This window comes from Arvicola amphibius, chromosome 12, assembly GCF_903992535.2.
Source record: "Arvicola amphibius chromosome 12, mArvAmp1.2, whole genome shotgun sequence".
NCBI lineage: Eukaryota > Metazoa > Chordata > Mammalia > Rodentia > Cricetidae > Arvicola > Arvicola amphibius.
Window position 1 is genome coordinate 150176657 of NC_052058.2, and position 69842 is coordinate 150246498.

General features: G+C 50.5%; 3 protein-coding genes across 6 annotated transcripts in view; 1 reads left to right on the forward strand and 2 right to left on the reverse strand.

The window, feature by feature from the left end:
• The first annotated feature begins 6966 nt into the window (after positions 1-6966).
• Acan (aggrecan) lies at positions 6967-41714 on the forward strand. 3 transcript variants are annotated; one of them, XM_038313964.1, is made up of 20 exons: positions 6967-7036; positions 9578-9961; positions 11425-11599; positions 13186-13313; positions 14646-14939; positions 16309-16713; positions 17671-17845; positions 18242-18369; positions 19461-19754; positions 21501-21713; positions 23153-23965; positions 24143-24262; positions 24797-25727; positions 25779-27358; positions 35460-35573; positions 38432-38590; positions 39165-39247; positions 40066-40210; positions 41054-41236; positions 41638-41714. In XM_038313964.1, the coding sequence occupies exons 1-20, from the start codon at positions 6967-6969 to the stop codon at positions 41712-41714; spliced, it is 6471 nt and encodes a 2156-aa protein (XP_038169892.1). The 3 variants fall into 3 exon arrangements, with proteins under 3 accessions (XP_038169892.1, XP_038169893.1, XP_038169891.1); XM_038313965.1 differs by lacking the exon at positions 35460-35573; XM_038313963.1 differs by lacking the exons at positions 35460-35573; positions 41054-41236 and having other exon boundaries at positions 23153-25627; positions 25703-27358.
• Positions 41715-44850: 3136 nt separating this feature from the next.
• On the reverse strand, positions 44851-49877 carry Hapln3 (hyaluronan and proteoglycan link protein 3). The gene is made up of 4 exons (XM_038314227.1): positions 49754-49877; positions 47535-47903; positions 45860-46162; positions 44851-45134 (listed from the first exon to the last, which is right to left on the reverse strand). Exons 1-4 carry the CDS (start codon positions 49875-49877, stop codon positions 44851-44853), a joined length of 1080 nt encoding a protein of 359 aa, XP_038170155.1.
• Positions 49878-62612: 12735 nt separating this feature from the next.
• The window catches only part of Mfge8 (milk fat globule EGF and factor V/VIII domain containing), a 14787-nt gene continuing 7557 nt past the window's right edge, over positions 62613-69842 (reverse strand). For both annotated transcript variants that reach the window (XM_038313659.1, XM_038313658.1), the window contains 3 exons: positions 65516-65700; positions 63481-63630; positions 62613-63378 (listed from right to left, as the gene is read on the reverse strand). In XM_038313659.1, the coding sequence (XP_038169587.1) occupies positions 63241-63378; positions 63481-63630; positions 65516-65700 (473 nt within the window). In that variant the 3' untranslated portion in view covers positions 62613-63240. The remainder of the gene's footprint in view (positions 63379-63480; positions 63631-65515; positions 65701-69842) is intronic.

The window sequence follows — 69842 nt, forward strand, 5'->3', positions numbered from 1 at the left end:
CTGCCCTCAGTGACCAGGGAAACCCTGAGAGCTACTGAGATCCCTACATAACTGGAGACAGAGGTGGTAGCTTTTGGCTCCTAATTTATGGTCTGCAGTTTTGCCTGAAGCTACATCCTTTACCCAGTCTGAGCGAATGTCAGAGACCTCAGTAAACTAACTAGGAAGGGTGTTCTCATTACCTGCTGTTACTGACGGTCATGGCCGTGCACTTGGGGGCATCCTATAAATTAAAAGTAGCCATGCATTCCACTTGAGCTATTGCACACTGGGTGAGAGCTTCCTAGGTTCAGAGGCCTAAGGTAGCCAATGCAGGACACTAGGTTAGATGCTGTGATGGAGGTAGGGGGTGATGCAGGGGTCCTCTGTCGTCGCTGAGGGAGGATCCAATCAGATAAGACCCTAAGATTCAAGGAGACAAATCCACTGAAGGCCCTACCGCATCTCTCATCAGATTCTCGCAGTGGTTCTGCACTGTACAATCGATCCTGCCATATCAGCTCTGTAGATGCAGGAAGCCCAGCCCAAGGAGACTAACTAATTGCACCCGCACTGTGTGTTCCTGTGTAAGTGTCACGGCTGTGACTTAATAAGATCTATCTGACTCCAGTGCCACACTCTTGAAATTGCACAGTCCAGAGTCCCAAACCACTTGAAAATCATCCCTTGGAATCACCCCCTCAGGCCCTGTAAGCAGTTCACCTCATAGATTAAAGCATCTATGAGCGAGAAGCTTCCTGCCGGGATGTGTTCGTTCATCAATTGGTTTTAACATACGAAATGGCAAAGAGCAGCCAAGCCTAGTTGTGTAGGCCCACAATCATAGGTAGTCGGGAGGCTGGGGCAGGAAGATCCCAAGCTCAAGACCTGTGTGGACGACCCATTGAGTTCAAGGCTAGCCTGGGGAACTTAGCAAGACTCTGTCTCAAAATAAAAAGTGAAAACGAGCTTAGGATGAAGCGTGGTGTAGAGTGCTTGGCTGTCACAGGAGGTCATAGCTTCCATCATTAGCACCACAAGGAGGGGAAGGAGAAAGTATGGGCAGAGGAGACTGTTTCCAGTCAAAGGTTCTGTGCAGGAAGAGGGAGCTTCTAGGGCCAGAGAAGGGGAGGGGCATGCATCCTGTAATTAGTCTCCCAGAAAGTAGACTCCAGTGGGCATGGAAATGAAGGTAGCCCAGACCTATAGTGCTAGAAAATACACAGGGCAGAGGAATAGAGAGTAAGGTTTCAGTGAATGGACAAAGAGAAGCACCTGCTGTCATTCTCCCATAGTCCTTTTCTGTTAGCATAAGCTATTTCCAGCATGCTGATAAATCTACTCTCAGGAAAAAAACGAGAGCTTTCACCTCATGGGTGCTTGCTGAATACCATTGTGTAAACACGCCCATGACACCCAAGTGCAAGGGGAGGGTGTGACTGTCTCTGGGGGCGGAAGTGAAAAACAATGCTGTGTGGGCCTCAGTAAAATACGGAACCTCTTTGAGCCTTGGCTTTGTCAACTGTAAAATTAATGCCTTGGGTTTGAAGTTCACAGCGGCCAATCCCAGCTCTGGCCTTCTGTGGCTCTGAGGAGGAAAGAGGTCTGGGAGGAAGGACTGAGACTGTGTGCACAAGAGACCTGTGTGCAGGTAGGGAGCATACCTGGTCCCTGAGGGAACACACCTGATCTCTGAGGAAGCATACCTGATCTCTGAAGGAGTGCTATAGAAATCTGAGGGAGCACACAAGATCTCTGAGGGAGCACATGTGATCTCTGAGGGAGCACACCTGATCTCTAAGGAAATATACAAGATCCCTGAGGGAGCACCAAAGATCCCTGAAGGAGCAACCAGATCTCTGAGGGGGCACACCAGATCCCAGAGCGAGCACCCCAGATCTCTGAGAGAGCACACCAGATCCCAGAGGGAGCACACCAGATCCCAGAGGGAGCACACCAGATCTCTGAGAGAGCACACCAGATCCCAGAGGGAGCACCCCAGACCTCTGAGAGAGCACACCAGATCCCAGAGGGAGCACACCAGATCTCTGAGAGAGCACACCAGATCTCTGAGAGAGCACACCAGATCCCAGAGGGAGCACCCCAGATCTCTGAGGGAGCACACCAGATCCCAGAGGGAACACACCAGTTCTCTGAGGGAATACACCAGATCTCTGAGGTTGTGTCCTGGGTCTTATGTGGAGTGGATGGTGGGAGCCATTGGCATTGGAATGGAGCACTGGTTAAACTGGGATCGGAGGTGGAACTGGAAGCTCCCATCGATTCTCCATTCAGGAAGAGATGAAAGTCCTCCTGCCTGAGCTCTCTACCTGTACAGACCTCTCGGGAAGAAGGTCACACTGTAAACCCCATCGTTAACTTTTCTGAAGGAACAAAACTATCACTTGATCAATTGAGTTCTGTAGAAACAAAAAATAGGTTGGAAAAAGGTGGCAATTACAAAAATTAAACATTGGTGGCATTGGGATGCAGGAGGACAGCAATCTCCCAGCCGCCCTGTTTCCTGATTCCCTGGCATTTGGAAGGTGGGGGTGTTGCTATTAAAACAAAAACAGTTTTGTTCTTTATGGAAAGTCACCTAGTCCAGTCCTTATTGCTGGTAGGAAGCCTTGCCTCCCACAACCATTCCATCACTTCCAATCCACAGGTTCTAAGTGGTTCACACAGACTAACAAGTGGGTGATGGGAGAAAGTGGCATTGGAGGGTGCCTATTAGTGCTAAAGCCTGCATGTGCTATGTGCAGCGCCAAAGGCACAGTGCCCAGCCCAGATGAGAAGAACTGGCTGGCAAGACATCTTACTCCATCTGCAAAACAGCATGGACATGTCCTGTGTTAATAGGCAGTAAGTGGCCCCACAGGGCCAGAGTCTGAGTCTTGACTTGGAAAAGGAATTCAGACTAAGAGAATGAGCTTCTCCTTCAAGTCCATGATCTGATGGAGTCCCTGCCTCCAACTGTGGAGCACAGGCACATGTATGTATACACACACACACACACACACACCACACGGGGGGGGGGGACATACAGATACACACGATACAGACACACAGAGAGGGACAGACAGATACACACACACAAGAAAGACGACAGAGATATAGACACACAGAGTGACAGACACACAAGAAAGATATAGACAGACATACACACAGAGAGAGAAAGAGACTAAGACAAAGACACAAAGACAAATAGATACATGCACAAGAGGTACAAACAGACAGATACACAGAGAGAGACAGACATAGACAGACAGACAGATACACACACACACACACACACACACACACACATAGCTGAAAAGCAGGGGCTGTTGATTGAGTTTTCTGTCCTTCCTGGTTTCTGCAGTCATTAAGTCCCAAAGAAATCACACAGAGGTCTACATTAATTATAAACCGATTGGACTATTAGTTCAGACTTCTTGTTAACGCTTATAACTTGTATTAGCCCATAATTCTTATCTGTATCAGCCACGTTGCTTGGTACTTTTTTGGCAAGGCTGTCACATCTTGCATCCTCTGCATCTGGGTCACAACTGCAGACTAAAACTTCCCTCTTCCCAGAATTCTCATTGCCCCGCCTCTACTTCCTGGTTGCCCTGCCTCTACTTCCTGCCTGGCTACTGGCCAATCAGCGTTTTATTAGAAACGATACAGTGACAGGATGAAAGACCACTGTCCCACAGCAAGGGGCCTGCTGCTTTTCCTGGTTAAGACTCTGAACAATTTTCTCCTGAGACCAATCCCTGGCACACCGGGATCCCAGGGCTTTCCGCTGGGCCATCCCTGGTGCCTCTGAGTCCCAGCTGCTGTCCATCTCAGGTCTTCTTCTCCACCTCTCCAGCCTCAAGGCCCTACCTATACCATCCCTTCCCACTGCTTCACTTTTCTTCCCGTTGAGAAAGGTCTCTCTGTCCACAAGCGAGCATAGGCTGGCAAAGTCAGCTCTCCTCATATAAAAGACCCAGTGAGTCCCAGAGAGGCTTGGAGCCCAGACAGAATGGAATTTCTCCCTATTTTCTTTACAACTGAGAAAACACACACAAACACAAGAGCATATTTATTGCGATATTTCTATCCCAAAGTTTTTAAGAAGAAATAAAATTAGTTTTGCTGCCCGCTCTGCACCGACTCCCTCCCTCCCCCTCCCCCTCCCCTCCTCATTCCTTCACATTTCCTGGTCTAAGCCAGGGAGAAAAACAGAGCAAGCCCAAGTCCCACAGACCACTGCATACCAGACAATGTCCAGCTTGTTCAGGGAGCAAACGAAGAAACACAACTCCGAAACGTACACAAAACTTCTAAGTGAAGGGCGCTGTGAGGGAGGAACAGGCTAGCTTTGTGTCTGGGTCTGAGGTAACGGGCCTCTACAAACACACCTCAGGCCGATCTTCCTTGAACCCCCAGGAAACTATTTCTCAGCCCTGACTGGTCGACTGACCTTGAACAAGAGCCCCCCTCTCCAATTCAGTGTCCCCTCCAAGTACCCGACACATGGTATGAGAGGTTTTTTAAAGTTAGCATCTAAGTCAGAAAAATCCCTAAGGAGAAGCAAGGGACCATTTCTCAGAACGATGGAACTTTCCAGGCTTTCTACAGAACGGGGGTGCCTCTAAGCCCTCAGCCACACAGGAGGGCCTTTCACTTCTCAGGTGATAGATACATAGGGCATGGGTAGATGATGGATGGTCAAAAAAAAAAAAAAAAGCCAAACTCTACAAGAAAGGATTACCTTGTCCTGGGCCCAGACTGTCCCTCCCCAGGCAGTTCTTAATGGGAATGCCAGTGTCTCCGCTGCCCGCATCCTCTGAGCTCCTGAGATCCCTGCGCTTGCCTAGCCCAGCCTGCGGTAACTAAGCAGAGAGTGACACCTGCTGGACCATCAGGCTCTGAGAGAACTGAGACTGAGATGCGGAGGCCAGGGGTCCTGCCTCCGCTGAGGATGCTCTGTGTGCACCACCCCATCCTCAAGTCTTCCTTTCTTCTTCTTAGACCACAAGTAAATGCCAATGCCGCCGAACAGGGTCATACAGTGCTAGTCTCAGAAGGTGTGTGTGACATGGTTGTGCACCCTCCAGGGCAGTGGTACCATGACACCCAGACCGTTTCTACATGCAGCTGGCTGAAGACCAGTGCTCCAGCTGGTGGCTTGATAAAGTCCCTTATGTTTGCTGGCTGGAGTTGGGGGTCCCTATGGTGCAGCGGAGACCCTTAAGTGGGTGGTTGCAGCTGATCTGTGTCCATAAATGACAGTCAGGAAAGCTTCACTTTCCGATGCATTTGGCCGACGCTGCATTTGATCCAGAAGAGGGCCACGGGAGTCCTCTGTTCGTGCTTCCTGGTATAAGTTGCTCATCTCACTGCCTGCTTAAGGGCTGCCATCTTGATTCTAGCCAGGGCCTTGAATCTTTCAATTAGGGTCTAAAATCACACAATCCTTGCTAAAATACACAAGGTTCCTGAATTTGAAGTGGATGGCACACCCAGATTGTATCAGGGAAGCTGCATAGTTTGTCCTTGCTCTGCATCTGAAGGGTTGTATTAGGGTTCTCAAAAGGAATAACTCTCTCTCCCCCACTTCCTTCCCTCCTTCCCTCCCTTTATCTCCTTCCCCTTCTCTTCCCCTCCCTCCTCTCCTCTCCCCATCTCTTCCTCCACCCATCTTTGTGCCTCACCATTCTCCCTTCTCCCTCTCCTGTGTCCTTAGTGTGCTTGAACATATCTAGGTGATAGAGTTCAGTCATTCACCATGGCCGCGGCTGTGTGTGCATGTGTGTATGTGTGAGTCACTAGGTATCAAGCATGCAAAAAAAAAAAAAAAAAACACTTGAGCACTGAACCACATCCTAGCCATTTACATGTCCTCTTGATACAATTAAGATACACAGTAAATGCTAAGTGTCCGAGGCTGCTTAGTGAGTCCATGGTGGGTTGCTTTAATTATATGTTTTTGTAAGTAGTAATACTTACAAAATAATAACACATGTATAACATAGGAAAGACATTGTAACCATCATTTATTGTCATTGCCAAGTAATATGTGACATATACATAATTATTTTCCCCATACTTTCATATGATTGGCATGTGGTAAATTTGTTTGCACCAGCATCATTAAAAACAGTTGAGAAATATGTATATGTTGCATGGGACTTTGCCGTGTCAGTAGGCAATAGGGAGCTTTCACCTCCTCGATAAACTTGTTATATATGTGCTCCACCATTGACCAAATTGTCCTTATATGCCATTTCATTTTTCAGCAGAAGACATTCCCTTGCATGACTGTGTATGGGAGAGAGAGAGAGAGAGAGAGAGAGAGAGAGAGAGAGAGAGAGAATAAGAATTATGTAAGTGGAGGTTGCATCCGCAGAGCTGCAGAGAGACTAGCAAGGAGGCCAGAGGGAAGCTATCTACTCCTCTTCAGTTTGAGGTGCCACATGTTCTAAGCCCCAGAAAAGGCTCCTTCTTCAGGTCAAGTCCAAAGGGAGGAAAAACCAGCTGGAAGGCCATCAGGGATGAGGTCTCTCTCCCTCGGGAAAGGGTCCTTTTTTGTTCGGGTCTTCGGGTGGTTGACTGTGACCCATCCACACTGCAGAGGGGAGGGTTATCTCAATCTACAGATTCCAGTTTTCGTCTGATGCAAAACCCCTAGCAGACACTTGGGAATGGTGTGTGAACTTGAGCATCTATGGCCGACTGGGCCCCTATCAATAGCTATCACGGGAATTCACTAGGATGAGTCTCCACTAGCTAGAAGATGGGAGGATCAATGGACCAGCCACCTTGGAATTAAGCTAAGAAAGGCTTGACGGTCTCTGAGGAAAGGATTGTCAGAGGAAACACCGCGTAAACATTGCAGCCTCCTGTTGTGCGATATTTCAAAGCCTTGGGTGTGAATTCTACATTATCTCTTCCACCTCACTGTGCCGTAACTGTCCAAATAACACCTCTGCTACCTCTTCCAGGTGAACTATGACCACTTTACTACTGGTCTTTGTGACTCTGAGGGTCATCGCTGCAGTGAGCTCAGAAGAAGTTCCAGGTGAGAACAATTCCACTCATGGCTCCTTGATTCAGTAGTGGGAGGTGCTGGGTTCTGAGTACAGGATACAACTTTGTTCTGGGGCACAGCCCCCTTTCCCCCTTCTTTTGGCCTTTTCCTGGCCCTGCCCCTTTCTAGCTGCAATAGGAAGGTACCCACGCATGTGCCCATAAACACAGAGCCTGGATGCCCTTGCTAGAGGCAAGGCACTTTCTGGGCCTCCTTCATGGCTCCCTCTCCTTGGGGTTCTCATTCAGAACTACTGCACAGTGAGAATGGGACAGAGAAGACATGGGAAGTCAAAGGTAAAGGCTGCCAGGGAGCATGGGTGGGAGTGTGAAAGAGGAGGAAAGAGCCTGAGGAACAGAGGTGAAAGGACTGGTCTTTCCTCTAGAAGAGAGGGCACAACCCTGGTGTTAACCCCACCCCCACCCATCCCTGGCTCATGGGATGAACTTTACACCTGGTGTAGAGATCTGGGATTCTGGGGCTAAACATATTTGTGAGACCTCCCTCACAGAGGTGAGGGTGGGGGACAAGAGGAGACTTGGACCCTCTTTCTCCTACCAACCCATTGTATCCCAATGCAAAACTCTAGAACTTTTGGGGTCACAGTGTAAAGATTCCCATGGTCAAATGGAAAAATATGCAGTGTTTTATTCAGCCACTTATTGGTCTGATTCACAGTTTTTGAATATGCAGACGTAGTAGCCGCTAGACCTCCATTGGTGTTCAGACGCTGGCCATCACCTGAGGAGAGAGATGTGTTCACACCAGTCAAACAGCCCACTGAGAGGGTTGTCTGGGAGCTTAATTATTGTGGGATAATGCTACTGTACACTGTAAAGATTTGTCACTTGTATTAGTTTAATAAAACACTGATGCCAGTAGCCAGGCAGGAAATATAGGCGGAGTGACCAGACTAAAAATTCTGGGAAGAAGAAAGGCAGAGATGCAGTCACCAGCCAGATGCAGAGCAAGCAAGATGAGACTGCCTAAATGGCTAAACACAGATAAGAATTATGGGTTAATTTAATTTGTAAGAGCTAGTTAGTAATAAGCCTGAGCAATAGGCCAAATAGTTTATAATTAATGCAAGTGTCTATGTACTTCTTTGGGACTGAATGGCTGTGAGATGGGCGGAATAGAACCTTCTGTCCACACTTAATAACCACTGAGTTGGCCTCAACAGTGGACTCTAGCTATTTCCTGAGACCACCACTGCAGAGCCAAGCTGTGGCCAGCGGCATCAGGACCGGGCAGCAGGCAGATGGAGGTGTTTGTGGAAGGATGGTGGAATCTGTCCAGACATCAAAAGATCCAGTCTGGACTCCAGACATTCCTACCCCCTGCCCATCCTTGCCCTGCTATGTATCCACCAGCCACATCCATCTGAAACGTTTTTCTTTTGACCCATAGCGTCTCCTGAAAGGAAGGGTTCTGTAAATTTAAGACCTCCCATGAAAGGTGCTATGTGGAAGGCTGTTTCTCTCCCATTCCAACAAGGATTTGGGAAACACCATGTCTTCTCTACTGACATACTCCATAATTGTTATGTTGTCCAGTCCTACCCAGTCAGGTGTCCAGATATGACTCTACAGACAAAATATGCCTGACCTCCTGTTCTTCCCACATCTCCTCGCCCTTTACCTCAAAAGCCTTGCCCTCCCGCAAGGTCCAGCTAAAATCCAAGGCAGACCTCCCAGGATGGGATGAATATGTCTTTGAAGTTCAGTGTCTCAAGTTTAAAAGTTGTGTAGAATTTTGTATACCCCTTTATAGTCATCACACCCAATGTGTTGGATGGTTCCTGCCTCTGTGAGAAAATGTCTCAGGGAAACAGCTTGCTTGTGACAAGGCAGAAACATCACGCCTGAAGGTACAGTGGAGGAGAGCAGTTCACCTCCTGGCAGCCTGGAAGCAGAGAGACAGACAGACAAGGAGGCAGATAGACAGGCAGACAGAGACACACAGAGACATATGGAGAGATGGGGGGAGGACGGTGATCTATAACTCTTCAGTGAGGTCCCACATCCCAGTTCCCAGTTCATCTCTGAACTGACCAATGGATAAATCCATTGATGAGGCTGGCATCCTCATGATCCAATCACCTCTGATAACACTGCCAAATTTCCCACACATGAACCTTTTGTGGGGAGTTCATCATATCCAAAATAAATACTCTAATATATTTTTTCTCAAATCTCTGAATCAAACGTGAAACTACCCTAAGAATAGGAGTCCTGTTTATCTATGGTTTGGCAACCCTTAGGTGTCCATAGTTTGTGGTCTTGGCTGTGATGTCTCTCCCTTGTGCCTCTGGAATCCTTTTCCGGCTCTAAGGTTTGTCTTAGGCGCAGAGACTTGAGGGATGCTGACCTGGAGGGGGTGTTGTGAGGCTCCCTGGGAATCCCCAGGGTCCTCCACGGTGGGCAGAATTTGGACTTCTCACGTTGCTGCGTCTCCAGGACTGTCTGGGTGGCTTGTGGTCTCTATTATCCTAACGTTTTTATTTGTCCCCCCCCCACCCTTCCCCCGCAGACCATGACAACTCACTGAGCGTGAGCATCCCTCAACCGTCCCCCCTGAAGGTCCTCCTTGGGACCTCCCTCACCATCCCCTGCTACTTCATTGACCCCATGCATCCTGTGACCACTGCACCCTCCACTGCCCCCCTCGCCCCAAGAATCAAGTGGAGCCGTGTTTCCAAGGAGAAAGAAGTCGTGCTGTTAGTGGCCACTGAAGGACAGGTTCGAGTCAACAGCATGTACCAAGACAAGGTGTCATTGCCCAACTATCCAGCCATCCCCAGCGACGCCACCTTGGAAATCCAGAACCTTCGCTCCAATGATTCTGGAATCTATCGCTGCGAAGTGATGCATGGCATTGAGGACAGCGAAGCCACCCTGGAGGTCATAGTAAAAGGTGACGGGAACGCCACGTTGTCTGTCGAAAGTATTAGAATGATGTCCTCATCAGGGTGGACCTAGGTGGCTAGCTTTCCCACTCAGCCCCTCTGCATACCCATTTTATGCTTGGCTTCCTCTAGTGTGGAGCTGGCAATGCTATGCTCCGTGGGATCGGGATGTTGAAGGCAGGGCACATAAATACATCCTGGCATAGGCAGCTGGTGCTTGCAACCATCCTTGACTTGTTGGGTGAGTCAGCTTTTCTTGTTCTTGTGGTCAAATCCCCGAGAGGAATCAACTTGGGGGAGTAAGGAGTTGCTTTGGCTCTCGGTTTGAGGGGATACGGTCCACCGTGGTGGGGACAACACGGCAGGTGGGAGTATGAGGCAGCTGACTATACTGCATCGACATGCAAGAAGCAGAAAGCTGAATCCACAGAGCTCAGCTCCCTCCCTTTCTCCATTTTCTATTTCCTCTTGGATGGCGCCACCCGCAGTCAAGGTGCCATCTTCCCTCTTCAGTGAAAGGCGCACAGGCATATGCAGAGGGGTGCGTCCTATATCACAGCGGGCCTTGTAAGAGAGCGCACTCTGCACCTGAGCCAATGAGTCGAACAGCATGTCTGATCTGACCCCAGAAATGAATGAAAGTGGCTTCCTAACGTATCATCCAGGCATCTCCTCCTCCTCCACAACCCCCTTATCCTCAGCTTCAGAGGCCAAAGAAATGGCTGAGCCCTCACTCCCTGATCTCCCCTCTCTCAAAGAGAACCCATTAGGATGCCCCTGACTACTGGAGACATGGAACCCTTGGTGTCTCCTTCCCCAGGAGGGGAAAAATAAAGGGTCCCGGGGTGACAACAACAACAAAATCTCAAGGAGACAGTTTTTTGCCTTAGCTCAAAGAACTTTCTTATTGTCAGAACTATTATAGGTGTTCTAAAAAAAGATGCATTTGTGAGGAGGTGTTGAGCACCCTGTTAAGGCCGTGGGGTGGGCTGGGGTGGGATGGGGTGGGGCAGGATGGAGAGGAGACAGGGTTGCAGCAAGAGCAAAAGAACCACATACAACTTCAGCAGCTGAGGAGCTATTGGCTGATGATGGCTTTGGTGGAAAGGAGAGCCAGTTTTCTTTAGTACAGTCCCTGGTAGGTTGACCACACTCCAGTAAATGGCCCCACACCCATGGGTATACAGGCAACACAAGTTGAACTCAGTGTTGGGGTGGATGGAATATTGGGGTGGAGCTGGAAGGAGTTACAGAGAGGATTTGGGGGTAACTATGATCACAAGACATTGTTTTCATGTATGAAATTCTCAAAGAGTTAATAAGACATCATAATTTTTAAAAAGTCAGAGAAGGAAACCGTGTCAGCCTGGACCAGAGAGTGCCCAGGGTCCCCTTGATTCTTGCCACCGTTTCTCTAGAGCTTCAACAGAACTCACACCTAACCAGCCCCTCCCGTCTGTGTGTCCCACAGGCATCGTGTTCCACTACAGAGCCATTTCCACGCGCTACACGCTGGACTTTGACAGAGCCCAGCGGGCTTGCCTGCAGAACAGTGCCATCATCGCCACTCCTGAGCAACTGCAGGCTGCCTACGAAGATGGCTTCCACCAGTGTGACGCAGGCTGGCTGGCTGACCAGACCGTCAGGTGAGACCCCAGCCCGCTAAAGAAGAACACATCAGAGCTGAGGTCCGGGTAGAAGAGGCCTAGCAGAATGGAGCAGGCAATGAGTGGTACTTAGCTGGTGTGAACATGACCCTGTGGCCAGTCTAGGTTAGGGATCGGGGTCCAGCCTTGTCAACACCCCAAGCCACCATTATTCTCTCCCAGGAAAAATAATGTCAGCGGCCTTGTTCTGAACTTCACTACTCTCTGTGGCTGTTTTTCCTATTGTCTGTGTTTCTTTTCTTCTGGCTTGTTAGTCTTTCACCTTAGAGTTTTGTTTATTTTAGTATACGACCTTATTTATATCCATTTTTTCGTAAGACAAGACCTACATAAATCAATCATCTAGACGCATCTTTTTCTGCGTGAGTCCCGGGAGCCGGACGGCAAAGCAGTGTAGATAGAAGCCTGCTTCGAGGATCCCAGTGCAGTGCTCCGAGCCTGCAAAGACAGACTGTCCACCCCATGTGCATCACAGTGATAGCCCCACAGCCAGAATACAAGGCCTCAGGAAGACCGCTTTGCAAGCTTGGGCAAGCCAGGGGATCGTAGGTCACGAGGCCATACAGCACAATCACAGTTTCATGCTGTTGAGATGGGACACTCTGCTCCCAGCAACGTGGGGAGGGAAAGGTCCATTTCAGCTTGTTCCAGGTCCCAGTCCATCACAGAGGTAAATGAGGGCAAAAGCCGTGGGTCTGGGAGGAAGGAGCCATGGAGGGATGTTGCTTGCCACTCACGGGCTCTTTGTCTGGGTCACCCCTAGGCAGGCTCAGTTCATTTTCTTATCCATCACAGGTTCGCCTGTCTAGGCTGGGCTCTCCTATATTGATCATAAACCAAGACAACCTGTCATACACAGGCTAATCTAGGCAATCCCTCAGCTGAGACTTCGCCAAATGACTCTAGACTGTGTCATGTCGACAGCTGGAGCTAACAAGGACAAACCACAAAAATCATTAGATAAATAAAAAAATAAGTGAGACACCAGTCTAATATGTCAAGAGTTCACATACTGACCTCAGAAGGAGCTAGACTCAAATCCAAACACTGGGATTTGGAAGCTGTGTGACTTTGAGCGAGTCAATTAACATTTCTGGACCTTAGTTTAAGCGTAAAATAGAGCCCGTCCCCTGCTTCACTTGGGTACAAATAGGCACCATGGCCAAACCCAACCCAACTCATCCTTCATTTCTGTAAATGAAGCTGTGTTGAAATATAGCCACACCCCCTTGGTTACCTGCTGTCTGTGGCTGCTCCTCGCTGCTGCAATGAAAGTGGTCACCACAGAGGTTTCTAGTTTACAAAACCCACAAGACTCTGGCCTTTTCCATGAAAAGCATCTGCTCCCCAAGAGAGTGTGTTTGGGACCAAGAATATGCAGTAACAGAGGCTGCCTTAGCTGGTGAGTAGCGTTGGGACTGGAGAGGCAGTCGGTGCTCAGAGCAGACCTGGACAGAGGTATTACTATGCCTTTGTTTCCTCCTAAGAAGGTGGAGGCTACAAGAACAGGGAGCCTGGGCTTCCTCTGTTCCCAGCGTCACACTCTCATGCTGACTTCCCAACAGGTACCCCATCCACACTCCTCGGGAAGGTTGCTATGGAGACAAGGATGAGTTTCCCGGAGTGAGAACCTACGGAATCCGAGACACCAATGAGACCTACGATGTGTACTGCTTCGCGGAGGAGATGGAGGGTGAGGCTCCCTTCAAGACGCATTTCCCTTCCCCACCACCATGCTCACATTTGGGATAGCTACACCATGCCTTGCTCAGTCCTCTCCCGCCATAAAGAGGGATGGGCTCTTGCTGGAATCCTCACTATCCACTTTGGAGGGGGTCTTGATGGCCATAGGCATCTGCAAACCATCTGGTACTCTCACCAGACCCCAAATTCCAAAGCCCTCTGGACTGTCTCTCTTATCCAGAACCTCAGTCTCTCTGGCCATCCCACCCCTGTCTTAAGGTCTGTCCATTGTGCCATCCAAGCCAGGCTCAGGACTGGGGTATAGCCCAGTGGCAGACTCTGACCTCCAGTCCCCACTCAAGAGGGACACCCTAACCCACTCTAGGGCGGACACCACAGACACGGTTTCCCAGGAAACATGTTCCCCGGTCACTCTCTCTCCACTTCCCTACTTCCATCTTGAAATCCCACCTCAGGCCTTTGGATGGGATGTTTGAGGGAGATCATTTCTCTCTTTAAATAAGGGTGCTAATTTTGAACATAGTGTTACCCCACCATGTAGATAACAACCCTCTCCCATCTGCACCCATTTATTTCTCTGGACATCCCCACACTCTCTGAACAAGGCTCCCATGGCTCCCAAACTCCTCCAGCTAAGAGAGAAGCTGGTGGTGGCATACCCCAACTCTCTTACCACTGAGGCCCTCCTTATGGCTCTCATCTCAGGAGCCAAACCCTCTGTTCAGTAGCTAGGTTTTGTGCGCCCAGTTTTGACTAACCCACGATGAATACAAGAGCTTGTCTGAACTGCCCCTGAACAAGAAGATCTGGAACCAATGCCTGATCAGATACCCCCATCCCTAGCCTCAATCGCAACCTTGACAGGTTCTAGGAAATATTGTTTAAAAGCTAACAGACCTAAAATTAGCCCATAATGGTCTCTTTGGGTACTATAAACCCTGGTTTGGAAGTCAATGCTCTAAGGGGTCAAAGGTGAATTTGAATTCGGCAGTGCCTGTGTTAAAGGAAAGCTCCCCTAGTGGTGGGAAGATGAACAGCAATTACCAGCCACAGGGGGCTCTGATTTCACGGTTGCTCCACCCCTTGGCAGCTTTTCTATTCGGGAGAGGAGGTCCTTGTTAGGAGATTGATGTCATCCTACCCAAAAGTCCAGAAAGGAATGGAGACTGGGGAGTGACAGACAAGCTGGGAGATACTAATGTGGGACCACGGGGGGTGGGGGGGGGAAGGATAAACGTCTGAGAAACCGTGGATCTCTTGGGGACACAGGCAGGGTGGGATGGGAGTGAAAGCCTCACCCGGTGTGATGTGTCCTTCACAGGCGAGGTCTTTTATGCCACCTCTCCGGAGAAGTTCACCTTCCAGGAGGCAGCCAATGAGTGCCGGAGGCTAGGGGCACGACTGGCCACCACGGGCCAGCTCTACCTGGCCTGGCAGGGCGGGATGGACATGTGCAGCGCCGGCTGGCTGGCCGACCGCAGCGTGCGCTACCCCATCTCCAAGGCTCGGCCCAACTGCGGTGGCAACCTCTTGGGTGTGAGGACGGTCTATCTGCACGCCAACCAAACAGGCTATCCTGATCCCTCATCCCGCTACGACGCCATCTGTTACACAGGTGGGGCTGGGGCTGAAGGTCGAGGGAGGAGGTGGGGGACGTGCCATCAAAATCAGGTCCCAATAAGATCTTGGGAAGGTACCACTGAGTTTCTGAGTCCCGCATTTTTATCATCTCCCTTCCGTTCAGGCTGGTTCTTAAGGCAGAAACAATGGAGGTCACAGTATGTCTATCCAGCCCTGCTTCCTCGGATCCACCCAGAACAGTGTTTAAAGCTATACTTCAAAGTGTTGCTGTGTTCTCAGGTTTCATTCTCAGCTCCTCCCCCTTGCTGAACAAGACTGGAGAAGTCAAGACCCTGAGCCCCTCTGGTAGAGAGGAGGTAGGGCCTGTTAGAGAGCACCAGCCTGCTGGTCCCTTCCCTTCAATCTGGATGCACCTAAAAAAAAAAGTGTTTCTGTAAAGGGTAGGGGCAAGTTCCGTGACTTCATTTGGAAAAATTAGAACAACGTATTTAAGTAAGTTTTTATCTCCTACTTAGCACACTTTAAGTTATAATTAATTCCTAATTCTTGGAGGAAAAAAAATGAACGGCATAAATTAGGTAAATGTATTGTGTACATTTTACAATCCGCTTGGCGACAATACAGCGACAGCTCATTCCATGCTTCACTTCTACAGCCTGATCTGTCGGGGCGAGGGCCAGGCTCTCTCCCAAAGGCCTCTCTTCCCTTTTCGGTTGTCTCACTCACCCTCATGGGCATTCTCCTTATTAATAGCTACCTTCTGCTTGCCAGACCCTGCTTTGTCCAGGACTCTGAGGCAGGCACTTCTTCAATGCCTGCATCGATGGTGCAACTCACCGCCGCAAGATTTAGGATTTCCCTTGTCACCGATCCCTATTATCCCATTGGACACACAGGGGGCAAAGTGGCTGCTGGGGGAGAGGTAGAACTAGGAATTGGTTTTATTTGATCAGCAGTGAGCTGGTTGATCAATATATCATGAGTATCCCAGTGCTTCTATAGATTCAGCCAACCTCAGGCTTTTATTAATAATTAAACTGCATCTATACTGAATATGTGCAGAATTTTTCTTGCCATTGCTCCCCAAAAAATACACCATAACAGTTATCGAGGCATCACTTATGCTGTATGAGGAATTAGAAGCAACCAAAAGATGACATATGATTCCAGCAGAGGTACATAGGTTATATAAGGGACTCTAGCATTCGAAGAGTTTGGCATCTTTGGGAAGTTCTGGAACCACCCTGATGATATGAAGGAGCCATGAACCTAAGGTCTTTGTGGTAGGCAGGACCAGGTGCTCGGTTCCAGCCAAGGAATAGGAAGTGGGGTACATTCAGCTCTCATTTCCTCGAAATAGCACCAAGCTGATCACTAAAGCTCGTCTTTGTATCCTGTCCCAGGTGAAGACTTTGTAGACATCCCAGAAAACTTCTTTGGGGTGGGTGGTGAAGATGACATCACCATCCAGACAGTGACCTGGCCAGATCTGGAGCTGCCCCTGCCCAGAAATATCACGGAGGGAGAAGCCCGGGGCACTGTGATCCTCACTGCGAAGCCCATCTTCGACGTGCCCCCCACTATCTCAGAGCCAGAGGAGGCCCTTACCCTTGTCCCTGATGTGAGGGCCACGGCCTTCCCTGGGGCTGGGGAGGGAACTGAAGAAGCCAGCAGGCCCTGGGGCTTTCCTGAGGAAACCACGCCTGGGTTGGGCTCTGCCACAGCCTTCACCAGTGAGGACCTGGTGGTGCAAGTGACCCTCGCCCCGGGTGCAGCTGAAGTCCCTGGCCAGCCCCGCTTGCCAGGAGGTAAGTACGCTTATGGGGGACAAGCCAGGCAGTTGTGTCCGCTCTTGGAACCACAAATGATTGACTCAGTCACCTGTGGAAACCAAAGTGTATATGAGGCAGATGCCAGCATCAAAACAAAACAGACCCATGTGAAGAACGCTGTTCTGGGTGACCCCCATGACCTCACCTGGCCTTGTCCTCCCACCAGGATAAAAAGCAACAAAGTTTAGTGGGCAGGCTGAAGGCTGCTGCTCCCAGGTAGCCTGTGAGGGAAGAATGCCTCTGCGTTCCTAAATAATCAAGGAAGGGGGAGTCAAAAGGAGAAAAATAGTTTTTGATACATGAAAATTACATAAGTTTCCAATTTCAGTGCCCACAAAGAAAGGATGATTAGCACAAAGCCACATCCACGTGTTTAAGACTTGGCCTATGGCTAATTCAGGACAGTTGTGGCTGAGTTGAGCAATTGTAGCAGAAATTGCATGGCCCACAAAACCGGTTCTAGAGACCGGGTGTGTTCTCATGCATCCGTAAACCCAGCACCAGAAGAGTTGTGAGTTCAAGGTCAGTCTGGTTTATATAGCAAGACTATCTCAAGAAGAAGAAAAAAAAGCCTGATATCGTTATCTGGTTCTTTCTGGGAAGCACTCATGCCCCTTGGGCTAGGCAGATGGTGTTCTCTATACTCAGGAAATATCTTAGGGGACAGGGATGTCCCTCAGCACAGCCCCAGAATGCAAACCTACAAATAGGAAGAGCCTTCTGGTGGAGCCTCCCTAAAGGGTCTTGATGGTATTCCCCACCTGGGAGAGACAGACGGACACTACCATCTACTCATGACACCACCCAGGGGAACTTCAGGTGGGATTGCCCAGATGGATCCATTTTGCCCGAATGAAGGAGCCAAGCCAAGAACAGACCCCACGAGCATCAGCCTTACCCTCTGTTTCTTTCTCTCCTCTCCTCACCACCCAGGGGTTGTATTCCACTATCGCCCGGGCTCCACCAGGTACTCCCTGACATTCGAGGAGGCACAGCAGGCTTGCCTGCGCACCGGGGCGGTCATGGCCTCACCGGAGCAGCTCCAGGCTGCCTACGAGGCAGGCTATGAGCAGTGTGATGCCGGTTGGCTGCAGGACCAGACCGTCAGGTAAAGGACAAGCCTACCATTCCCAGCCCCATCCGAGAAGCCCCCAGCCAGACACAACGCCCAGTGCTTTGTGGCTTCGTGAAGTCACTAGGGACTGTAGAGTTTCCTAAATTCTGCACACGCCCCTAAACCAAGGCGCTTTCTGGAAGATGGTGGCAGGGACTGTGCTTATGCCACGTCTTAGTCATTTCTCTTCAAGAGACAGACAGAAGAGGCCCCTAGGGACCCCCTCCAAGCACCCCCACACCCAGCAGCTTGACAGAGTGCCTCTTCTGTAAGGGCTTCTCTTCCGAAGTCCTCCAGGTGCGCGAGAGACTCGACACACAAACGTGACCCAAGATGCGCCTTTCCTAACCTCAGGATGGTCCCTCACCCCCTTCCCATCCTCTTTCACAGATACCCCATTGTGAGCCCACGGACCCCGTGTGTGGGTGACAAGGACAGCAGCCCCGGAGTCAGGACCTACGGCACGCGGCCGTCATCAGAAACCTATGATGTCTACTGCTACGTGGACAAGCTTGAGGGTACCGGCCATGTTACCACATTCACATTGGCAGACAATCAGGGACTAGGGAAGAGTCACAAAAGACAGGTAGAATTGTCACCACCCACCCAGGCCTGGCCCCCCACCTAGCTTTTCAGGTGGAAAAGAGGCCCAGCCCTCTCCTCTCTCAAGGGCTGTCTCCCCACCAAAGGCTCATGTCATCTCCCCCTCTTGCTGTAGTGTGACTAAATTGATTTCTCATAAACAGATGTTAGACACATCCTCTGTATTGTAGAGTCCCAATGCCCATGAACTCAGAGGCTATGAAAAGCCCTGTAACCCCAGATCCCTTTAACTCTGTAACTCAGCGTTGCCCAGGCTTATTCAACCTCCGTGAATGTCACCAACCCACTGAACCCAAATGGAAACCTGACCACATTCTGGAAAAGTTTAAACATGGCCACTCAGCCTCTGTAAGCCTCAGTTCCCCCATCTGTATAACACGGCTGCTGTAGACCCACATTCGAGGGTTTTCTGAGTGTGAACTGAGATGCATAACCAGAGCCTGGTACAAACAAATGCTGGGTAGATGCGAGCTCCCTGAGCCAGATAGGGTCCTGGCTGCTATGTGGGTGCCGAGACCCCAGAGGAATGTGAGTTAGGTCTGTAGAAGTCACTGGGCTATGAGGGATCAGGGAGATAAGTGTGCTTGGGGGTTTGGGTAGGCAGCTGAGCCCTCTCTACCAGTCAAGGGAAGGGTGTCTAGGACTAGAGTATCTAAATAAGAAGAGGTAGAAGCCAGTTCCCTGCAGACCGGCTAGCTCAGCCCAGCTCAACTCTGACATTGTCTTTTTTTAGCAAAAGATGTCCCAAGCCCCAGAAAAATCCCACTCAGTACAAAGTGGAGCCCCTGGTCTCTATTGTCCAGGATTTCAAGAGATCTAAGGGGTGTATAGCCTTGGGGGGTGTGACTGAGTGGGGCTGGGATCTATAGGAGTGCGTGTCACATAGGAGGGTGAACAGCCCCGGTGAGTAGGGTAGGGAGCCGGGAGTTCTGCCCCAAGGCTGTGGGAACAGAACTTTCCTGACAACACACATGAACCATCACGCTGCCCTTGTCTCTGTCCCCAGGGGAAGTCTTCTTTGTCACACGACTTGAGCAGTTCACCTTCCTGGAAGCACAGGCCTTCTGCGAAGCCCAGAATGCCACCTTGGCCTCCACTGGCCAGCTCTACGCTGCCTGGAGCCATGGCCTGGACAAGTGCTATGCTGGCTGGCTGGCAGATGGCAGCCTCCGATACCCCATCGTTACCCCTCGGCCTGCCTGTGGTGGGGACAAACCAGGCGTGAGAACTGTCTACCTCTACCCCAACCAGACCGGCCTTCCAGACCCGTTGTCTAGGCACCATGCCTTCTGCTTCCGAGGTACCGTAGTGACCCCCATCTGCCTGAGGTGGGGGGGCGCTTCCTTACTCCTTCCTCTATAAATAGTAACAAAATGGCCTCTACTTCAAAGGAAGTTGTATACAAATACAAATGCTAATTGGAGCAGTATATGTGAAAACACTCCAAATGTGTTTATGCATAATGTTATATATTGTTTTAATTTGCATATTCTTGTCCAATTCTCTTCTCGTAAATGTTTTTGTAATGAGTTTAATCAAATTATCCTGGTGTCCTTTGTTGGTCTCCAGGCACCGACACGCTTAATTGCCGCACACTGTGTTGGCACTACCGGTTTAGCCATCAGCCATCATCACCAGTTAGACACTGGAGAGTGATATGCTGGGCTCTGGTTGGTTGAAGTCTCATAGCATCTATACAGGGTAATGATAAACCCACCAGAATGGAGATTGCAATATGCCTGTTTTCAATATAACCCATCAAAGCTGAGTGCCCTTGCGACTTCTTGGGAGTCCAGAATTAGCTTTTGAAGATGTATTTTTTACCATTATTGATTGTGTATGGGGAGTGGGTGTGTACACAGAGGCATCATCCCTGGAGGAGGAGTTTAGACAGCTGGGAGCTGCTCCCATGGCTGCTGGGATCCAAACTCAGATCCTCTGCGGCTGCAAACGGAACACACATTCTTAACCACTGAGCCATCTCGTCAGTCTTCCGGAACTGTTTTTAGCTAAAGGGATAAAACTGATGGCCTCCAACTTTCCCAGGCTTCTGGGGATACCTTGTAACTTTATTTTGTGTATTTTGAGAAAGGGTTTCCTGTTGCCAAGGTTGGCCTAGAACCCCTGATCCTTCTGCCTCAACTTCCTATTGCCATTGTCCCAGACTAGGTCTTTACAGTGGGCCACAAAGGTCACCCAGCAACTACTCCCAGTCAATTCTAACCGTAACTCCCACCACCCACCCGAGACCTTCAGGGGACTCAAAGGTCTTTTTTATTTGTCTGTTTAAGACAGGGTCCCATTAAGTTGCCTTGGCTGGCCTGGAATTTGCTACGTGACCAGGCTGGCCTTGAACTCATGGAGATCTGCCTGCCTCTGCCCCTGCCCCCAAGTACTGAGATTAAAGGCACATGCCACCATGCCTGGCTTTAAACCTCTCTTTACCCTGTAGAGACGTTCTGGTTCCTTCCTGGGCCCTTCCAGGTTGGAGACTTCTCCCCAATCAGAAGTAAACCCTTATTGATGAATCCTGCCATCACCCTGCCCACCGCAAATGCTATGATAGCTGTGTGGCATCTAAAGATGAGCCTCCTGTTCATCAGGAACTGGCACACTCCAAGCCTAGCTTCGAGGTGGGCAGGATCATGTTAGATCTTGAACGAGAAGATTGACCTTGGTACTTCTAAGCCATTGACCTTGGGCGAGTCACATAACAAGTCCCCACCTGTTAGTTGAATTTCATCTTTATTAAGGTAAAATCTGTTTTAAACATAAAGGTTTTATTTAGGTCCAGCATATACAATAGACTGGAGAGAGACATCCCAGACCACTCTGTCCTACGTTGTTGGGGACAGAGGATACATGGTGACATTATACACTAGATACAAATCCCAAACTGCTGTCTTGCTGATTCCCAAGTTGGGGTGGGTCAGCAAGGCTCTTGTACTGGCCAGGTTTACCTCAGGGCTGTCCTTGCTTCTCTGTTCCTGAAGGCAGGAATGAGCTCCTGTCAAAGGCAGGCCCTCACCTCCCACATCTCCTTCAGGTGTGTCCGTGGCGCCCTCTCCAGGAAGAGAAGGCGGCATGCCCACATCACCCTCTGACATAGAGGACCGGATTGTTACTGGGGTGGGGCCCGCCGTGAATGCTGTACCACTGGGGTCAGAGACAACCACAGGGCCATATTTCACCACTGAGTCAGAAAAACAGACGGAATGGGAACCAGCCTACACCCCAGTGGGTACATCCCCGCTGCCAGGTGGGTATAGCAGGGTTCTGGAGCCTGGCCTGAAGCCGTGCACACTAAACCCACACACCTACCTGCGATGGAATGCCCAGACAAGGGTGGGAGTCTGATGGGCGGCCTTGAACTCACTATACACCCCAGGAAGGTCTCCAGCTTGGAATCCTCCTACCTCAGCTTCCTTAGTAGCTGGATTACATACAGGTCTGCACGACCAAACCCAGATATAAGCTTGTTTTGAAAAATACCCACAAAAATAAGACGGGAGGGGAATGTAACCATATTTAAAATGGCAAGGCTGTTTTGATTTTCTTCTCTACTCCTCAGAACCTCTGTGCACATAGGCACCTCAGCTTGGAAATGAAGGCATCTTTATATAGGGCACCCCTATCCCTCCTGACCTGGAGAAGGGTTCTCCCACTCCAACAGCATCAGCTTTGCTGGGAGGGCTAGGGGAAATGGCCCCTAAGCTTAAACACCCTGCTTCTCTATCAACAGAAGGCTGGGTTAGGGACTTGGAGTTTGCTTGTTGACCAAGAACTCGGGAGATGCTGAGGATGGTAGCCCAGAGACCACACTGAAAATCATGAGTTAGATATAAGGGATAATATGGAAGCATTTGGGGGAGGGGGGACTTGGTTTTCTTCAGTGGTGGCCCCCACGTCCAGTGGGTAGTGTAGATGTTGGCCTTTAGAGTCCCACAAATCACAGTTCATATAGCCTGTGACCCTAGGGGTGTAGAGGGAGCTTCCCACGCTGCTCTCCTCCTTTGAGCTATTCACCTGCTGTTGTGGGATGCTTTACTCTTCTGGCTCTTTGAGGGGCCTGCCACTCAGCTCCAAAATAAATCACATGGAAACTTATTCTTAGTTATGACTGCCTGGCCTTAGCTTGGCTTGTTTCTTGCCAGCTTTTCTTAAATTATCCTGACTACCTTTTGCCCTTGGGCTTTTATCTTTCTCGGTTTTTGTATACCTTTCTTGACTTCTTTCTCCGTGGCTTGCTGTGTGTAGCTGGGTAGCTGGTCCCTGATGTCTTCTCCTTGTTCTCTTGCTCCCTGTTCTCAGTTCTCCTTCTAGTTATCCTCTCTGCCTTCCAGCCCCTCCTATCCTTGCTCCTGCCTTGCTATTGCTATTCATCTCTTTATTAGGACCATCAGGTGTTTTAGACAAGCACAGTAACACAGCTTCACAGAGTGAAGCAAATGCAGTGTAAACAAGAGTCACACACCTGAAAATAATATTCCCCAACAACCTGCCTTTCCTTTTTCCTCCCTCCCCTTTCTGCCTCCTTTGCCAGAACACTTAAACATATCCCTTAGCGGTCATCTGCCGTGTGCCTGCACTCCTGGAAGATGTGTTTTGTAGGAGGGAGGCGTACAGACCCACGTGTGACTTTGAAACGAGCAGAGTTCACCATTTCACACTTCATCTTGGCTGCCTTCCTTCCTCCAGGTATTCCTCCCACGTGGCTTCCCACCACCCCAGCTGCAGAGGACCACACTGAAATCCCCTCTGCCCCAGGAGTGCCTTCCACCTCCGAAGAGCCATATACAGCATCACCTGCAACGCCACGTGGAACAGAGCTGCCAGGTTCTGGGGAGGCATCAGGGGCACCTGACCTCAGCGGTGACTTCACAGGCAGTGGAGAAGCTTCGGGACACCTTGTCTCCAGTGGGCAGCCATCAGGGACCAGTGAAAGTGGACTTCCCTCTGGTGACCTTGACTCCAGTGGCCTCAGCCCCACGGTGAGCTCAGGCCTGCCAGTAGAAAGTGGATTGGCCTCAGGGGATGGAAAAGGAGTGGAGTGGTCCCGGACTCCTACAGTTGGCAGGCTGCCCTCTGGAGGGGAGGGCCTAGAAGGTTCTGCCTCTGGAACAGGAGACCTTAGCGGGCTGCCTTCTGGAAGGGAAATGATAGAAGCATCTGCTTCTGGAGCAGAAGATACCAGCGGGCTTCCTTCTGGGGGAGACAGTCTAGAAACTTCCACCTCTGGTGTAGAGGATATCAGTGGGATTCCTACTGGAAGAGAAGGTCTAGAAACATCTGCTTCTGGAGTGGAGGACCTCAGAGGATTTCCTACTGGACATCCAGAAACATCTACCTCTGGAATAGAGCACATCAGTGTATTTCCTACTGGAGGAGAAGGTCTAGAAACTTCTGCTTCTGGAGTGGGAGACCTGAGTGGACTTCCCTCGGGAGGAGAAAGTCTAGAAACATCTGCCTCTGGTACAGAGGATGTCACCCAGCTTCCTACAGAAAGAGAGGGTCTAGAGACTTCTGCCTCTGGAGTAGAGGATGTTAGTGAGCTTCCTTCTGGAACAGGAGGTCTAGAGACTTCTGCCTCTGGAGTAGAAGATATTAGTGGACTTCCTTCTGGAACAGGAGGTCTAGAGACTTCTGCCTCTGGAGTGGAGGACATCAGTGGGCTTCCTTCTGGAACAGGTCTAGAGACTTCTGCCTCTGGAATGGAGGATATCAGTGTGCTTCCTACTGGAAGAGAAGGTCTAGAAACTCCTGCCTCTGGAGTAGAGGATGTTAGCGGACTTCCTTCTGGAACAGGAGGTCTAGAGACTTCTGCCTCTGGAGTAGAAGATGTTAGTGGACTTCCTTCTGGAACAGGAGGTCTAGAGACTTCTGCCTCTGGAGTGGAGGACATCAGTGGGCTTCCTTCTGGAACAGGTCTAGAGACTTCTGCCTCTGGAATGGAGGATATCAGTGTGCTTCCTACTGGAAGAGAAGGTCTAGAAACTCCTGCCTCTGGAGTAGAGGATGTTAGTGAGCTTCCTTCTGGAACAGGAGGTCTAGAGACTTCTGCCTCTGGAGTAGAGGATGTTAGTGAGCTTCCTTCTGGAACAGGAAGTCTAGAGACTTCTGCCTCTGGAGTGGAGGATGTTAGCGGGCTTCCTTCTGGAACAGGAGGTCTAGAGACTTCTGCCTCTGGAGTGGAGGATGTTAGTGGGCTTCCTTCTGGAATAGGAGGTCTAGAGACTTCTGCCTCTGGAGTGGAGGATGTTAGCGGACTTCCTTCTGGAATAGGAGGTGTAGAAACTTCTGCCTCTGGCATAGAGGATGTTCATGTGCTCCCTACTGAAGCAGGTCTAGAGACTTCTGCCTCTGGAGTAGAGGACATCAGTGTGCTTCCTACTGAAGCAGAAGGTCTAGAAACTTCCATCTCCGGAGGCTATGTCAGTGGGATTCCTTCCAGTGGAGATGCTATAGAAACTTCTGCTTCTGGAGTAGAAGGTGTGAGTGGCTTCCCTTCTGGAGGAGACGGTCTAGAAACTTCTGCATCTGGAGTGGAGGATCTTGAGCTTTCCACCAGGGAAGGCCTGGAGACTTCTGCCTCAGGAGTAGGTGTTACTGAGCCTCCTTCTGGAAGAGAGAATCTAGAGACCTCTGCTTCTGGGGTAGGTGAGGACCTCAGTGGGCTTCCTTCTGGAAAAGAAGGCCTAGAGACCTCAGCGTCTGGAATTGAGGACCTTGGTGGGTTGCCTTCTGAAAAAGATTTGGTAGGTTCTGCTTCTGGAGCCCTGGACCTTGGCAAGCTACCTTCTGGAACTCTAGGAAGTGGCCAAACTCCAGAAGCAAGTGGCCTTCCCTCTGGAATTAGTGGCGAGTATTCTGGAGTGGACATTGGAAGTGGCCCATCCTCTGGCCTGCCTGACTTCAGTGGACTTCCATCCGGATTCCCGACTGTCTCCCTAGTGGACAGTACCTTAGTGGAGGTGGTCACAGCCACCACCGCCAGTGAACTGGAAGGAAGGGGAACCATTGGCATCAGTGGTGCAGGAGAAGTATCAGGGCTGCCCTTTGGTGAGGTGGACAGTAGTGGGGACACCAGTGGTCTCCCTTCAGGAACTGAACTCAGTGGTCAAGTATCCGGGTCTCCTGATGTCAGTGGAGAAACATCTGGATTTTTTGATGCTAGTGGACAGCCATTTGGGTCTCATGGCGTCAGTGAGGGAACATTTGGGATTCCTGAAGTCAGCGGGCAGCCGTCAGGGATCCCTGACACCAGTGGGCAGCCGTCAGGGATCCCTGACACCAGTGGGCAGCCGTCAGGGATCCCTGACACCAGTGGAATGTCTGTAGTGACTGAGCTTAGCGGACTGTCCTCTAGACAACCAGATGTCAGTGGAGAAGGGTCTGAAGCACTCTTTGGCAGTGGCCAGCCCTCTGGCATACCTTTTGTGAGTGGAGAAACTTCTGGGCTTCCAGATCTCAGTGGGCAGCCCTCAGGGTCTCCAGTGTTCAGCGGAACAACACCCAGTACCTCCGACCTGGTTTCTGGCACCATGAGTGGCAGTGGGGACTCTTCTGGCATTACGTTTGTGGACGCCAGTCTTGTTGAAGTGACGACCCCTAGTACACTTAAAGAAGAAGAGGGCTTAGGATCTGTGGAACTCAGCGGCCTCCCTTCAGGGGAGACGGATCTGTCTGGCACATCTGGGACAGTGGATGTCAGTGGCCAATCTTCTGGAGCAGTCGATTCCAGTGGACTCCCATCCTCAGCTCCAGAATTCAGTGGCCTCCCGAGTGGAGTAGCTGAGGTCAGTGGAGAATTCTCTGGAGTCGAGACTGGGAGCAGCTTGCCCTCGGGAGCATATGATGGCAGTGGACTTGCTTCAGGTTTCCCTACTGTGTCTCTTGTAGACAGAACTTTGGTGGAATCTATAACCCAGGCTCCAACTGCTCAAGAAGCTGGAGAAGGGCCTTCAGGCGTTTTGGAACTCAGTGGTACCCATTCTGGAACACCAGACATGTCAGGGGACCTTTCTGGGTCTCTGGACCTAAGCACACTGCAGTCTGGGCTGGAACCCAGCACAGAGCCCCCGAGCTCTCCATATTTTAGTGGGGACTTTTCTGGCAGCACTGATGTAAGTGGAGAATCCATTGCTAGCACAACCGGCAGTGGGGAAACCTCAGGACTTCCGGAAGTCACTCTAATCACGTCAGAGTTAGTGGAGGGTGTGACGGAACCAACCGTTCCCCAGGAACTTGGCCAGGGGCCTTCTGTGACACATACTCCTGGGCTCTTTGAGGCCAGTGGGGAAGCCTCAGCATCTGGGGACCTTGACAGAGCTGTGACAGACTCCCCTGGGTCTGGGATAGAAGCATCTGTCCCAGAAGCAAGCAGTGAGGCTGGAGCAGGAGTATCCGCTGCCCCTGAGGCCAGCAGTGACCTGTCTGGGTTCCCAGAGCCACATGAAATCACCTCTGCCTTCCCTGCAGCAGATCTAGAGGCCACAACCTCAGGTGCGGAGGTGAGCAGCACCTCATGGACCTTTCAGGAAGGCACCAGGGAGGGGTCTGCTGCTCCGGAAGTGAGTGGAGAATCTCCCACTACCTCCAATGTAGACACAGACACTTCAGGCATGGCTTCTGCCACTCCCGTGTCTTCGGGAGACAGGACTGAAGTCAGTGGAGAATGGTCTGGTCACACCTCAGAGCTGAATGCCGTCATCAGCACCACCCTCCCAGAGTCTGAGGGAGCCCAGCCTACCCAGAGCCCTGAAGAGAGGCATCAAGAAATCGAATCCCCGATCCCTTCATACTCAGGAGAGGAGACCCAAGCAGCAGAAACAAGCATCTCCCTGACAGATGCCCCCAACCCCTCTTCTCCAGAAGGGTCAGGGGAAACAGAGGCAGCTGCTGCAGGTATGTTTGTGGTTGCTTTCCCTTTAACTGTGTTTGGGGTGTGAGCAAGTTTAATTCAGAAGGAGAGGTGGTACCTGTAAAGTTCAAAGGTCAGCCGGGCAGTGTCGGAAAATACTCTGAACCGCTCTGAGCCTTATCCATGAAGCAAGAACAGTGCCAGAGAGGATACAGATGTGATAGACAGCTACAAGCACCAAGCTTTCCTGCCATGCTCACAGCAGGAATTTGTGGAGAAGGGGAGACTTATTTCCATTGGGGTTAGAAGGCATTCCTGGGTGGTGGGCTCCACCATCTGTGCTCGGCACAGGGAGAGCGTACCTACTTAGGCAGTGATAGAAATCATCATACCTGTACCCACATGAGCATGAGATGACAGAGTAGATCTGCCAGTGGCATTCATGTCCGAATATGTATTTTGAATGGGGGTAAAGCCGTCACAGTCTAAGGGACTGTGAAGTGTCACTTTGGCTCTTTAGACTGTGGTCCTGTCCCATCCCGGTCCCCCAGGACTCCCTATGCTGTCACCGTACTTTACCTCCACCCCCCTCCCAGGCTCCAAGCTCCAGGAACCCTAGCCTTGGAGACACCTTGATCCTCCCACTGTAGGGGCAGTTTTCACCATCAGATGAAAAGGATCCCACACGTTAGGGCCTGAATGTACAGGAAGGCAGAGTAGCCAGGAGTGAGCTGACTCAAAGCCCTCCTCAAGGACTTGGAGGACAGCATTCCCCAGCCGTGAGGGCTCAGAGGCTGTTCTGGTCTCCAGGCAACCGGGGTTCTTGATATTCACTCATCCTCTAGGTTCTGTATAGAGGAGCCCTATGGCCCAGGGACTGGAAACATGCATGCGAACCACTGGCCACTCTGGCATACATGTGACATAGGGAAGCCCTCATTAGCTGTGAGGGTACAGACAGGTACTAGACGGACCGACTCCTGCAGTCTCCAGAGGGGGACTCGTGCAGAAGCTGACCAAGGTCAGCCGGGAAGAAGAGGTAGTCAGAGACAGGAATAGAAGGCATACATTAGGACTAGAGAGATGGCTCGGCGGTCAAGAGCACTGGCTGCTCTTCCAGAGGACCCGAGTTCAATTCCCAGTACCCACATGGCAGCTCACAACTGTCTGTAACACCAGTTTCAGGGGATCTGACACCTTTACAACAATGCACATAAAATAAAGTTAAGTAAATTATTTTTAAGAAGAAGAAGGAGGAGGAGGCATACGTTAAACACAACTCATCTTTCTGGAGCATCTAATTGAGAGATTAGGAGAAAAAGTCAAGTTCAGCAATACCCTTGGTGAGTAGTCTTCCATGAAGCCATCAGTTGTCTTGTGAGTAGAATCCAAAAGTATTCTAAAGGTAAAATGAGATTTCTAGGACCGAGGAAATGGCTCAGTCAGTAAAGAACTTGCCGTATAATCATGGGGACTTGAGTTCAGATCCCTAGCACCCATGTAAAAACCTGGGTACGGTGGTACCCATCTTACCCAGCCCTGGCCAAAAGGGATATCACAAAAGGGTCCCTAGATCTCACTAGCCAGCTAGTCTAGCCAAATCAGTAAGTTCCAGGGTCAATGAGAGACCCTGTCTTAAAAAGTAATGTGGCGAGCCATAGAGGAAGACACTCACCGTCAGCCTCTGGCTTCTACCATTCACGTTCATGCATGCATACACACGTATGCACATACCCACATGAACACATGCATAGACCACACACACACACACACACACACACACACACACACACACATTAAACAAATACGCAAACCTACGGACTTCAAAGAAATGTTGAACCTGGAGTGAATATCAGTTGAGCAGACACTCCTCTGCCTTGGTGTAGCATTCCTGATGGGAGCTGTCTCTCATCATAAAAGCAAACCCCACCAGAAAACTCTTGTAGCCCTCTGGGTTTGGGTGGGATCTAGGTCCTCGTCAAGCCCATCAACTTAGAAATTTGCAGCTGTGACCAGTGGCATATTTCCCATGGCCTCCCATCACCTTAGAGCAGTGGTTCTCACCCTTCCTAACGCTGCGACCCTTTAATACAGTGTCTCATGTCTGCGACCCTCCCCAACCATAAACGTATTTCATTGCTACTTCATAACTGTAATTTTGCTACTGTTAGAAATTGTAAATCCTTGGGTGACCCCTGTGAGAAAGAGTTGTTCGACCCCCCACAAGGGGTCACGCCCCACAGGTTGAGAACCGCTGTCCTAGCTGCTCTCCTGGTCTTTCACCATGGGCCAAGAGTTGGTAAGGGGGTGAGGAAAGTAAGTGGGGATCACCTGATTGAAGGTAGCTCCCCAAAAGGAGATCCTCAGATTCCACCTGCCACCGTGTGGATGTTTCTCATCTCTTCAACAGCAAGTGCTACCCAGTACCTTCAAGCCCACACTCTTGGCTTAAGTCTCCTCCCCAGTCTCCTTGTCTCCGGCCTCTCCCTACTAAGGCAGGGGTTTCTCATAAAGAGGCTTTACTCCTGAGACACACTCAAAATGGAGAAATGAATCCTAGGGCAGCCCAACTACCTAGATTTACCTGACGGCCAGGACTCAAGCCTCAGCAGCCTCTACGTCACAAACACAAAAGATTCTGTATGCTCGACACCTTGCTGTTTAGTATACCCTCACATCTAGTGAACATACTTCATACTTGACACATACAAGCTAAATATGTGTGTGTGTGAACAGTAGGCAGCTGTCTACTCAACTCTTCCTCTCATTGAACAGAGACTTTTCTTACTGTCCAGGGGACAAATATTTCCTTAAGGCCCTAATGACTATGTGGCTAAACCCCTCTATACCTGGTCACCCCATTCTCAGCAACTCCTTCCAACCTGCAAAAGTCACAGACAAGACTTGTGACCTCAGTTGGGCATAGTGGTGTACACCTATAATCTTAGCTCTTGGGAGGCTGACGCGAGAGGAGGAGCCTGAGCTACAAAGTGAGATTCTGAGGTGAGGGACCTCATGTCCTCTGCAGCCCTAAGTTAGTAAAAGTCAATAGCAATAGAATTTATTCTTCTTCTCAGTTTAGTGGCTCTTACCTATAATCCCGGTCCCAGCACTCAGGAAGTCGAGGCAGGAGGATTGTCAAGAGTTCCAGGCTAGCCTGGGCTACAGAGTGAGACACTGTCCCAAAATAAAGGAAAAGAAGAAAGGAAGAAAAGAGGAGACCTTAACAATCACTGTAAGGACAGCCTTTCCGATTACCCATACCTTCCTTCCTTTGCTCTCTATCCCCACTGCTGGCACCACAGCTCCTTCCAAGGGCCACAGGTACCAAGATGCAACATTATCCCTCTGAGACTTGAACACCCAGTATATCCTCTCCCAAGGAGAGGAACTGGATTTAGTTCTAACAGAAAACATTCAGTAATGACTGCCACCTTGCTTAGTCAGTATTCTGTCTATACACAAGTTCATATAATAATTTATTTTTATTTTATGTTCGTTGGTGTTTTGTCTGCATGCACATCTGTGTAAAGATGATGGATCCCCTGGCATTGGAGTTACAGACAGATGTGAGCTGCCATGTAGGTGCTGGGAATTGAACCCCGGTCCTCTGGAAGAGCAGTCAAGTACTCTTAACTACTGAGCCATCTCCCTGCCCCCACTGTAAACAGCCCTTGATAAGATAGTTAGTAATCAGTACTGTTGACTTCAGAATAAATATCTAAAACTGTGTGTGATGATGCAAACTATAACCTCAGTACTTAAGAGACTGAGGCAGGAGGATCAGAAGTTCAAGGTCATCCTGAGCTACAGAGTAATTTGAAGCCAGCCTAGGATAAATTAAACCCAATCTCAAAATAGATATAATAATAATAATATAACAATAATAAAAACATCAGCTTCATGAACACTCAGATTCTTAATCTGGTCCAGTTAAAAAATCAGCAGACTCGGGGCTGGTGAAATGGCTCAGCCAGTTAAAGGAGCTTGCTGCTAAATCTGACCACTTGAGTTCAATCCCCAGAACCCACAGGGTGGAAGGAAATAACCACCTCCATAAGTTGGCCTCTGACCTCCATGCTCATGCCATAGTAAGCACCTCCCCTCCACGCGCACGCACACACACACATTAACTAATTAAATGTAATAAAACCCAGCACCTACTTCCTGCCTTATGACTGACGGCAAACACGCAAAGCTTCTTAGAATCGCCTGGGGAGCTCCTGAGACAGCCCCTGCCTCAGCTCCACCCCGAGCTGATCTGAGGCTGCTGGTTGGTCCGGAGAGGAACTCCACCACTTGCATCTTTTAAAAAGTCTTTTGAACAAAATTAACTATGACTATAAAGTGCAGCCACGATTGAAAAAATACTTCTCTAACCAGAGTTCATATCTGTTTTCTCTATGCGTTCAAGGCTGGCCTCGAACTCACGTCAATCTCCAACCCTCAGCCTCTTAAGTGTTAAAATCACAGGTGTGAGCCACCACACCCAACAAATAGATATAACAATAATATAATATAGTGATATAATAACAGATGTAATACTATATACCTCCTTTGACTTTATTTCACCAAAAAGTCCACAAGCAGATCTTAACTATTTTAGCTGGCAGCTCACTGACTTGAAAAAGCAGCATAGTGAAGATACATTAAAGATCAACTTTTAAGGTTGGAGAGGTGGCTCAGAGGTTAAGAGCACTGACTGCTCGTACAGAGGTGCTGAGTTCAATTCCCAGCAACCACATGATGGTTCACAACCATCTGTAATGAGATCTGGTGCCCTCTTCTGGCCTGCAAGCATACATGCAGGCAGAGCACTATATACCTAATAAATTAAAAAAAAAAAACTTTTAAAGACTTGAAATGTACGGATACTAATAGCCTACTTTTAAATGTAAAGGCCATTCTTTTACAGTGCAAAGGGAGACTGATAGACTTCTATCATCCTTCCCTCTTCTGTGTGAGATGCCAAACCAGAAAATCAAAGTCTAACAGTATTTATTATGGTCAGAATTCTTTTTTTTTTCTGTGCTTGAGAAATCTCCATCCTTATCTCTGGAAAGCTATGTCCAGGGTCATCCACTACGACTATACAGGCTATGCACTGAGTATCTTAAAGAGTGCCGTGGGCATAACAGGGGTTTTGTTTGTTAGGTGACAAATCATTCAGTTATCACTTGAGGAAAACCACCTGCTGTCACTCTCCCTTCAGCCTTTTCCATGAGCAGTTAAAAAAAAAAAATCTCTTGTTCACTTGGAGGTCATGAACTCTGATGTAAGCCAGACCTAGATGAGACCAACTCAAAGTAGAAGCCTGGTGTGTCTGAGTTAGACGTGAAAGGGTTTGCAAGCCTGACTCCTTCGGATGTTACTAGGAGGCCCCCAGTTGTTGCCTTTCCCAAGTTAGAGACGTTGCTTGGGGGCCTTGCTCAAGAAGCACACAGTGCCCCGCCCCCACCCAGTGGCCACACACAAGTTCCTGGGAAAAACAAGATGGTGGCAGGTCCAGGAGCCAGGGCTCCCTTCACCTGGGGCAGAGACTCAGCTTCCTGTTTTATTCCCTGCCTCTCCTCCATCTCTCTCAATTCGTCTCCTAGACTTGCCAACGCGAGCAACCCATTTCACTTGTCTCCCTGCCACCAGAGGCAAAATAGTGTCCACACCACCACACTGTGGGAACCCTGTGGAAAAGGGGGAGCCACAGCATCCAGTCTTACCGGATGCTGGTCCCCTCACTTCCTCTCTTCCTCCATTAAGGCTGCCATCACCCAGGGCCATCCCTCCCGACACCTGCTACTACCTTGTCCCGAAACCCCTAGAAGGTCTCAACTACTTCTCTTAGTCCCAATAACCAGTAGATGTCCAAACACCTGGCACAGAAAGAGCTGGGCAGCCAGGTCCAGAATGGCTCTTGCAAGAAGAAGAAGAGGAAGTGAGGTGCTGCAGAGGCTCGTTGACCTCTCTAAAGTAGCCGGTGAAATACAGTTCTCAAGACTGTAGCTCTTCTTCATCTTGGTATCCAGGTCCCTGAAACAGCTCTCTAGCTTCCTACCCTGACCAAACACAGAAGGAAAACAACACAACTTCCTATATCCCGGGCCAGATGAGAGCCCTTTCTAAGCTTCTGAGACAGCTGGAAGCCATCTGGCCTGGCCTCCACCAGGCCGTTCCTGCCCTTGTCTCATGGTCCAGCCAAGAACCCAAGAGTTGATGTCTGGCTCTTTTACCCTGAGGCCACCCCGTCCCCGCTCTGTACAACTGCTTTAGCGCCTCCGTTTGCTTAACCCCCTCGCCCTAGTGCTTCCCATCTCCCGTAATGAAGCCAACAGACAAAAAGAGAACACCACTAGCTTTCCTGAATCAGGAGAGCCGCCCCCCAGCTTCCACTATGCCCACTGACCTGACCTATTGCTGCTACTGCTGCTGCTGGGAATCCTGGTGCATGCCGGGAAACCAAGTGCATGCCGGGTTTTCAGGCAGTTCCTCCATGCATTTTGGGGTTGCTGGGAACTGTGAGATTTCTAATCCATGGCGTGTGCTTCTTGAAACAAAACTAAGAACTTTGTAGGAAGAGAAGAGATGCCAAAGATGTGGAGAAGAGGAGCAACATGGGTTGAGCAAGGTACCTGAGAACCAGGGATTCTTGGGCCACGAATGGCATAGACTTGGCCAAGACAATTCAGAACCTGAAGATCCAGAGGCAAGAGCATTAACCATCCTAGCACAGGACTAACATAAAGGTCTAGATTGCTATTATAGGCAGCAAGATTTAAGCTTTAGGATGAGTTAAAGTCTTTCTCTGAAGTCAAAGATCTGCTAATCCCGAGGAGACCATTCATCAGCATCCCGTTGGATCCTGGATCTCAAGGAAACATAATTGCCTGTACCAAGAATTAGGCTCTTCCAGGTTGGAGATGTAGCCCAGCTGACAGAGTGCATGCCTGGAAAATGTCCAAAGCCCTGGGTTGGATCACCAGCATCGCATAAACCTGACACGGCGATGCACCTACAATTTCAGAACTCAGGAAGTGGAGATGGAGAATCAGAAGTTCAAGGTCACCCTTCAGAACACAAGTTCAAGGCCAGCTCCAAAGTTACCTTATGAAAACAACAATCCAGAGAGTTTCAGTTCTTACTTTGACTAACCGTTGATAAATTGGGGCAAAGGTCAAGGATTTACAAATTTGAATCTTGCAAAGAATGCCTTGGAGCCAAAAGAGCAGAAGGGGAGAAGAGCGGCTGAGACGGAGGGGTCTGGGAACCTGACTGAAGCTCGGGCTGGTGATGAGTCTGCATCCACTAACTGAGCATCTAGCTAGCCACTCACTGAGCCAGCTTCCCTTGCTGGCCTCCCTTGACCAGGATGGGTGCCCATCTAGAACTTACGACTCACTGAAGAGGCCCACCTTTGGAGGCTTTGAGCTGGAAGGAGGTCACAGGGGAAATGTTGGGTGAGGTTTTGTTCCCTAGCCCACAAGAAGGACTCAGGTTTCATTTTCATAAATACACTTGAATCTTATTTACTAAAAACAAACTATCTACAACCCTGAAAATCTAATGAGTCTCCTGCAAAAATCCCATATGGCCATTTCCTTAGGGCTGTATACCCTTCAGACCACTTCTAGATGACTCTTTCTAGAACATGGGTTTGCTCTCCTTTTTTTATCTCACAACTATAGAGGAAGAAGCCAGGAGAAGCAAGACTTCTCACCAAGCTTTAAGAACTTCACTTCCAACTTCTTTGCCTACCACCGTGTCCACAGCCAGTTCTGGCCTCCAGCTCCTCGAAAATATTCATGGGAAAAGGTATCATGAAGGAGCTCCATTCTCGGCCTCACAAAAGGCATTTGGCCACAGAAGTACCAGATCTCTCCAACCTGAAAAACTAGTTCCAAGGCTCTAAGTTTGCCAATCAAGAATCACAGACATCCAAAGAAAACTGTCAGGATCTTTGGTTCAGCAGTCCAAGATGGTGGCAGCGGCAGCAGTGGAGGCAGCAGCAGCAGCAGCAGCAACAGTTCTCAGGAAATCCAGCCAGGCCCCTCCCAGCCTCTGGAGAGCTGCAGGGCTGGCCACTCGTACTAAAGCCTTGGTGCTTGTGAATTGCCAGCAGAGGTCCTAATGGCGGCCCTTGGTTTCTTGCAGACATTGATGAGTGCCTCTCAAGCCCTTGTCTGAATGGAGCCACCTGCGTGGATGCCATCAACAATTTCACATGCTTATGCCTTCCCAGCTACGGAGGGGACCTGTGTGAGATCGGTAGGGCCTTCTCGGCTTCAGCTAACGTTACTAATGGCTCCACTCACTCCTCCTTCCTTACCCTCCTCTCTAACCACAGGTTCCAGGCCTGGACTGGAGCCCCCAGGTCGGCCAGGAGCACCATTCTGGGGACACAGCTGAGAAGTCTGTCCCCCAATTTTCATCTCTTGTTCTTGCTCTTTCCCCTTTGGGAACCCACCTCTGAAATGTTGGCTGATCTGACCGCAGGAGAGATGTACACTTTGGAAACTGGGGCTCAGGGAGCTGAGCACACACTAACATTTTTCAGGGCTTGTGGTCTTGCTGATATGACCACAGAGCTCAGTGCATGGGTCCCCACTAGGGCGACACAGCTGATTCTGTGCATCGGTCGTGAAGAAAAGGATGAGTAGGAGCAGTGGGTTCTCGCTCTACTGGTGGCCATGGATCTTCTCAGCACATTCGTGGGCACTGTCTACCTTGCTGTGTTTTCTGTGGGACTTTCACATCCTTTCCGTGTCCCTGGGGAGCCACAACACTGTGCTAACCGAGCTGCCTTCCTCCTCTTCTCCTGGCATGGGTGATCTATCTGAGAGGACCGTGTCACCAGTATGCTCCAATCATGCATGAACAGGGACCGTGCATGCCATCCTCTCTCCGTCACACTGTGGCAGCTGCCCTCTGAATGCTACCCTGGCCCACACTCCCTTTCTTGCTCCCTTGTACACAGCAAAAGGCTAGTCCACGGAGCAGTCTCGTTGCGAGGCACAGGAGCTGAGTTTCCACGCATGGGCCTTGCCAACACCTCTACTCTGCACCAGTGGGCCAGGGGTCCGAGGCAGAACCCGGCTGACCCCCAGCATTCTCACTGATGGTGCCTATGGGCTCCTGCCAGCCCCTCGGGTCTCAAGCCTTCCCAACTCAGAAAAAGAGGTTTGAGGCTTCAGGATGCTGGTAGCAATGACTCACGCAGGACTGAAAGTGTACACGGGCTCAGAACCCTTTTCAGTGAACTCTTGTTAGAGAAACTTCCAGAAAGTAGCAGACACTCCTGGGAAACCTCCCCTTGAGTCTGAACAGTGTGGGGAAGTAACAAGAATCGCTCATTCCTTGACGGCATTGACCAGGGTACATGCTGATGGGGGAACCGAAGGTTTCTGTAGTAAGAGGCTGGGACATTCATCTTCCCTGTGGCCTCCTGCCTTCTCTCAAACACCCCCCCCCCCAAGAAGTCAGGTGCATGGGGTCTCAGCTAGGCAGGAATAGAAAGCATAAGGATTTTCCCTCCAGGATGGCACAGGGGAGAAAGGTCTGGAACATCCACACAGACAACAGCTCGGGAACTCCTCTTGGAAAGGGAGACTGTTGTGACATCCTGATAGACCAGGAAAGTGGTCCCAGAGTCACCCAACAGGGCCCCAGGCCCGAGTGCCCAGCAAGGCAAGGCTCTGTTGCAGCCTGGAATGCAATGTCCCATGGGATCTTAGGCCCTGTCTCTGGTGTCACCGCTTTTTCCCGCCTCTTCGGAAGTCTGTCTTATCCTCACAGCCTCCACTGGCATGGTCTTCCCCAGCCAGGCCCAGCTCCCGCCCTCTCTGAGCCTTCCTGCCCAGTTTAGTCCTCAGGTTCTGAAGTGACCCAGGGCCTGGCGCACAGGCCCAGGGATGGTGCCTTGGTCTCAGTGCCAAGCATCCTGAGGCTTCCTTGACCTCTTTCCAGACCTTTATCTCCTCCCTTGTGGAGGACACCAGTAGCCAAAGGGCCCTCTCCCTCCTGGCCTCTACTCCGCTTCTTTCTTCTCTAGCTGCTGGCCTTCCGTTCCCCTTCTCTTCACTTCTGAGCCTTGCCAAGCCCCCCTTAGCCCAAGGAAGACTCCGTCCCCTCAGGGAAACTCCCCCGCCCTTCCTAGACCCAGCCAAACTATTGAAGCCACCTGGTTGGGAAGCTGCCACACATCCTGAGATATCTCTGGCAACTCCCTGGACCCCAGGGTCCTCCAGTCCATACGGAGGCTCTAGACAGAGAAATGCAAGAGGAAAAATGTAAGCGTCCCTCTGTCCAGAGTTCCATGGACAGTTGTTTAGATACTGGCTCTCACAGAGGAGAGGGAGTCCTGGCTGGAGGCTTCTTTCCTCCTTTTCCTGAGGTACAAACCCTTCCACCAGGGCCAAGCTACCCTCGTCCCCATGCTGCCACCAAAGGCAGTTAGCTCACAATCCCCTCTCCCAGGCTTGATGAGCTGGTTCCAACATGTCTGTGCCCCCCTCCTCCCCCGCCCCTGAAGACTATCCCAACACTCCAAACCAGGCCCTCCTCCAGCACACAGCACCTGCTTCTCCTTTCTTGGCTGCCACTAAAATGTGAGACAAAAATAAAAGACAGGGCCCCTGGGTCACAGACCAATCTCTAGTTGGCATGTAGCTCTTTAAGAGGAAGACATAGTGGGTTCTGCTAGAGCCAGCTCAGGGACCTGGGGCAGAAACACTTGTCAAGCATGCAGAAGGCCCTGGCTTCATCCCAGCAATGCATACGATAATTAGAATTAAAGTAATAATAATAACAATGGCAGCCAGCTCAGATCCAAAGGTTAGGGCCCAAAGCTCACTCTTCTTTGGGCCCCCAAGAGACTTATTCCTGGGGTCAGGGTGCTACATCAGGGAAAGAAACGATCTCTTTCCAGGTGGCATGTCTGTGGAGGCTTCCAAGAGTCAGATGTTACTGGCGTCCTACCCGAGCCTCTGTCTCGCAGGGCCTGTTGCCTCCCTCCAGGGCACAGCCTTTCAGGTGGACTGAACCTAGAAGTCCCTGTCACAAGACCGGCAGTGAGCACACACACCTCTGGCCTTGCCCCGTCTTCACATCCCTGACCTGTGTTACAGACCAGGAACAATGCGAGGAGGGATGGACCAAGTTCCAGGGCCACTGTTACCGCCACTTCCCTGACCGTGAGACCTGGGTGGATGCCGAGAGACGGTGTCGAGAGCAGCAGTCACATCTGAGCAGCATTGTCACGCCGGAGGAACAGGAGTTTGTCAACAGTGAGTGTGGCGGGGGCTAAGGGAAGCAGCGGTGAGAGCAGAGGGCCTTCTGGGTCAGAAATGAGCAGGTTGGGGATTGAGGTCGTAGTTCGGTGGACAGCGTTTACCTTGCATGTACAAGGTCCAGTGCTGCAGGAAAGGAGGGGGGATAAGGGAGGGAGGGACATAGGAAAGGGGGTGCAGATTAGATGCATTGCAGGGCAGAGAGCTGAAAGAAGAGGGTCAAATGCTCCCACAGTTCCCTCAGAGAAGGTGCGGATCACTGGAACCAGCAGCCCCAGCTGACCCAGGGCATGTCCTGCCCAGCAGTCAGAGACAGCCCAGGCTAACCCTGTAGCTATCACCTGCCCTTGCCAGCCCAAGGAGGTGTCCTAACGTATACCACAAACATGAATGTCCTGAGACCCTTGCAAGGTCCTCAGAAGCCAGTGGCAGGCGCCTAGGAGCCGCTTGCTTCCTTCTGCCACACTCTTCCCTTTCTATGAGTTCCAGTCCCCGGACCTCCCAGGGCATCCAACATTAGGACCTCTCGGGGCATCCAACATCACCTGCAAACCTATCTTCCCTTTTCCAGAAAACGCTCAAGACTACCAGTGGATAGGTCTGAATGACAGGACCATCGAAGGGGACTTCCGCTGGTCCGATGGACACTCCCTGGTGAGTTACCAGAGAATATGAAGTGGATAAAGAACCCCCAAGAACAGCCTGCATTCAAGTCTCCTGAAAACTCACTGAGCAAGGGGCCTGACAGGCGGGAACTGTGTAGGAAGGGATTACCTCTCTTTCCTCTCTGCCTCTGGAGAGCAGCCTGGGGCTGGGTGGACTTGGTGAGGGAAGTCATGCGATGTGAGAAGGAGCCAGAAGGAAATAAAAAAAAAAATTGACAACAAGCCACCATGAAGGGTAGATGACATTTAAGAGAGTTTCCTCTTAGAAAAAGATAAGATCTTCTGGGTAAATTGGGAGCATAGGGACCATGGGAGAGGGTTGAAGGGGAGGGGAGAGGCAGGGAGGGGAGCAGAGAAAGATGTAGAGCTCAATAAAAGAATAAAGAAAAAAAGAAAAGAGTTTCCTTATGTGCAAAGGTCTAGTGTCTACTCAAGGCATAAAATACAGAGATCAAAGGGACAGAATGGGCAGTTAGCTACAGGTCAGTGAAGAGGGTCTTACAGGTCAGAAATGAGCAGACTGAGGATTGCCCACCAGGGAATCCTGGATCCTTGGGGGTTATAAGCTTCTAGAAGGATCAGAGTCAGGCAATGTAACCAGTTCCCTAACCTGGGACCCACAGCATCTAGGATGATCCTGATCAGATAATCAGATTCCCAGCAGCCGTTGCTGCTGCCTTACAACCCAGCTGTTGGGTGAAAGGAAAAGGGGAATAGGAAAGGGAACTGATCGGGAAGGAAGTGGGGGTCAAGCTGAGCCACACCGTTTCTGTCTGCCCCTTACCATTTTGCCTCTCCCGCCCACAGCAATTTGAGAAGTGGCGTCCCAATCAGCCTGACAACTTCTTTGCCACTGGAGAGGACTGTGTCGTGATGATCTGGCATGAGAAGGGCGAATGGAATGATGTCCCCTGCAATTACCAGCTGCCCTTCACTTGTAAAAAGGGCACCGGTAAGAAGGGATTGGGAGGAGGTCCCGGGAGGGCAATAAGCCCTTCAGCTGCAAGGGAGCCCCTTGCCTTGTGACCTGGGGACAGTTCTCTTGTCTCCTGACTACCCAGAGGCTATCGGAGCATCCTCAAGAAGCTCGTGGATGCTGATGCGAGGGCCTCTCTCAGCACCAGCATCACAGAGCCAATGGCAAGAACAAGCTGACTCCTGGAAACCTTTCACAGGGACGAAGGGAGGGTGACAGTCATGGGCTAGAGGACAGGATCCTCAACTCCATGCATACCACAGTCCCTCTGATGTCAGCGACAGAAAGTCATCCGTAATGGCCCCTGGGTGGACTGCCCTTTCTTTGGGGCTCCAAAATATGCTAGTCGCAGAATCAGAGTTGCCAGGCCTGGAGTCTTCAACTTTAAGGCCATGGGTATCACAATGCTTAAAGGGGCCCAGCCTCCTGCTCCTACCCATGGCCTGTGCCCCCAGGCATCCTTTGGGCCCCACTTTCGGGCTTTGTACATTTTCGTAAAGAAGCCAGAGACGTCTTGCCAGAAGGTCCTCTTTCCCCACCTTAATCCCTCCTTTTTATCATCCCATCATTGTTCAAGGCCACCTTTCCATTTCCCTCCCTGCCTCCCAGTATCACAGAAGAATGTTAGAACTGAATGCCTTCATCTCCCCGCCCACCACCCCACCCCACCCCACCCAGTAGTCCAGGCTCAGCACTAAGAAGAACAGTCTGATCCCTTCCTCATCATGCCTTGGGCTCTGGGATAACCTTGTCTCTGCCTACGTGGGCCATCACAGACACCTCATGAGACCCCCTTCCTAAAAGGCCTTTGTCCCTCAGTGGCCTGTGGAGACCCCCCAGTGGTGGAGAACGCCAGGACCCTTGGGCAGAAGAAGGACCGGTATGAGATCAGCTCGCTGGTGCGGTACCAGTGTACGGAGGGCTTTGTCCAGCGTCATGTGCCCACCATCCGGTGCCAGCCCAGCGGGCACTGGGAAGAACCTCGAATCACCTGCACAGACCGTGAGCATTGTTCCCCTGGTCCCTCACCTGGCCCAGAGTCAGACTCCACCAACAGGGCCTTCTCCCTTTCCCCAGAGCATAGTGGTAGTTGTGAATCTGTGCCATGCTAGGTAAGGGTTAAGCCAGGCAGAGAAGGTATTGGGGGTCTACTCCATTAAAAAAAAAAAAAATTAGTCTCTCCCACAGGGAAGGTCCTTGTTCCCTGAAAGGAGATAAGAAACCTGTGGCCGTTTCCTGAGCCTAAGGAAGGTGGATGAAAACTCCACCCCAGGGGAACAGGATGGGAGCGGCTCATCATCCACAGAGAGGGCACCTGCAGACAGGGGAAGACTAGGAGAGTCTGAGCTCGGCCCTGCTTCTTCCCCGCTCACTGTTAATTCTCCACCTCCCCTTGATTGCAGCCACCACCTACAAGCGCAGGCTACAGAAGCGGAGCTCGAGACCCACACAGAGGAGCCGCCCCAGCATGGCCCACTGAGAAGAGCTTCCAGGATGTGCCCCCAGGATGCTGAGCCCAGCGGCCATCCAGGCTGACCATGCATCCCAGCCAGATGGTGTCTTCTTGTCGCTTTTTGTCATTAAAGAAGGAAAAATAAAAATACCCCACATTGTGTGTGCCCCGACTCCCCACATCACCCAGCTACATCTAATTTGTTCCTTCCTCGCACCCCCCCCCCAAAAAATGCCAAAGCAAGTTTACTGTAACCCATGGACTGAGTTTAGAGACATTTCTTTGATCTCCCACCGTGCCTTTCCAGGGACCAGTGCAGGGACAGGGTGAGAAGGGATGGGGTTAAATTAAATAAAGAAGATTATTTTTTTGTTTCCTGACTTTACCCAAGACAAGTGCAATGGTTGGTTATTTCACCTCCAGGAGAAGCTAGGGAGGCAAGAGGAGAAGCTGGAAGGAGACAGGGCAGGGGCGGGGGGCGGGTATGGTGGCCTCAGAGCACGAAGGACTCAGAAGAGACCGACTACAGCTTAACACGTTGGACAAAAGGAACCGAGGTCTGTGCCATCGATGAGGAAAGGAGCCTAGGCAGGGGACAGGCTGGCCAAGGGGAAATGAGGTGGCCTTCCCTCTAGAGTCCCTCTTCTAGTGACCTCTCACCTGGGTCGACCACCCTAGCAGGTGTCATTCCTCGGCTGGACTAGGTAGGGGCACTTCCTTCCCAGGGGTGCTCCACCGTCCCCTTCCCTCTCCCTACCCCGGGACGGTGCAGGCACCAGTGTTCCGTGCACCTATTTATATTTTTTGAAAACTAAAGATTATGATAATTATAATAATAAAGACATTGGAAGAGATCTATTTCCTTTCTTTTCCATTTTTAAGAGTTCATTTTATTTCGTAGTTAAGCAGAAGGTGACCGTGATCTGGAGCCTCCACGGGGTCGTGCTCTGACCCCAAATGGCCCCACCGTGGCATGAGTCCTGGGTGTTCAGTCACTCTGTCACCTCATTCTGACCGGAGTGACACTATGTTTGATGGGCCCTCTGCGCCTGTGTATGTGTGTGTGTGAATACAGCGTGCCTGTGTGAACACGTGTGACCTGTTTGTGTATGGATGCCTGAGTGTGTCTGTCCACCTGTGCCATTCAGTGGTTTGGAGGGCAGGTTTGCAAATGGGCACACTGGGAACGTAAGAGAAGGTGTGCTGGCACACTTGGGGCTGAGACAGGAGTTCTGAAAGTTCAAGACCAGCCTGGGATCCTGTCCCCAAAACAACACAAAAGAATGATTCGAGACACTTGTACTGGGCTTGGTGGCATAGACTGTAATCGCAGCTACTTGAGGGGCAGAGACAGCCTGAGTAAGTTGGTGAGACCCTGTCTCACAGTAAAGGGTAAAAGAGGGCTGGGGATATAGCTCGGTGGGAGAGCACTTGACTAGCAGAAGCAAGGCCCTGGGTTTAACCTTCATTACCAAAGTGGTATGATATATCCCTGAAGGGCTGTGATAACACACCCCGAGATTCTGACCCACTTGCTGGAGTGAGACTGAGGAACCTGGATTTCTAGCAAATTCTCAGAATGCTCGTCTGGTGTGAGGGTGCACATCTGTGGCCCCAGCACCAGGAAGGCCATCACCACCTATACAGAAAGGTCAAGACCAGCTTGGGTTATGTGAGACTGTCTCACCCCTTTCCTTTCCCCAGAACAAAGCTAGCTGAAGGGCTGGAGAGACGGCTCGGGGTTAACAGGGCTTGCTACTCTTGCAGTGCATTCACATCAGGTGGCTCCCAATAACCCATAATTCTAATGCCAGGGGAGTCAATGCCCTTTCTGGCTTCTTCAGGCACCTGTACCCACATGCATGCACACACCACACACACACACACACATGCACGCACGCACCAGGCTGAACATCTGATTGGTTTTTTGTTTTGTTTTTATTTTTTGTTTTTTGAGACAGGGTTTCTCTGTAGTTTTGGAGCCTGTCCTGGAACTAGCTCTTGTAGACCAGGCTGGCCTTGAACTCACAGAGATCTACCTGCCTCTGCCTCCTGAGTGCTGGGATTAAAGGCGTGCACCATCACCACCCAGTCTGAACATCTGATTGTTAAGCACCCAATGAACAACCAGATAAAGCACAGGTCTGGTTGGGGTGAGGGAAAAAAATACTCCAGGGACCCTCAGACTCTGATACTCTTTGGAAGGCACTGGTGCCCTGCCTCAGGAAAGGCACCTCCTACTTTTCTCCCTGAGCCCCTCAAAAATGGGTCATCATAGGGTGGAGATGGCAAAGATGGGAGCCAGACCCCCAACAGCTGGGCCACCACCTGAGGCAGGGTATGTTGTAGTACAGACAAGATCAAAACCAAACCAGCACACGGGGGCAGCCCAGGGGAAGACAGAGGACAGAAGTGGACCTGACACACACCCTAGGCTGGGATCTAGCCCCCGAGACTGAAGGAAACAAAGGGTTAGACATGGAGAGCGGCTGGAAGGAGGAAGTGAATCATAGCACCATTTATTAGGCAAAGAAGGTACACACACCCAGAGGGTCACACCCAATATGGACATGGAATGGGTACTCCGACTCTGGAACCAGGAGAAGAGGGAAGTTGTCCCTTCCTTAAGCCCTCACCCACAAGTATAAGGAGCATGTGCAGAAATTAAAAGAATCAGCACTTAGCCTCGGGGCTAGCTGCAGCCACTGCTCATTCTGGGCACCAGTTTCCTCAGGTGAGGGATGCCAGCTGTACCAGAACGTGGCAGAGCCTTTTAAAGGTCAGTGGGCCGCAAATGCCCCAGAAAGGGATGCCAAGAAATTTGAGAGTTGGGTCTGTAAGAAAAACCATAATATCTTAAAAAACTGTTTAAATTGCCAGGCAGTGGTAGCGCACACCTTTAATCCTAGCAACTTGGGAGGCAGAGGCAGGTGGATCTCAGTGAATTTGAGGCCAGCCTGTTTTACAAAGTGAGTTCCAGGACAGCTAGGACTGTTACACAGAGAAACCCAGTCTCGAGAAACAAAACAAAACGTTTAAATTGGAAAGTATAAAAATAATACAAGCAATGCTCCAACCCCCAAAAGGCAAGGTGGACCCTTGTGTCAGGAAGTCGGGGGGGGGGGGGGGGGGGGGCGGGACGAATGCACAGCTGGCCACTCTGCTAACGCTGGCGGTAACAGTAGACACCATAGCGGGCATGTGGGTCTGGGAAGCCGAATGTCCGTACTCCCGGCTCGGGGGGCCCACAGTTGGGGCGTGGGTGAACTATGGGGTAGCGGGCACTTCCATCCGCCAGCCAGCCAGCATCACAGCGATCCAGGTCACGGAACTTCCAAGCAGCAAAGAGCTGGCCCACCGTAGCGATCTGCGTGCCATCTTCCCGGCAGGCCTCCCTGGCCTCAGGCAGTGTTAACTTCTCGGGGTGCTCCAGGTAGTACACCCACCCTGCGGGAAAGCAGGGCACTTGAGTGCTGTTCAGCAGAGGAGGCGGCAGTGCCTGCCACAGGTAGGGAGGAATTGCCCTATGGGGGTCTTATTGGATGCTTTGGGGAGGGGCACCTTTCTGGTCTGCTCCGGTCATTTCTGTACTCTCTGGCTGCATTCTGAGTTGGTACCTACCTAGACTGGACTAGCCGCTTACCCGCTGTTTACTGAGCACCTATTACATGACAGCAGACACTTTTAAGTAGCTGAGGATGACCTTCAACTTGAACTTCTGATCCTCCTGCCTCCACCTCCCGAGTGCTGAGATTACGCTACAATGCCCAGTTCAAGAGGTGCTGGGGATGGAAGCCATGCCTTGTCCACTAGGCAAGAACTCTACCAACCGAGCTACATCCCAGCCCTGCTAATACGTCTAAGTATTTCTGATATGATAACACATTTCTGTTTTTGTTTATCTGTCAATGAATCATAAGCCTGGTGTTTGGGGAAAGACATGGTTTGTCTGTGCTGATCCGCAGCACAGTACATAATAGACACTCAGAAGATGTCTGATAAATTAATAACCAGTGGCGGCCACAAAGCAAGAGCAAAGTGATAAGAACTGGTAAAGACATTGTCTCCAGAACTGCCAACATTTCAGACCTAGGGCCAAGAGGCAGGCAGAGAAGGGCAGGTGGTTCTGGAAGCATCAAGTGCGCAGGTCTGTGCCGGGCCATCCCACTCACCCTTGAGGGCAGCAGCGAAGCAGAACACATCATAGCGGTGCAGGCGGCGGTGGCGCTGGCCATAGCTGCGAACACCCGGCGCCAGGCTGAGGCCTCCGCAAGGCTGCCGGGGCAGCGCTATAGGGTACTGGACAGAGGCGTCCTGCAGCCAGCCGGCGTTGCACCAATCCAGACCCTCCTCCCAAGCACGGAAGAGCTGCTCAAAGGAAGCCACCATGGCGTCCTGCTCCCGGCAGGCCTGTTGGGCCTCGTGGAAGTTGAGCTGGTAGCGCCCTTCGCGGGGCTGGTAGGGAAAAACCACGCCTAGAAAGGAAGGAAGGGCTCAGAGGGGTCAGGAGGAGGAGGCCCGAGCTCCCTGGTCCACTGGGATCCAAAACACACAGACACGGCTGCACACATCCTCAGAGAGCTCAGCAAACTTCCCACCTCTGTTCAAGGTCTAAGTCCCCTGCTGCTTGCCTTTCTCCTAGAACTGAGCAGACTTCCCAGAAAGCACATATTGGCTTGTGAGGTAATTAATTCATCAAATGATGTCTCTGACTATAGAAAAAGGGTAAAAGTCATTCTGGGGTACAGCGTAAGAAATCCCTAGAAACTGCAGGAGAAAGGGTGGTGAAGGGCCCTTAGGTAAGAGTCCTGAGGCCAGGGACACCCTGGGGCAGGAGGCGTCCTTCCGGGTGGCCTCCCTAACAAGGCTATATGATCCTCTCAAAAATCACTATTCTAGCAGGGTGTGGTGGTTCACACCTGTAATCCCAGCACTCAGACTGAGAAAGGAGGATTATCATGAGCTCAAGACCAATGTGGCCTACAGAGTGAGCTCCTGTCTCAGAAAACAAAGGCACAAATAAAATCCATGGTATTGTGCATGTTTGAAATTTTATCTTATAAAAAGTTGAGGGCTTTATTTTATAAAAAGCTTATCTTATAAAAAGTTGACAGTTCATTATGTAATTGTGAGCTGGGTTTGAACCTAGGACTTCATTCACACTAGATACCATCCTACAACTGATGCACATCCCCAGCCCAGTTTCAATTTTTTTGTTTTGTTTTGTTTTTTGTTTGTTTCTTTGTTTGTTTTTTGAGACAGGGTTTCTCTGTAGCTTTGGAGCCTGTCCTGGAACTAGCTCTTGTAGACCAGGCTGGCCTCGAACTCACAGAGATCTGCCTGCCTCTGCTTCTAGAGTGCTGGGATTAAATGCATGTGCCACCACCACCCAGTTAAGACCCTGGGTTCTTATCCCCCACCACACACACACACACACACAATTTCAGCAGTGTGCCCCAGGCTCTACCAGTCCCTACTGTCACCCACTGGCCCTGCTTTATTCATTTGTCTTGCTGACTAACCCTGCAAGAACTTCAGTTCTGGCTCCCATTTCCCTCTTTCTGAACAGGACTGAATGGGAAGGAACAGGAGGCAGTGGCTTCTGGAAGTTGCTCCCTGGGTTTGAACACCATGTCTGCACCTATCAGCTATAGATCTAACCTTACATAAGTTACTTGATCTCTCTTAGTTTCCTCATCTGGAAAACAAGAGCCATGATACTATCATTTCCTTTTAGGGTTGTTTTGAGACTTAGGCGTGCTTACCTGCGTAAAGCATAAAGGTCTATGCCTTCTCTGGTTCCTCTCCCCCTCCCTTGGGTCCCAGTGGCATCTATCAGGGCCTCACCCCGAAGCTCCAGCTCTACCAGGCCACTCTCGTCCTCCAGCCCATCAATGACCTCGCAGCGGTAGCGCCCAGAGTCCTCCAACCGCAGGTCCCTGAGCTCCAGCGAGACGTCCTGCCGCGTGTCCTGCCGTAGCTGTACTCGCCCTTGGTAGTCCCCGAAGGAGCGGTGCCTCGGCCCGATGGCCACCAGCACATCCTGCTCGGGGGACCCGTTCTCTGACATCCTCCACCACTTCACACGCACCTGTCTCGGGGATGCCAGGGCCGGCTCATAGTGGTAGTGGCAGGGCAGGGTCACTGTGGCTCCTCGGTGACTGAACAGGGACTCCTCAGTCGTCTCCACCACCAGCTTCACTCCATTGAATAGGCCTGGGCGAAGGTGGGTCACAGATGTGACAGTGGTCTCATCCCAAGGCCCTCCAGACTCACGTGTTGTGAAAAGAGCCACTCTGCCCCACCCCTCCAAGTACCTGCTGCTCCTCTCTTCCACATACCTGCTACCCAGACCTTGTGCCTACTTCCCCTGAGTTGTGACCTGAGACCAACCAGCATGGGCTACATGTGGTGAAACTTTGTCTCAAAAAAAAAAAAAAAAAAAAAAAAAAGGAAGCACCATTACACCATCAGTTCCTTGAATTTGTACTGGCCTTGCCATCTGTGTGCTGCTCGGATGAAAGGTAGAAATGATTGTCCCACTATGTGTCATTATATAGCCTGTTCTAAGGCTCACACCAAAGCGCTGAGCCACAGGGCTCAATTAATGAGTGTGCCATTAAGCAGCCATGTTTGGGGCAGTTTGTTCTGCACCAAAAGCGAACTGACAAGTGTCGGGACCACTTGGAGTCCTGGCCTCCAGCTGCTCTTCCCTGCTAGAGATCTTTCCTTTCTTTCTGATTTGAGCTACTGAAAGCTGTGTCAAAGTTGTTTACCAGCTCTGCTTCACGAGCACGTGTTGCCTTGGCCTTGAGGATCAGAGGATAAGGTTTTCACCTGTTGGCCAACTTGACTGTTGAGTATATAAGCCTCCAGGGTGCTACTGAATAGAGGGCTTCTTACCAGTGACTAGAGGTCCGTGTCTCTGTCTCTGTTTGAGTCTTTGTATGTTTCAACCTCCAGCCCCTTGCCCGAAGCTCACGAACTGTATGGTAGCGTATAGAGCACAGACAGGCGTTGCGTGCTGCAACAAGCTAAGCATGGTGGCTCCTGCCTGTGATCACAGCTCTTGGGAGGTGGAGGCAGGAGAGTCAAGACCTCAAGGCTTTCCTCAGCTACACAGAAATTTCGAGACCAGCATGGGATGCTTAGGGTGTGGCTCAGTTAGAAGAGTGTTTGTTTAACATGCACAAACCCTGACTTTAGTCCCCAACTGTGCATCAAAACAGGTGTAAAAGTGCACCTATAATCCCAGCACTCCAGGGACAGGGTCAGTTGGACCAAAAGGTCATGGCCATCCCCAGCTATATATCAAGTTTGATGACAGCAAAGGCTGCTTAGGCTGCTTGAAACCATCTCAAAAAAAAAAAAAAAAAAAAAGGAAGGAAGGAGAAAATACACAAACCTAAAGAAATTGATTTTGAACGCTAGCTGCTATGATAGCCAACAAGAACTTTGCCAAGGGACAAGACAGCCACTGTGAGCGACCCCCCTCAAGTGTTCCTGCATCCCCTTCATTCCACTGTGGCCTACAAAGAGCACAGCACACCCTCTTTTTCACAGTCTGGGCCAACTGTTGACCAGAGCTCCTCCAAAAGACCCAGCTTTCCTGAACAAGCCAGGAGACGGTCAGAGCTCAGGGTTCAAATGGCCGAAGTCCCTAAGCAACAGAACTAGGTTGACAAGGTAGAGCTCACTGCAGGGACATGAGGATGCGATCTCAAAAGTCCCCTGCCTGAGGTCACCCAGCACGAAAGAGGTACAACTGATATTTAGGCTCACATCTCTGGGATTCCAAAGTCCTTTCTGCAGGGAGTCAGGGGTAATGGCACTTGGACTGGATCTTAAAGACCTAGCTCTGTTCTAGGAATAAGGGCCACCCCAAAAGAACTTGGTCCCATGTCTATGGTATCAGCAAATTCGGGGTGTTTAAGCCATCTCTCATCTTAGAAGCAAGGCCGATCCACCCTTGGAGGCTCAGACTGGGAAGATTCTCCTGTCTGTATCCCATCCTGAAACCTGTATATCACAGCAGGAGCCAGGAGACAGGCCTAGGGGCCACCGACCTTCCCCGTAGCCATCGCTCAGGGTCCTGCCATGTGGGTCATGGGAATAGTAGAAGCCATTGTAGAATGGCAGTCCCGAGACACAGGAAAGTGACAGCAGCAAGACAAGGAACAGCAGGCCCATCTTGGCCAGGATGGTGGCAATGCCTAGGTGTCTTGGACGAGGCTGAACCCACGGGCAACTGCAGAGAGAAAGAAAACAAGCCAATTACAGAAGCCTATGGCAGGGGTCTGGGGCTCCTCCATTGGCACCCTCTAACAGACTGGCTCAACAGCGCATCTCAGAACAGTTCCGTGGGCCAGGGGCTGTCCTCAGAGCGCAGCAAGCAGCAAGAACAAGCTAGGCAAGGTGTCCCCTTTGTAGGGGAGAAATGCGTCCATGGGCAACAGGCACTGAGAACACCCAAGCAGTTTGAATTTCAATGGCTGTGAACAACACCTGAGACTAGAATAGAGCATTCCAGAGCGGGCTTCATAGTTAGTAACAATAAGTCTGGACCACCATGGAACTTGTTTCAACACACAAGTGTCTGTGTGGGGAGGACAATGACAATGTGATGTTTATTTTTAAGATGAAAACAAGGTCAAAAAGCATTTGAGGAGTAAGATAGCTCAGTGGTAAAGATGCTGCCTGCACAACCTGAGTTCAAACTCTGGGGAAAAAATCCAACTCCATAATGTTGTCTAGCCTTAACGTGTGCACTGTGGCATGTGCATGTACACACACACACACACACACACACATGTATATATTAAGAAGTGAGTTTTGCTGGACAGTGGTGGTGCTCACCTTTAATCCTAGCATTCGGGAGACAGAGGCAGGTGGATCTCTGTGAGTTTGAAGCCAGCCTGGTCTACAGAGTAAGTTCCAGAACAGGCTTCAAAACTACAGAGAAACCCTAAATAAATAAATAAATAAATAAATAAATAAATAAGTGAATTTGCGGGGGGGGGGGTTGTTATTTTAAAGAGAGTTTCATGTAGTGAGCTTGCCACAGAGGATGGTCTTGAACTCTTGATCCATCTGCCTCTACTTCAAAAACTCTCAGCAATCAAAGTATGATACTTTATTTTAAAAAACAAAATGAACAAACTATAGCCCACAGGCCAGCTGCCTCCTGAGTGCCTACTGTTGGGAAATATTATTTTCAGGTGTGTTACCTTTGTTTATGCTGCATTTGTTTAACTCCGGGAAGCTGTGATCTAAAACACCTGATGATCTAATAAAGCGCTGAATGGCCAATAGTGGGGCAGGAGCAAGGGTGGGCGGGGCTGGCAGACAGAGAGGATAAATAGCAGGAGAAACGAGCAAGAAGAGCAAGAGAACGAGGAGCAACAAGAGAACCAGGGGGAGAGGACACTAGGGACCAGTCACCCAGCCAATCATAGAGAAAGAAGAAAAATACAGAAGTGAGAAAGATAAAAGCCCAGAGGGAAAAGTAGTCAGGATAATATAAGTTAAGAAAAGCAAACAGCCCAAGCTAAGGTCAGGCATTTATAATTAAAAGCCTCTGTGTGGGATTTATTTGGGAGCTGGGTGGTGGGCCCCCAAAAGGCCAAAAGAGTAAAACATCCCACAACAACCTACCAACATGGCAATGCCCCCACACACACAAATTGCTATTTGTGCACACCTATAATCCCAGCACTGGGGAGGTGGAAGCAGGAGGCTCAAGCGTTCAAGGCTATCCTAGATCACATATGGAGTTTGACTCTGTCTAAAGATGGGAATACCTAGACCGGTCCTCATAAGGCACAGGTACCACAAGGTGCAGAGGCCAAGGACAGGCATGAGGGATGCTCTCCATTTGTTCCCATGTGTCCCCAGGTTCACTGTCACCATAGATCGATCCCTGTGGGTCACTTGTCACAGCCCAGCCTTCTGACTTCCAGCTGGATTTATTCAGCGGGAAGCACTAACAAGATGCAGAAGAAAGTATTCCCCGCCCTCCCTCCTGGCTGAGGCGATCACAGCCTCTGGGCAGCCTTCTCTTTTATCCCTATCGTTGCTCTCTAGAAGTGATCCCTTGATTAAAATCTCCTTGCTGCAACCATCTGGACTGAACTCTGCTTCCTGCCCAGCCCTGACTGACGTGGAAGAAGGAGGGGGGTGAGCGGTCAGCAAGGACTCTGTCTGAATGCCTTGGGAGGAGGGGAACCTGGATACCCACTCTCTGATAACTGCAGATGAAACCTTCAAGTAGATGAGTCCCTGGCTCAGACTCACATCTCAGAAGCAAGCGGGAGGCAGGCTTTGGTGCAGCAAGACCAGGGTGCCCACAGCCCTTTGCAAATAGAACTGTGATTATTGCGGAGGAATGTGGGAGGATGCTCAGGGTATCATTTGTGACAAAGCAAAGCACATAATTGCCACAATGATTACAAACATGCGCCTTATGAGGATGTCCGTGTACAGGACCAGAGGAGGCAAGGACAAAGGGAGAGAGAGAAAAAGGAAGAGAGGAGGGAGAAAGGGAAAAAGAAAAGAGGGCAAGAATGCAGAACAGATACTGGCCTGTGAGGGTGACCAGACTCTGGAGGGAACATTCTTGTTTGCAGAACTAGTCCTTGCTGGAAAGGGGAATGGATGCAGAGGGAGCCGAAGTTTAAATTCACTCTCGTCCTCGATGTATTTGCAGAAACTCTGAGGTCTAAAATAGGTTACTGTGCTAGGCACCAGAGACCGGAACACAGACTTGGTGACTCTGATCAGGAACCAGGAGATTCCTGTTCAAAACCATCTCCACGGCAGCCATCCCTCAGTATTCGTGGGCAGCGTTCCACAGGATCCTCATGGGTCCCTCTAGCCAAGACACTCTGACATAAAGTGGCACCACGTTGCCATGTCCCCTCTCTATATTCTCCTGTACACTGCTACTCATCTCTAGGCCTCTTCTAATTCTGTATAGTAACTATTATATTGTGTTGTTCAAGGGCTAGAGACAAAGGAATATTTATACTTTCGTCTGCTCGACTAACAACCATCTGTGGTTGGTTTTAACGTGCCGCTTGCTGCAGCTGCACAGAAGCCCACCGCTCGCCACTGTGTGAGTCTGAACTGTCTGCAGCTGTGATGTGGAGATCATGACCCTCGCCTGGTTTATTTCTCCCCAGCAGGTCCTGGTTTGCTCCTACAATGACAGGATTCTAGATACAGGCCAAACTGCCACTGAACAGAAAAAAAGCCTGTGCAGTGTCTAGGCCCGCGGTGAGAACTACCAGAGAGGACACACTGTGATGTTCTTTCTCCAATCTGCTTGTTCCACAGCAGCCAAACGCACAGAATAGGGATCCACAGCTCCCCCCCCCCCTCCAGCACGGACATCCTTTATGGCCCAGGAACAAGCACCCTTGCACTTAAACCACCACGCGCTGAGTAGTTATGAACTTAGCTCAGTCTCGCTGTGTTGAAGGTCCTCCCTCACTGCACACTGTCACAGTTCGAGTGTGACATGACCTCTTAAGCTGTGCAAATAAATTCTTGGTCCCCGTCTGGTGGTGATGTTTTAGGAGGTTGCAGAATGCACTCCAATCACGAAATCGTAAAATTTCCTGGAAGCATTGTGAGACTTGGGGGTTTGTTGTGTCACGTGTGTGCAGTTGTCTTTGGAGACCAGAGAAAGTGTTAGATCTCCGATAGCTGGAGTTACAGGCAGTGGTGAACCACCCAACATGAGTGCTGGGAACTGAACTCAGGACCTCTAGAAGAACAGAAAAGTGCTCTTGGTGGCTGAGCCCTCTCTCGCGCCCTGTCCCTTTTAAGTTTTTAACTGTGATTGCATGGTTCACAAACATGAACTATGTAGATGACCATGTCATATCTCAGTATCAAAACGTTACACACACCTGCGCAGGTCTTAGATGGAGGAAGTGTGATTGTGGAGCATGAGTCCTGGGGACTCGATCCAAGGCCTCACGCATGCTAAGCAAGCATGCTCTACGAAACGAGCTATGTCCCCAGTGCGGTGTTTCTGTGTTACTAAGAAGAAAGTCAATGCAAAGACGCCCAAGGTCACCCTGCTTGGACGGTCAGTTGGAATTTGAACCCGGGTCAGCTCCAAAGCCTGGAGTCACCATGCAAATTGCAATGAGAAGATTGTGGGGAACCTGCTGTAGAGTTCTCCCTAAAACTCATTTCCTTTCCCTTCCATTAGACTTCAACTTGGAAATCAAGAGGGAAACAGGCTGAAACATCAGCAGCTTGTGAATATAGATAAAGCTGGGTGGCCCAGAACCACCTCCCCACAGACCACCCTGGCCTCTTAGAGCTGAGACCAGTGCTCCCAGGTAGGAAGTCAGCCTGCAGGTGCAGGTACTTCTGCCACACAGCGTCCTTTGTATCCTTAAAAAAAAAATGTGCATTGTTGCAAAATTACACACTAAAAAATTACAGGGTTAGAGGAAAATAGAGCATGAGACTTCAGCACCCAGTGCTAAAAGGAACAAAGGCTAAAAACCCCAGTGTCAAAACCACCCACAAACATGGCCTGATACCACACACCTGTAATCCCAGTCCTAGGGAGGAGAGGGAGTCCCAGGCTGGCCCCAGGCTACACCGAGAAAGCCTGTCTTTAAAAACAAGCAAAGCCAGGAATGGAGATGCAGGTTTATAATGGGAGGTGGAGGCCAGGAGTATCAGGAGTTCAAGCTCATCCTCAGCTCCATAGCACAGTTTCAGGCAATCCTGAATGACACCACATCTGGTCTTGAGAGAAAAAGCAAAGCAAAAACCACATATTCTCTACCGACTCAGGGACAGAGGGCAGGTCCTCCTTCCGTGGAGCAAGTATTTTCTCTTTGTTGATGGAACGCCTTGGAGTGCACTAACATGGCTAGAAGCCAGTTTGGTTTCCAGCACCCACATGGTGGCTTACAACTATCTGTAACTCCAGTTCCAGGGAATCCAACACCTTCTTCTGGCACATGGGGTACACATAGATACGTGCAAGCAAAACACCCATGCACCTAAAATAAATAGAGCTCTAAAAAGAAGGGAGTGGGTGGGGAGGAGAGGAGGAGGAACTGAGCTTTCCAAAATGAGAAGTATGACCAGGCCTGGGATGTCATTCCAGGATGGACCACTTTGCCTGACATGCCAATGCCCTAGATTACATCCCCCCTCTTCTATATGTTGCTTTTTAATTCAGGATTGTCTTGGCATATCTTCATCTTATTCCTGGTTTTATTAGAAGGTTTTTGGTGCTAAATTCCCTTGAACCAAGCACATGGGTCCACTACCCTCACCCTCAGTCAGTATCCTTGAGTTGGGATGGTGGAAATTGATTTGGGAATTCAGATTATCAAGGATTCTGAAAGACCACCATGTTTTTGCTTCCATCTTGTGCTTCACCCACAAGAGCCTGGGTGTAGACGGAAGACAGTTCGTTTCCCGACTGCCCAGACCCCAATAATCACACAGAAATTATATTAATTACAACACTGCTTGGCCTATAAACTCAGGATTCTTATTAACTAACCTTTACATCTTAAATTAACCCATTTCTATCATTTTGTGTATCGCCACGAGGCTGTGGCTTACCAGGTAAAGTTCCAGCGTGCCCATCTCCTTTGGCAGCTACAGTCTCCCTGACTCTGCCCACTCTCTTTCTTTATCACTGTTTGGATTTCCCACCTGGCTTCACTCTGCTAAGCCATTGGCCAAAATAGCTTTATTCATCAACCAATAAAGTAACACATATACAGAAGGACATCCCACATCATCTCCCCTTTCCTGTCTAATTAGAAAGAAAGACTTTCACATAGTAAAATTATATATACAAAACAGTTATCAAGCAAGAATTATAGTTATGATATTTCTTTGTGAGTCTAAAGTTTTATATTTATCTTTTATCATAACTAAGAAAAACTATAATTATAACTATCTAGTCTTCAACTCCATCAAAGACCCCAGGAGGATATAATATTACCTAAGTAAACAGGAAGTGCATTGTAAGCAACTTCCAAAACTCTAGAATTGACAGAGACATCTCACTGCCTGGACAGTCACCCAAAGTTCTTCTGTAACATTAGGGCATCCATCTTCAGCCTATAGGCCCACAGTATCCAGCAGACTTTTCCATGAAACAGGAAATTTGAAAGACTGTTTTGCCACTATTGGCAGTTTGTCAGTCACTTTCTTCTGTATCCTGCAGAATGTCTGGCAGACTCTTTCATGAAGCAGGAACCCTGAAGGACTATCTCACCTTTAGGCAAGTTCGGCAGTCATTTTTTCTGTGGGTCCTGCATACACAGTTTATACAGCATACCATCAGCAGTTCAGGTAAGAGCAGTTTCTTGCCCAAATGGCTAGCCTTGTCATATTGAAGGAAAATTCCATAACGAGTTTCTTCAATGCCCATCAACCTCTCTGAAGTAATTGGTGCTGCCAGAAGCAGACATGTCTCACTGTCAAGTCTAACTTCTTAAAACATTTTAAATGCCATCTTTTGTAGGCCTTTTCCAGGTTTGAAGAATAACTATCCATCTGAAATCTATCTCTGGACATCTAGAAAAGCTAATTAATGTGACGACAAGCTTGATTATCATAAATGACTATCTATTAACCTGTAATTTTTTAATTATATATTACATTTTTAAATGAGCTGCACAAGGAGCAAAGATACACATATAACAAAATTGACCTTAAATTTGTATCACTAAACCAAGATCCATACCAATGCAAAGCGTTCGCCTCTATAGCAGCGGGGTAGTGGGGCACACCTGTGAATTTGCTAAATGAAGTTAGGTGCTTTCTGTCAGCCTTCATCAGAATTCACGTAAGAAACTGCTCCTCAACAGTCAGAAATCTCCAGATACTCGCGTACTGGTGAAAACTACTGCCACGTCAATACGATTCTCCATTACACCATCCTTGTTTTCCCTATAGACTATGAGTTCCCAAGGCTGGCTTTCCCAGCCTCAGAGACCCTGGCAACACTCACCATCTCCAGCCTGGGCCCCAGTTTTTCAATGAACTTCTACATCTAGCACCTTCTACAGCCCTCCCAAGAGGCCCCCACATCATACTTGGCAAGGAGAACTTTTTATTCTCTCTATTTCATCCACAAGTGAACAGAGACACAGAGATACTACTACCCAAAGGCCACACAGCCAGGAAATGATAGAGGTGGGATTCTTTATAGCTGATGTGAATTGTGGCCTGTCCTTCAACTGTCCATATGCCTTCCCGGCTACAGTTACACTAGCGTCAGAATCATCATCCCTATTGTACAGACAAGAAATCTGAGGCTCGGTAGTGCTAAGTAGATGCATGCCTCTAGGGTCACCCTTAGGAAGATGAAGGAGCTGAGATCTGACCTCATTTCCTCAACAAATATTCAAGCATCCACCACGAGGCAGGCAGAGTTCTAGGCAGTAGGGATTCAAAACACAATGCCTCTGGGCTTCCCAGTCTACCAGCAGTGATGGCAGGCACAGACGTGACTGCAAATGTGATAGGGGGAGATGGAGCAAGAGGACAGGCGCTTACTTATTTACTTTCAGAATAGGGCCTCACCTAGCCCAGGCTGGCCTTGAACTCTTCACATTACTGAGGGTAACCTTGAACTCCTGATCCTCCTACCTCCACCTCCCTAGTGCTGGGATTACAGGTCTGTGCCACCATGGCCAGTTTATGGGGTGCTTGGGATAAAGTCCAGGACTTTGTTGAATGCTGGGCAAGCATTCTACCAACTGAGCCATACTCTGAGCCCTGGGTGTCCCTTGACCCTAGGTCAGGAAGACTGTTGAGAAGATGGGAGGCTTGAGAATCCTGGGAGAAGAGCGTGAGCTGCAGAGAGAGCCAACAGCAGGAAGAGTTCAGAGGTCAAAGGAGCTGGAGTCCCAGGGGCATCAGGAGGCAATGCCCCTGTGGTTGCCACAGGCCCTGTCACACATTCCTTTGGAGTTTTTAAGAAGGAAGCCATGAAGAATCGTCAAAAGATGCACGGCATGAACCTGATTGACAGTTCTAAGAGGGTGGCTCTGGGGGACTTGTGACCTCCAATCAAATGTGCTTCATCAAAACCCTCCCACACCAGACACAAAAACAGCCTCTCCCCAGCCCTTCTCACCTCAGCTGTCCTGAGCACCCAACTCCACTTATGTCTGACTTTATCAGCACTGTGGAGTGTGTTACGCTAGCCCTGCAGGGGTGTGCCCTTCCACCAGGGAGGTGCTGGGACAAATGAAAGAAGTTAGCAAGTGAATACGTGTCCGGTGTCCAATAACCAACCACGCAATAAGGGAGAATTCATTAAACCAAAAGATATAAGTTAGATTAACTGGCTTTGAACCCAGGTTCTGAAACCATCTGGGTGACCCTGGGCAAGTCATCAGGCCTCTTGGCACACAAACCCTCGACCTTCTGAGCAGACTGAAGACAAGGGTGACCCTAACATAGTAAGGTTAATCATAGAGCAGAAGCCTGGGTGGGAGTCCAAAGCGAGGTCTCAGCCCCTCTATCACTAAGCACTCCTTATCCACTAATGCACCTCCCTCTGCTCTACGCCATCCTAGCTCAGCCATCAGCCCCTAAGAGACTGGCTGCTTGATTCTGTTCTGTCCATTTCCAACCAGTCTGTCCCTGAACAAATGCCCAAGCCTCAGTCTCTTCCTTCATAAAAGGGTCCACACGGCAGAGCACTGTCTGATGGACACAAACCCTCAAACAAGGTCAGCACCTGGGATACTGTTAGCAGCGGCCAATCTTCCTCCTTTCTCAACAACCAGGAGAAAAAGAGCCACCCTTGGCTTCTCTTCACAGTTGAGGAAAAGGTATACCACCCCAGACTTTATCCCTGACTAAATCTGAGGTTTAGAGGAAACCCGGAGGTCTTGATCACCAGTCCTCTGCTTTTCCTGGGCACTGCTGGCCGAGAAAGGTCCAAGGAGAACAAAATTAAACTGAGTCCTGATGGGGTAAGGACTAGGCGCCACCTCTACCACAGTCGCCACTTCTACCACAGTCGCAAGGCAACTGAGCCATTGATAAGTATTAGCCCCCTAGAAACCAGCAGAGGGCAGGATTGCTTCCCCCCCCCCTTCCCCCACCACCATACATCAAGTTAGTTCGGGAAGGAATTTAACATCAATGCCCCGGTTACAATCAGGCTTTATCAAGTCTTTGAAATTCTGCCATTATCACCGGCCAGGTTCTGGTGGAGGCAATAGAGGGGCGTTTTCCACCGGCATTCCAGGCCTCCTGGTGCAAGTCGCTGAGGGAGGCTGGGTGTCTCGGGCAGTCACCCCTCTCTCCGAGGGCAGAGGCGTTCCCTCGGTCAGCGCTGGAGGCCCTTTACCCAACAGGATCACAGGCAGCCGGTGACCACCCAACGAGCTGGGGGTAGGGCTGGGTCCAAATGCCTGCGCCTCTCCTTCCTGGCCTCCTCCCTGGGAGAAGCCAGCTTGCACCCTGGTTTGCCCCGGTGCACCCCACTCCCTTAGGACAGGCGCTCCAGGTGCTCGCCAGGACAAATCTGTGTTCAGAGTGGACTAAAGGCATCCTCCGCCCACCCCCACGCAGGCTGTACCCAGTTCCTACTCCCTCCTCCCGCCAGGATCTCTGGTGGCACCCGCTGCATCCCACAGAAGCCCGGAACAGAGCTGGTACCGACCTACAGAGACAGTGGGAGCAAAGGAGGCGACAAATCTCAGTATCCCGGGGATCGCTGAAGTTTTACCTCTTGATAACTCCCCAAAAGGGTCGCGTGCAAGTCAGCCCGTAGAGCTGATCACATAACAAATGAGCCCCTCAGTCTCCAGTTCCCTCTGTCCCCTGTCTCCTACCCCCACCCTTCCCGGCAACCGCGGGGTCCCCTAAGGTGAGAAGGGAGAAATTTGCATGCACAGAGACCCGGAACACAGCCACCCCAGCCACGTGTACCGTCCCCAGCAGGCTCTTCGAGGACTCAAACGCTTGGGGCCACTGCGGTACGCTGAGGCCACGGGCTGTCCAGGTCTGAAGTAGCAGAAGAATCTGGGATCCTGAATGGCCCCAAAGGAAGCGCTTCCAACAAACCTAGCGCTCCCGGTGGGCCAACCCCTTAAAGGTACACAGCCCCTTTCCCTCCCAAAGACCTGGCCTCCAGGGAGTCCAGACCCCAAATCAGCTGCAGGCTGATTGAGTTATGAATGGAGACTCACGCGTTGGGGGAAGAATTTAAAAGGGGGTGGCAGAGAAGTGTTTGTAGAAAGCGGGAGGTCCCATTAAGATGCCCAGGCTTCTTTTTTTTTTTAAAAAAAAAAAAAAAACAAAAAACCTTCAGCACTCTGCGGGTGGGCTATGACTGCCATACATGGTTCAAGAGGAGTAAGAAATGCATGCCTGTTTCCTGCAGAGAGCTGAGGGGTGACAACCTTCTGCTGGAGGTTGGGTACACGAAGAGGGCTAGCCACACACAGAGACCTGCCCCTAGGAGGTCCTGGGGTGGGGTGAGCCAGGATAGGATGGGGTATTCCTCTTGCTGGGCAGCAGACATCTGTCCCACAGGCAGACACCTCTCAGGATGCCTCTGTTTGGACAGAGTGTTTTCCTTCCTGTCCAAAAGTAGCAGTCCTGGCCTGCAGGGACTTGATGTTTCCTCAATAGAAAAACCTAAGAAGGTCCTTCAACCAGGACTAAGAGAAAGGCCACAGGGTCAGGAGCCCAGGCTTTCCTAAACACACCTCTAGATAGCCCTGACCCTCTCCTCCCCTGTGTGTGTGTATGTGTGTGTGTGTGTGTGTGTGTGTGTTTGTATACACGTGTACGTGCCTGTGTGTGTCCCAGACAGAAACAAACCAAAATACAGCTTCTATGGACTAAATTCCCTTTAAAATGAATACCAGGCCCATAGGCAAAGGGGAGCTATGAAGGTTCCCCTGCAGGTTAGGGATGGAGCTGACCCCGGGATAAACAGGATACAAGTACCCATGCGGAACTTCCTCTGCGGCTGTGGATGGGCCAGGCTTGGCGTCAGCCCTCCACACCCACTCTCCTTTAGTCCCAGCAATGCCATGGATTCAGCCTTCTCATGTTGGGGTAGCTGGCCCAATCCCTGCGTTCAGGGGCGTGGCTGCCCCAGCGGAGTAGCATTCCCCTTAAATAGGATCGGGGCGCCGGAAGGGGCCCCATTTTACTCTCCCCCGCGTACCTTTTGCTCCGCTAAGTTCCCTTATCTCCCCTTGTATTAAAAACAGATTAATTATAAAAGGACTACCGTGGTTATTTTCCTAAACCCTATAACCGCTGGTACCTTTGCCGGTACATTCTCATTTGCACTTTGTAGATGAGCAGAGGCCTGTGTCACTCAGAGCTAGGATATGAGCCATGTTTGCCTGCCTTGAAGCTTTAAGCTCCTGGCCTCTCTCCCACTTTTAAACTAGGAAAGAAAAGCCTAGACCCCTGGCTGAAGCAGGGTGGTGCTGACAGCCTCTGATGCAAACAAGACTGGTGATCAGCCAGCAGGGTCAAATGTCACACACAGCATGTGATAGGGTGGCCAGCAGGCAGAAAGAATATCAAATCTGGTTGTCTGGCGTGGACAGGAAAGGCGAAGAAAATCAAAACTCAGAGTGAAGGACTCTGGGCTAGGATCCCAGAAAACAGGCTTTCTCAAGGCTGCAGCCAACACATAAAAAGGGCTACAAAGAAAGAAAAAGGGACCACGAAACAAGCTTGGGCAATACCAGTCTCCCACGCCAGGTGGGGGAGAGGGGGTTGTGCTCCATCTGCCCACCTGCCCAGCCAGAATGACTGGCCCACAGAAATGGTTGTGTGGTCTTTGCCAGGTGCTATTTCCTCTCCTGTGAAGCAAGTTCCAAGGAGGCAAAGCCATCCCAAGCAATGTGTCAGAAAGGATGCTTCTCCCATCGCCCGCTGGTCCCTAGGGAAGGCCCGAGCAGGGCCCTGAGGGAGGACTGGGTCCAACAAATCCTGGAAAGACTAGATTCTGAATTCATTACACACAACTCCACTGAAATGCTCAAGGAACAGAAACAGGCTGATAGGCCTCAGAGTTGAGCAGCCTCCTATCCCTCCTTCATGGGGAGAACACCCCTGAGCCTCTTACACAAGCAGCCCTGGCAATAGGGGGCAGCTCTCCAGAAGAAGCACTTCCGGGTGAGTCTGATGTACTTCCGGATACACCTGTTTGTTAGCTGCTCTCCTGCTCCCTGGGGAGCCACAGAATGGCTCTGAAGCTTGGCTGAGAGGATCTTGAAAACCAGAGTGGTTTTATTTCCGTCCTTTCCCAGCCAGCTAGCCACCCCTCCCCAGATGACCAGGGCACAGGCCAGCAGAGCTCCTACTGGCCACTTCTTATAGCCCTGTGCAGAGCAGAGCCCCGCCAGAACACCCCTTCCTCCCACCAGTGGCCTCTGGGAAGTGGCATGCTCTTGACCACAATCCCTATTTGGCGATGCCTTACCCCTTCCCTGCCCAGTCCACCAGGGCCCTCTTTTTCTGTTGGGCTTCTAAAACCTTCTTTAGGCTGGCACTGACTGGCATTACAAAGAAAACAACAGAAACTGCCGAGAGAGAAACCAGCAGCCAGGCCTGGCCTACCTTCTTAGTGTGGGAAGGGAGGAGGGGCCAGTCACAGGAGCCACCTCTCTGCCAGGCCCTCCCTGGCCCTTCATCAGGTGGCAGCTGCAGGCCAGACCCAGAAGAGTTTGGAGGTAGAAGCAGGGGAAGATGTGAGTCTGGCTTGGAGGGGAGGGAAGCCTAGGCCTAACTCCACCCCAGTCTCCCCCTTGTCCTCTTAAGCTGTTTCCAGTCTGGCAAGCGACATCGGAGTATCGGGCACTGGAGAACCTGGGTAGGAGATGGAGAGCAGCCCCAGTCAGTCTGGCTTGGGCAGGGCAATGAGGAAGCACAAAGTTCCAGTGGAGAACACAAATGTATTTTTTTGGAATCAGCCTATTAAGTTGAGTAGCGAGCCAGCAGGGGGCCCCACAGCCAGCTAGCCAACCCATCAGAGCCCTCCTGTCTCTCCAGGGCCACCAGTAGTCCCCTTGTCATCTGAGGCTCCAGAGTAAGGGTCCAGAGGGGTCTCAGGAGGTAACAGTATCAGGTGACCCAAGGGGCAGCAAGCAGGCATGGGCCTCCTCTGCCTGGAGGCCTGGAATGGAACATGGGGGGAATGTGTCGTGTTCAGAGAGGGGCGGGGAACTACAGATCCCTTTAATCTGGAGTCAAGCCCTGGCAGGGAGGCTGGGACTTGGGGCAGTCGGTAGAGACATAGTCCACATATCTGGACTTAGCTCTTCTTCCCTGTGCATCTCAGACCCATCCGACTCCCCGAGAATGCCTGAGGAAAGGGGCTAGCAGGAGGCCTGTGGGGGCTGCAGGGGTGAGGGGGGGAAAGGTGAAGGGCAAGTCTGGCACCCCATCTCCCTTGTTGCCTCCAGCTCCAGGACAATCAGGAAGAAGGCAGGGCCCCGGAATGCGGGGGCGGGAGGACTCGGCCTCTGGTCTTTCTGGTCGTTTGAGCCAGAAGGACGAAGCACTAACAGCCGAGCAGTTCCAGGCGGAGGGTGATGCGGTTATGCCAGGACACAGGAAGGACGCGCACATAGCGGGCCACGAAGGGTGTCTCGAAAACGTTCTTCTTGTGTGAGTTGTTGTCTGAGTTGCCATGGAAGACCTGAAAACAAACGGGGTGTCAGGAGTACCCCATACTCAGCTCCCTCCCCACCCCTCAGAACCCCACAGTCTCCCAGGAATTGCAGCTAGACAGGACACCCACCTTGCTGGTTCCATGCTCCTCATATATGGTCCACTGCACGCCGTCATTACTGTAGGCCACTTTGTAGGATGCCACATACTGGATGTGGCCAAAGTCACGGGCCCCCTGGGTGATGATTCCTGTCACTTGCCTCTGAGTGCCCAGGTCAACCTACGGAAAAACACTGCTCTGGCTTGGAGCCTCTTCAGGAAGGTATAAAGGCAGACGGGCACACCAGGACATGACCTGTTAGGCTATTTCCTCATTGTGCTGGCTAGTCTTAAGTCAACTTGACACAGCTAGAGTTATCTGAAAAGAGGGGGCCTAAATTAAGAAAATGCCACCAAACTCGGGTGGTAGTGGCGCACGCCTTTAATCCCAGCACTTGGGGAGGCAGAGGCAGGTGGATCTCTGTGAGTTCGAGGCCAGCCTGGTCTACAAATTGAGTTCTAGGACAGCCAGAGATACAAAGAGAAAGCCTGTCTCAAAAAATTAAAAAAAGGAAGGAAGGAAGGGAGGGAGGGAGGCAGGGAGGGAGGGAGGGAGGCAGGGAGGGAGAGAAGGAGGCAGGGAGAGAGGGAGAGAGAGGGAGAGAGGGAGAGAGGGAGAGAAAGAAAATGCCTCCATAAAACCCAACTGTAGGCATTTTCCTAATTAGAGATCGGGGAGGGCCCAAGTCAGCCCGTTGTGGACGATGCTATCCCTGGTTCAGTGGTTCTGAGTTCTGTAAGAAAACAGGCTGAGCAAGGCATAAGGAGCAAGCCAGTAAGGAACACTCCTCCATGGCCTACACATCCTGCCTCCAAGTTCCCGCCCTGTTTGAGTTCTTGTCCTGACTTCCTTACAATGATGAACAGCAATGTGGAAGTGTAAACCAAACAAACCCTTTGCTCCCCAACTTGCTTTTTGGTCATGGTGTTCCATCACAGAAGTAGAAACCCTAACTGAGACACTCATCTACAAAATGAACATAAAAGTCATGTACGGTGGTGCCCACCTGTGACCCCAGCACTTGGGAGGCTGAGGATGAAGCTGAAGGCTAGTCTGGGCTACATAGCAAGACCCTGTCTCAAAATATCAAACAAGGGATACAGATCAGTGGCAGAGCACTGGTCCATCGCTCCCACGTCCTGGGTTCTATATTCCACAACAATGTAATGTAAAATATATATATACATATGTGTGTGTGTGTGTGTGTGTGTGTGTGTGAACGATCCACTTTGACACACACGAACTCCAGTACTCCAATTTAACTCCAATAAAACTCAGTGAAGTATATTTCAGAGATCCAGGCCCTGGTCAACTCTGCCAGCTCGTGCCCTAGATGTATTCTGGGGTATGATGAACAGGCTGAGACACCACAGCCTGCAGGGGTGGGACTTACTTCTGAAACCCACCCAGCAGCCTGGAGTCTTCTGTGGTCCTGAGAGAGAGCCCAAGAGCAGGTAGCTCCTAACGAAACCAAGTCTGACTGAGTACCCTGGCCCACAGACAAGTTTGTCCCTGGCTCCAACCACCCTAGGAACGGACTCCAGGACAGGCGGTCCTCAGCCAGGCTACAAGCCCAATTCACCCCCAACCAACAGGTGAGCGCCACACAATCTGTTAGGACTCAAATTTTCCCATCTGCAGCCCTTACCTCTGGTTTTCCAACCCCTCTGAGATGTCCCAGTTACACTGAGTGGCAGAACACCTACGCTTTGCTCCAGGGGTGAGGTCCAAAAGGGCCCTCTGCCATCCTGCCCCCCAGTCCCGTCCACTGGCAAGCCTTGCCCACCGTGTGGCAGCTGAGAGGATTGGTGTTAGTCCTGTGAATGTGCGTGTATTTGTGTGTGTGCGTGTGTGTACATGTATGTGTGTGATGTGTGTGTACATGTGTGTGTGATGTGTGTGTGTACATTCACATCTCTTTTCCACTTGGGGGTCTTGGTGGAAGCAGGATCAAGCAAAAAAAGGAAGCATGAAAAAAGAGAAAAGCAAAGAAAATCTAGGCTTCTCAGGAAATCCTTGCAGAGTAGGGGGTGGGGCAGAGGTCACAAACCCCACCCACTCCCACCTGTAGCCACTCCTTGTTGCTGTTGCTCTGGGCAGTCCAGGCATTGATCTTGCCCTGCATGTCCAGCCGCCCCAAGTGGGGGTACCAGCCAAAGGCACGCAGGTTCCAAGTCTTGTAGCTGCTGGAGGCTGTTATCTGGCTGTCGGGAATCGTGTTATTCTTCAGGCCCAGGGGCTCAGAACATCCTGTGGGCAAAAGGGATGGTCACCAGTACACGTAGGTACAAGACGATAAGGGGAAAAGGGCTGTGGTTTCTTAGCAGAGTTTATTTTGGTTTGGTTTGGGTTTGGTTTGGTTTTTGAGACAGTATTTCATACAGCCCAGGATGGCTTAAACTCACTCTGCGGTCAAGGATGACCTTGGACATCTGACCCTCACCTACACCTCCTGTGTGAGGGAATCACAGACACACACAACCACATCCAGATTACATGGTGCTGGAGACAGAACCCACAGGCTTCTTCTAAGCACTCTTACGGAGTAGTGACAACCCAGCTTCTGGTTTAGTCTTTTGAGCTGGGTCTAGCTGTGTTGCCCAGACTGGCCTTTGAACTCCTAGGTTCAAGAGATCCTCCGGTTTCCAGGACAAGCTGGGGCTACACGGGGAAACCCTATTTGGAAAACCCAAAAAATTCTTAGCCTCAGTTTCCCAAACAGCTGGGATGAGGTCATCACGCTCAGCTGGGCATCTTCGTGGACTAAGGAAGTCCTTCCTGCCTTCCAAGGCCAACTGCGGTCTAACCCACGCTTGGGCCCCACTGTGACTCAGTTCCAATCCCCACCCCACGCCCCAACTTGCACCTAGAAGATCACCTGAGACCTTCTGACCTGGCCAGACCGACAGCACTCCCTCCTTTTGCTCTCCGAACACAAGTGAGTAAGACACTCCCCATGCCTGGGTGCTCCCTGCCGTCACAGACTCCCTTTAGCCACACACCACACCGAACAAGTAGCTACCAACAACTTCACTCTATACATGAGCGACTTGGGCAGAGAGGTGCACTGCACACCGTGCCCGCACCTCACACATGTGATCCTGATCACCACACCACATGTGATACCATCCCCCATGCCACGACCTGTGAAGTCCTGTATGGACTTGCCACCCAGCAAGACACAGCCAACACTCCTAGCCTCCGACAGCTAGTGAGGCCCAGGAATTTCTGGAGTTCAGGGCTGCTTCTGTGTCCGTCCTTCCCATAAGATCCACTGAAGGGCCTTGGTGCACCCCAACATTTCTGGCTGGCTGGTGTGTATCCCCAGAGAGTGGCCTTTGTTTCCTTGCTCTGCCCCCAGGGTCACTCTCAGGAATGGCCCAACAGGTAAGAGCTGAGCAGGAGGTAAATTTCCCAGGAGGATGATGTGTCTCTAGACCTAGGAACATCCTCACCCCACAACTATGTGTTGTTTTAAGAGTTGGGGGGGGAGGTTAGTGAAAAGCCACACTTCCATCTGGGAAATCCACTCCCTCACTGTCCCTTAGACGCCTGCCTGCCATTTTCCTCCCAATCATGCTGAAGGGGAGTGCTGAGCCATTCCCTACAGAAGGCACAGGCCAGGCAGCCAGCAATCTGCTTCCACAGAGGTTCCTGGGCTGGGAGCTCATTCATCCTTTGGGTTCAGGACAGGGGACATTCTGAGGTGGTCGCTGCCCAGGGTTGCTCTGCAGAGACCACTCATTCTCCTCATCACCTTGGATAGCACCCTGTACAACCACCCCTGTCTGGGGCCTCCTGGAAGGCAAACTGCAGACTATGGCCTTGGGAAATGCAGGAGTCCTTGCCATCTCTATGACCCGAGGCCCTATGTAGCCTTCTTCAGAGAGCACAGGAGAGCTTACAAACAAGCAGGCTATGGTGCGCAGTTCTAGGATCCCAGTACGCGGCAAGCTGAGGCAGAAGAGTTGCAAACTTAGGCCAATTTTCAAAAAATTCAAGAGAGACTTGGGGTGTAGTTCAGTAGCAGAGTGTCTGTGTTGGCTTCAATCACCAGCACTGGAAATTAAATTAAATTAAAAATTCTGTCCCAGTGGGTCCAGGATAGAGCTAGAAGATGCAGCTGAAACACTGGTCCATGGAGTACATCCTCCTCCAAACCTAGCATCTAGTCCCTGGGCTTCTTTTATCCTCCAACAAGCCCTACCTTTGTCCTTGCAATTCTCCATCTAGAACATTCTTTCCAAGATCTCCCCGAGACTGGCTCTCCAGCTGAGGAATCCCCACAGCACCCCCATTGCCACCACTTCCTCCTCCAGAGATACAGCTGCTAGCTGACCTTTCCCCTCTTATTTGATGTATTTCCTTATTTATTTGTTTGTTACGTGTGCCCGAGGCTACGTATAAGCACCATATTTATTTATTTGTGTGTGCCTGAGCAGATGTATAAACACTGCATGTGTGCAGTACCCAGGGAGGCCAGAATCCAGGGAGGCACTGGATCCCCCGGAACTGGCCTTACACAGGTGTGAGCCATCTGATACAGGTGCCAGAAACCAAACCCTGGTCCTCTGGAAAAGCAGCAGGTACTTTTAACCACTGAGCCATCTTGCCCAGCTCCTGACCTTCCTTTTTTACTTGCTAATCTCATCTCTGACTCAAACTTCAAGAGGTCAAAGGTCTCACCTGTATTGTGAAGTGTCTACATAAAAGTTAAGTCGCTAAAGATACTGTCTGCTAAAAATAACGTTCCTGGTATGGGGAGCCTCGTGGGTTCCCAGGACACCTGGGCCTCACCCCACCCACATGGACAGTGCCCATGGACACACCCCCATCTCCAGCTGAGAAAGGAGGGGGGGCAGGCCTGAGGGGAAGCAAACGACACAGCTCTGCTCACTGGTGTGAGGCTTGGCTTTCCCCACTCTGAGTCTTAAACCACTCCTGGCTTCACTACCCAGGCACCAAAGGGCTCAAGCCAGACCTGGCTCCATCCTTTGCCAGACACTAAATCACACGACACAAACACAATACCTTCGTGGCAGAGATGATACTCTGCAGAAACACGGTTCTCTCCACCCAACTATCGGACTGTTGACACAAACGACACCATCTGACTAGCAGCTATTGAAGGGACACCAAGAAAAGCAAGCTTCCCCGGGAATCCCATGCTGGGAGAAGAAAAAGGCGTGAGAGCAGGGAATGTACCTTCCTGAAAACGATTTTATACATCCTAACAGCTTGTCAGACCTGAATGAGACAGAAGCCCAGACAACGATGAGTCAGTGGTGGGTGGGTCTAGGACTCAAGACTGCTTAGATGTGCAAGTCCCTGGCCCTCTATTTAAACTTTAAACTCACTTCAGGACCCCAGAGATGGACTTGAGGGGATCACTGGGTCTTTGTCCATCTTCCCTCATACAGTCATTGAATAAATCTCTTCCCACTTTTTACTATGAATTTGGCTGTTTCAATTGGCTTCTTGAGGACAGGTAGCCAAGTCTGACTTCTTTTGGTACAGACTGTGACCCCAAGTCTGGTAATAGAAGCATACTAGCTGAAATCCATACTTAAAAGGGGGGAGGGGCTAGACTTAATGGCACATGCCTTTAATCCCAGAACGTGAGAGCCAGAGGCAGGTGGATCTCTGTGAATTTGAGGCCAGCCTGTTCTACATAGTGAGTTCCAGGACAGGCAAGGCTATGTAAAAAGACCCTGTCTCAAAAAGCAAAAAAAGGCCAGGGCTTGGGTATGGCTCAGTGGTGGAGGGTATGTCTGGCATTCGCCAAGTCCTGAGTTGCCAGCACTTGGGGAAGGGAAAAAAAACCTAGTGAGGGGCAGAACTCAGTCTGGGTGGTGCTGGGTGGTATCTAAAATAAAGTAACAGGAAACAGTGCCAGTTATAGAGAAAGGCACAGCTGGGCTGGCACAGCAGAGTCAGCACGACAGTTACCCCGGGTGGCCAGCAGGTGGCACTGTGGCTGCAAAGAGAAACAAGCTTCAAAAGAGACCAGTGGGCCTTAATTAAATGGCAGTGTGGGTCAGCTCAACCTCTCCAGAGGGTAATCTCCCTGGCTCAGCAGCAACCCATCCCTTTGTGGTCCCCGTGTCTGTAGAAGCACCAAACTCCAAGCTCTAAGGTCCTAGAAACACCTGCATGGCTGCTCAATGCAGGTGGCAGACGCCTGAAGGGATAGCACTGTGCTCACACCCCCCAGCTGGTACCTTGGATGAACACAATACATCTATCTAGGTGTCCCTTCATTGATGCATTCATCCCTCATCAAAGATTTACTAAGCACCCACATGTCTGAGGCCCTGGAAACACAGCAACAAAGAACAATTCCCTGCAATCGAGCAATTCACTGCCTGTTCTAGAAGCACCAGGAACCAAAA

What these genes read in the sequence shown, in the direction of transcription:
- Acan (XM_038313963.1), top strand. Translation starts at nt 6,967, where the DNA reads ATGACCACTTTACTACTGGTCTTTGTGACTCTGAGGGTCATCGCTGCA. An exon ending in CGACGCCATCTGTTACACAG is followed by an intron (nt 14,940 to 16,308) that starts GTGGGGCTGGGG and finishes ATCCTGTCCCAG; the next exon opens with GTGAAGACTTTGTAGACATC. An exon ending in CCATGCCTTCTGCTTCCGAG is followed by an intron (nt 19,755 to 21,500) that starts GTACCGTAGTGA and finishes CATCTCCTTCAG; the next exon opens with GTGTGTCCGTGGCGCCCTCT.
- Hapln3 (XM_038314227.1), bottom strand. Translation starts at nt 49,877, where the DNA reads ATGGGCCTGCTGTTCCTTGTCTTGCTGCTGTCACTTTCCTGTGTCTCG. An exon ending in GAGCGATGGCTACGGGGAAG is followed by an intron (nt 47,904 to 49,753) that starts GTCGGTGGCCCC and finishes ACCTTCGCCCAG; the next exon opens with GCCTATTCAATGGAGTGAAG. An exon ending in CTTCGCTGCTGCCCTCAAGG is followed by an intron (nt 45,135 to 45,859) that starts GTGAGTGGGATG and finishes GCTTTCCCGCAG; the next exon opens with GGTGGGTGTACTACCTGGAG.